The 71560-nt window shown below is 38.1% G+C and overlaps 5 protein-coding genes and 2 long non-coding RNA genes across 7 annotated transcripts in view; all 7 read right to left on the bottom strand.

Annotated features, from left to right (window-relative positions):
* Window positions 1-1355, bottom strand: part of LOC149052092 (uncharacterized) — an 8430-nt gene extending 7075 nt beyond the window's left edge. Inside the window, exon 1 of the mRNA XM_089180196.1 lies at window positions 1280-1355. Coding sequence (XP_089036322.1) covers window positions 1280-1355 — 76 coding nt within the window. The remainder of the gene's footprint in view (window positions 1-1279) is intronic.
* Window positions 1356-5493: 4138 nt separating this feature from the next.
* Window positions 5494-7807, bottom strand: LOC149052091 (uncharacterized). Its single transcript, XR_016181451.1, has 2 exons — window positions 6913-7807; window positions 5494-6797 (listed from the first exon to the last, which is right to left on the bottom strand). It is a non-coding gene; the product is annotated as an uncharacterized LOC149052091 (long non-coding RNA).
* A 7387-nt stretch (window positions 7808-15194) lies between these two features.
* On the bottom strand, window positions 15195-18333 carry LOC149052090 (polycystin-2-like protein 2). Its single transcript, XM_089212638.1, has 3 exons — window positions 17647-18333; window positions 17372-17540; window positions 15195-17079 (listed from the first exon to the last, which is right to left on the bottom strand). The coding sequence occupies exons 1-3, from the start codon at window positions 18331-18333 to the stop codon at window positions 15389-15391; spliced, it is 2547 nt and encodes an 848-aa protein (XP_089068764.1). The 3' UTR covers window positions 15195-15388.
* Window positions 18334-18338: 5 nt separating this feature from the next.
* Window positions 18339-25145, bottom strand: LOC149052089 (polycystin-1-related protein-like). Its single transcript, XM_089180190.1, has 11 exons — window positions 25079-25145; window positions 24235-24628; window positions 23307-23715; window positions 22986-23150; window positions 21718-21843; window positions 21208-21393; window positions 20665-20904; window positions 19696-20424; window positions 19153-19386; window positions 18490-18903; window positions 18339-18347 (listed from the first exon to the last, which is right to left on the bottom strand). Exons 1-11 carry the CDS (start codon window positions 25143-25145, stop codon window positions 18339-18341), a joined length of 2973 nt encoding a protein of 990 aa, XP_089036316.1.
* Window positions 25146-34147: 9002 nt separating this feature from the next.
* LOC149052088 (adhesion G protein-coupled receptor D1-like) lies at window positions 34148-37288 on the bottom strand. Its single transcript, XM_089180185.1, has 7 exons — window positions 37166-37288; window positions 36921-37071; window positions 36718-36805; window positions 36514-36568; window positions 35806-35925; window positions 35496-35537; window positions 34148-35378 (listed from the first exon to the last, which is right to left on the bottom strand). Exons 1-7 carry the CDS (start codon window positions 37286-37288, stop codon window positions 35220-35222), a joined length of 738 nt encoding a protein of 245 aa, XP_089036311.1. The 3' UTR covers window positions 34148-35219.
* A 288-nt stretch (window positions 37289-37576) lies between these two features.
* LOC149052087 (uncharacterized) lies at window positions 37577-40419 on the bottom strand. Its single transcript, XR_016181728.1, has 2 exons — window positions 40304-40419; window positions 37577-37805 (listed from the first exon to the last, which is right to left on the bottom strand). It is a non-coding gene; the product is annotated as an uncharacterized LOC149052087 (long non-coding RNA).
* A 1217-nt stretch (window positions 40420-41636) lies between these two features.
* On the bottom strand, window positions 41637-55220 carry LOC149052086 (polycystin family receptor for egg jelly-like). Its single transcript, XM_089180181.1, has 13 exons — window positions 55211-55220; window positions 53193-53336; window positions 51550-51943; window positions 50640-51243; window positions 50319-50483; window positions 49058-49183; window positions 48548-48733; window positions 48005-48244; window positions 47036-47764; window positions 46493-46726; window positions 44367-45033; window positions 43890-44117; window positions 41637-43213 (listed from the first exon to the last, which is right to left on the bottom strand). Exons 1-13 carry the CDS (start codon window positions 55218-55220, stop codon window positions 41637-41639), a joined length of 5304 nt encoding a protein of 1767 aa, XP_089036307.1.
* Between the last annotated feature and the right edge of the window lie 16340 nt (window positions 55221-71560).

Below are 71560 nucleotides of genomic sequence, written 5' to 3'. Positions count from 1 at the left end.
TTTGGAAAACGTTTCGTAAATTATACGAAAAAACTGTTATTCACCAGCTAAGGTCGGTCCATATTGGGAAAAACTGTGCACTCTGCCTAAAGTACCGGTGATCAAGACCTCGGGCACAATCTTACCCAATACGGATCTCCCTGTCAGTAAAAAACATTAATTACTAACTACAAGAAACACATACACGCACACACACAGAAATATAAAATACTTCGATTCGTTATGTTCAAATAGCATATATACACTCACTGATCTCAGTGAATACGCCTTGTAAGTTGTGGCAAAGGAAAATTCTGTCGGCTAGATTATCCTAACCGCGGCGCGCTGGAAAAAAGTTGTGAAACATAATTTCGATCGCTGTTTTCCGGCTGAAGTCGATGCAAAAAAGGACAATACTAGGGTAATTCAATTTTTCTTTTGAAACATGTGTCCCTAAAATTAGTATGTTCAACTACTAATACACGCTTTAAAATTCATTCACTGCTCACACGTACAAGTTAGGTGAGCTGAGCATATTCTGTGAACAATATTTTTAATTTTAAGAAGCAAGAGCAATTTTCATGACACAACTGCAAGACTGTAATTTTTCAGCACATAATATATCATAACATAGCGCGCGTGCTTGCCCTATACAAGTCCTACTGAGCCGCTATGAACAAAATCTTTATTTACGCACGCCCGTGCGTAAATAAGATGACGTGAACTTTTTTTTTTCTACCTGGCTTCAGAATTTCTGACCTGTTTAGCTGCAGTGCAGTTTCTTCCTCTTAGAAATACGGAAGAAACCAGCGAAGAACTGCCCAATTTTTCAATCGGCATTGACCTTTTAGGTCCTGATCCATAGCTTTTCACCATTTTCCCCGTAAACTTTGAGCTTTTCATTCACGGTTATCGGTTAACTGGATCAAAAGGTTCTCCCTCAAACCAAAGTATAAAATGTGTCGTATTTTTGACCAGCCAATAGGGAGGTTTGTTTACTTTTTTGTGCGTTGTGAGAATTTTGCACTCTATCATAATGAAAGGCGTCTTCGCGCAGATCCTTGTTATCGCTCTGTTATAAAAGAATTTGCTCATGCTTTTAGCAGTGCGTATATCGAATTATGGATGCACTTGGGAAGTTTGGAGAGCACTCAAAAAGCTAGAGTTGTTCTCGACTGCGCCTCGAGCTACTCTTACGCATTTTTCGTACTCTCCAAACTTCCCGCGTGCATCCATAACAAGATATACGCACGCGAAGCATAAACAAATTCTTAACTTTATGGTTGGAATGTGATCTTACCTCCGGGCGTCTCGCAAATATAGGCATTTCTACTATACGTAGAGATACTACTAAAGAGGCCTCCATTCTTAGACATCTTCGCCCTTTTGTCGTCACCACCTGGCTCAGAATTTCGCCATTTTGAAATATTCAGTTGTTCTCCACTCAGCCAAGTCCAAACCCCGCCTTTCTTCTCTAAACCAATGTGCCACGCTCTAGCATTCCAAGTTCCACGCTTTTGAATCTCACGATTGATAAACCGCCATACTACTTCAGTTTCTATGGAGACTAAATAACCTTTCTGGTCGGAGCAAGCACGATTGTTGCTATCCCAATCTCTTCCGCTTTTCGAAAAAAAGTAAGAGGAGTTTTTGAAACAGGTTGCTTGGCACTCTATGAGAAAAAATAAATGAATAAATAGATAAATGAAAAAAACGCATACTGATGACAACAATAATGCTGATACGAATATAGAAGCGATCCTCAATCCTCTATGAACGGTTCTATACGGGAATTGAATCCATGACCTCTGCGATACCGGTGCAGCGGTCTACCAACTGAGCTATCAAGCCGACTGGGGACTCAATTTATTTTTTCAGGCCACATTTTCACTACTATTCAAATAGTGTTCATAACTGTTCATCAACCGCAGTGCACATATATGATTTTCATATATTTACGGAATAATGCTGATGATGGACACAAAAAGTTTTTTTTTATACAATTAATTTTAATAACAAATGATCGGCATCAAAATCCTCTACCTCACTGAAGCAAAAATTACAATTAGGCTACGTAACGTTTTAAAAGTGGAAATTGGGTAGATCAGGGTAATAGCACCGTTATTCATTGAATTTTTATTTTGCTCTCCAACTTACGTTTTAAATCACAATCCGATGTAATTCTAACAGCAAGTTTATGGCTTATTATTGGCATAATCAGTCAGATATTATCTTTTTTACCGTTCATGTTAAGGTGCATAAATGTTAAAATTGAAATTACACTGCTTAACCTGTTCCTGGCAAATCCATCAACAAATGAAGGATGACTGTGGAAGAGAATAAGCAAATAAATTGATTGTTATCTCAAGAATAACATTTGAAACAATGAAAAAGGTTATTAGATTTCGAGTTAGACGATGCTAATGCATTTTATTTGCTTGATGCCCTTTGATATCTACCCACGAATTTCATAACCTTCCTAGGAAGCAGACAGAGAAATTTAAAAAAGTGTCGCATCTCCGCAATTTACCAACCAGCTGAACAAAACTTGTTACATGTGGAAAATATTTATAAGGATACGATAGACCTTCGCGAACGTTCTTCGCGAAATTCTCAAACGGGTTATTTCAAGTGCAACCAAATTATAAAATAATGAAAAGGATTTGAAATGCGCTATTCAGAAGAAAAATAGTGTTTCGTTTTAGCTTGCAACAATTCGAAACGGACGACGGCTGTTTCTTTAAGCGAAGGAATCGGGTTTCAAATCTGACCGCTCAAAAAAAACTTCTGTACAATTTGAATCTTGGTTGGTCTTCAAAAATTTTGAGGAAATTTCCATATTCTAGAGTGTTACAAAGCTATGGATCAGCAGGCCGCGGAACCTGTGGAACCCATATAATATATATATATATATATATATATATATATATATATATAACTAACTGCAGACAGTACTGTTTCGGCCTTCTGGGCCTCATCAGTGCTGTGCTGATGCTAGGATGGGGGTAAGACCATATAGCCACCCCAAGTGATCTCACATATGTGGGATCATCTAAGCCATGCCAGAGTGCTCAAACTAGAAAAACTAGTGAGCATGCATAATGCTAGCAGCAATGACTCATCCTAGTAGAGTGCTCAATTTGGACATGGAAGCAAAGCTTTGTATGCCAAAGAGCTATATCTAACTGCAGACAGTACTGTTTCGGCCTTCTGATATATATATATATATATATATATATATATATATATATATATATATATTTGTGTGTGTGTAAAAGAAGAGCAAGTAGATAAGTATAAAGTTGGCTTTCAGCTACAAAGATGAATAATTTAAAACAGAAATATGTTGTAATTGTCCATAACATCCAACTTGGTGAGCATTTGGCAGTCACCTACCCTGAGTGTTAATAATTGAATAATAATTTGAAAGGTAAAACGGTTTGGGTTCCGCGATATTTGAATAACGCGAAGGCTCTCAGTAAACCTTTAGGTTGGAATTCATTGTACATGATCTTGAAATGAGGAACACGAGGCGTAAAGTAACATCATCGCCCGTGATGCTTGTATAATTTTGAGGTGATCCCTTAAACATGACTAACAAGAGGACTTTATTAAAAGCCAGAATTAAGAAGCTTAAATCAAAAAAGAGTCTCTACGTGGTTGTTAGGAGTTTCATTGCAGAATTTAAATACATAAAAATTGCTTAATTTTCAGGGTTGTTTTAATTATTTTACTGTGAGTGCACGTCACTTTAACCACCGACGGTTCGTTCAGAGCCATCGAAATTCATGATTACCAACGATGTTTTAACATAGGACGAGAAACGAAAAAGTACACCAATTCAACCATGTTTTTTTCCAAACTCCGGATCGAATTTTAAACTTTGCATCTGTGTAACTTAATATCATTTTAAGTACACCCTGATGATTAAGTTCGATCTCTTGTCTAAGCACGTCGAACGTTCAGCAGCTATCTGAAGAGGAAACGTGGTTCCCTTATGACATCTTGTCATAATGGCATAAAACGATGGCAATTAAGCTATCTTAAATGTGGCTGCCAAAGCTTTTGTGTAGACAACCATGACGCAAACAACATGACCACCGCGCCAATCTCCAGCTTGTGCTATTTGCTTTCTGATTACTTTGCTTTGTATTAAGGGCTTCAAGGAACCCAATTTATAAGAGATCCTTCTCTAATTAAAAAAAGAAAATTCTGGTGGCGGTTATTTGGCACTCTCAATTAAAACAAAAAACACCAGATTCTAAAGATACCCGCATTTAATGTGGGCATCTTTAGAGTCCGGTGTGTTTAGAGTCCGGTGTGTTTAATGCATGCAAGTCATGATCTCTGATCACATGTTTATGTCGTAAGTCTCTATTTTCTTATTCTGTCATAGTCGGACCAATAGACAAAAAGCAGCTTCTACCAGGTGTAGAGCATTGTTTTACTAATACAATCGAAAAACTTCAAGGCATTTAAATATTTTTTGTAGGTCAAGTTTTTTAAAGAAGCAGCTCAAAAATAATTGATGTTAAGAATTGTAAATTTCTTTATGAGCTCTGCTAAATGGAAGTTGTCTTAAACAACTTCTGTTTTATCAACCGGCAGCTAAAGCTAGTACGCCATCTGTTCGTATGCAAAAATGGAAATGATTGCCATTTATTCATCTTCGTTATGACATACTTTTCAGTTGGTGGGTCTAATTATTTCGTATGCCTTCAACTTTGATGGAGTAACTCGCTCGTGTGTCAATTAACGTACGTTCTTATTTTCATACCACGGCAAACCCTGAATCAAAGGATTTCTTCTTGGTTTTCGGATTTCTTCTTAGTATCTCCACGCTCATGGAATAATTGATTATTTAGTCCAGAATATTCCCCAGCCCTAGCTGCGATGTATTTAGTTATTCGAAGCTTGGAGCGTTTTGACCTATCACATTTGAGTGGTGTAGAGAGAAATGTACTTATATATTTAGAATAGTTTCTTGTTTAATTATGTGTGCCGAGTAGTTTATAATCTCTTAGTTTACGTCATTTCCGCCCAACATTGTCCCAATTTAATTCCAAGTTAGTCGATGTATTTTCGATTCAAAACGTTACTCCTGTCTTAGAAATGCGAAAAAAAATGAGTAAATGCAACTGATCCACAAAAGATCCAGTCATAAGGGTTTTTTTTTTGTTCTTTCTAAATGAGCTGTTTATCTATTCAAACATTTACGTATTCATCTATTTGTTCATTAAACAACAACTTTGAATGTCAGCGCTACCTGCTAAGACTATTAGTATTACTTGTTATTGAAGAAATGTAAAATGGTTTCCGTGTTTACATAGCCTGATGTAAACACGCGGGAGGTTGGGAGAACACTCGATAAGCGTAGAAAACCACGAGGCGAAGCGGAGTGGTTTCCAGCTTATCGAGTTTACATACGCTCATGTAAAATGGTTTTATGGCCAATCAGAGTACTATTTGAATTATTTTATAAAATACGATTTTAACGACAGAAAGAGCAATATCTACAAACAAACCCAACTAATTTATTAAACAACTTGTCATATCCTTACCAAGGAGAGACTCTTAAAGGAAGTAGAACAATTATCCTTAAATAAACTGATTGAGGCCCACCACAAAATACTTCTTAGCTCACCACTGACACAATATCACAGTTGTCTCTAATCTAACTCGAGATTAACAATCTTCCATAGTAGCTCTCTCTCGGTATACTTTTTTGAAAAGCCTCACAGGAGAATATGGCAACCTCTTCCACTTTTTTGTTTTAGTTTTTTATTTTTTGAGAGTGGTCGTCTTCCCCTGTTGGCTGCAACAAATTGGTCATCTCCTTTATGACTCGAACGAGTATCAAGATGTTGAGCTGAAGAATGTAATAGAAATAAATTGATTATTTAGATTTGGTTATCGAATAGCCAAAACAGGAGAGGATCCTTGCCGAAGACGTTACTAGTTTGGTAACAAGTGTTGGATGAAGAGTCATTTGCAGAGAATAGAACTCCAAACTGGGGAACCTAGATTATGAGCCTCGATTCTCTGACAATGAGCTAAAGGATCTCGAACTTAAGTGTCTAAACCGAGTGAACTATGCAAAGTGAATCCTCATGTTAAATTATATAAACCTAATATCTCCATATCTTTCTGCTCCTTTCATCTTGCTCAATGTTTTTTAATTATTTTTGCGCGACAAAATATCAATGTAAAAATAGTGAGAAAAAATCAACAAGGAAGGATAATACTTTTTTAATACTATGTAGCAAAAGTTTGAGAATTTATGAAGCTATCCTATGCCTGTGAAGACATCAATAGGTAAAAATTGACCAGCATCCCCGCAAACAGCGGCTACGTCCAAAGTTTTTTGTGAGTAAATAGGAAAAGAAAAATGGTAAATGTTGTGCGGGGTCATTTCATAAATACTAAACTCGCTTTTAAAGAGCAGAGACAAAATATTTGGCAGCAATTAGAGTAGGTATATCAATCACAATCACCAACACTAATCATAAACTCAATGAAAGCTACATAGGCGACGAATATCCAGATGAGGTTGTTACTCGAGGAAAGTCAGCAGCTAAACTCGAAGAAGTGAAAGAAAAAGGAAGAAAGACAAATTTTCAGCAAATGAAATGATACCGATTTAAAAATATATACAAAAAACAAAATAACGAATTAAATGCGACAAATTAAAAGGAGAAGAGCAAGAACAAACCCTTGAGTTTTTTTCCCACTATTTATCACTCGTATAGCTTTGTAACCCTTCCTTTTTTTTCCAGTAGCGATGCCAGGTAAAATGGCCACCAAGATCACTGGAGGACCTACCCACAAAGAAAGGAGGGAAATCGAGACACTTCCCTGCATGACAACACCATATTTGGCGATCCGAAAGCATGATTACAGTTTCCAGTGCATGTTGTAAAATAATGAACTTACCCCATGAGATGACGTGATACATGTACATTTTGGTGTTGATGTTGTAAACTTTCACAACGAAGAAGTGGAGATTCCCTCAATCAGCATCCAATGGAAAGCGGCCATCAAGAAATATTGTATCAGAGCTGCTATTGTAACACAGGCAGCCTGTGGAAAGAAAGAGTTTTTGTATAATTCTTCATATGGGTGAGCATGTGAAAGGCATGTAAAAAATTTCATTCTTTCTAATGAATGTGTTTACAAACCTTTCATCTAGTTCTTGAAGCCTACGCGCGAAAAGTTTGGACTCTTGCATGCTCTCTGGAGCTTCAACGCTGATCCGTCAATGAACGCGAATTTTAACTTCGGCCCCCCTGCAGAGCATTTTTAAGTGTCTTCTCTGTTAGCCTTTTGTCCAGACTTCCAACGGTGAAGCCGTACGACTACTTCTCAGTGCAAACTGCTTATCATTTTTTTCTTAAATACCAGGCCTGGATACAGTGGCCCATGTATTTGAGCACCACGGTCTCCTTGGCTTTTCCAATTTCGAGCAACAAGTTTTAAGTATTAAAATTTCTAGGCACAATTTTGCCGAGGAAAGAAATTTGTTTAGTTTCTTAGCTACTCTCTACAGGTTTATGAAAAGCAATCCTCAACATTAGTATTGTGATATTATCGTATCATTTTAAATTAATGTGTAATGATACTTTACCTAATGCAAGTGCACTCGCTATTTTTTTGTCTGCATTGATGTCCGCTAGAGACTTCGGAAACTTTCAGATCACACCCTTTTCAGGCTTTAAGATGTCAATCAGACTCGCCGAGCGGTGTACGAACACGACCGAATGCACGAGAAGAAACACTGATTGACGAGTTGCGTAACAGCAATCAATAGAGTTTCCCATAATGAGATAATGGACTAATAGAAAATAGAAAAAGTCAAAAAGTGAATAACGAACAACTTTTATGATTTAAAAAGAGCAATTGATAATATTTAGATGTAACCAAGTATAAAAGCAGAGCTGCAGGGGTTTATTACTGTACAGCCCTTTACCTCATTGAAACCAATCACTGGCTGTCAAAGAATTTATTCATGGAAAACTAGGAAGAAGCATTCATCATGTTGAGGGGGGCATGGAGTCAAGGGCTTTTCAGAGGTTGGAGGGCAGCTTTCCTTTATTCATATAGGAAATGAGACGGTCATCTTCTTATGCAAGTTCCGTGGATAATGAGAGTTAATGATAATGACTGGCTAGATAATTTATGTAAATAGCAAGTAAAGGATTAAAAGCAGGACATTTTAAAATTATTGACGGAAAGCTTCCTCAGTGAACAAATCGATTGGATCAAAGTAGTTATGAAAGACCAAGTAAAAACTGGGAACATTGACAAAGCGATGTTGGAATTTTTCGGTCTGAAGCGGAGATAAAAAAAAAAAGAAAACTTCGTTGCCTCGATTCAAGCCTTCTGCGCGCTATGTATTTCTTATTTAGTGCATAGAGAGATAAATCTGTACTCGAGCTACGATGCCTATCTAGCAACAGCGTATTCTTGTTTCTGTAGGGTGAAGTGACGAGAAGTATTGCAATTCTCCCCTTGGCCGGAATGCTCGTCCGTGACATGTTCCTCCCCCCCTCCCCCCACCCAACCCCTTGTTCAGCATTTCGTCAGGTTGTTCTGTCAGTTCGCCGGTACCCAGTAAACTCCAAGATGAAGCGAGGCACCGTGAGGATAAAGAGTCTTGCACAAGAACAGAGTGCAATGTGTGAGAAATTTTAGTGCGAACTCTGCAGTGGTAAATGGATGCCTCGTCTCTGTCTCAATATAATTGTTTGGATGGTTGGATCGAGAAGGTCCCATTTGTCTTACAAAAAAGAGGATCAACTGGTAGCTGAATTAGTTTCATTCCGATTGTGCAGCTGGATGGAACTCCAAATGGGAACTTATATAAATTTCTTTCTGGATTCCGTTCTCATGATAAGGCGAATTTTGGCGATTTCATATTTTTTATGTATTTTTTTTTTACAGAAGACGGCTAAAAAATATACAAAGCTTTAAAACGCACGTGCTGAGCTCCTAGGCCATTAAATCTCTTGTTTTACCAAGTCGTCGCCGCAGTGGATTAGAGACCTTAAGCAAACCACGACGACGGCGGCAACGGGGACGTAGCAAAACAAAAAATATAATGAGCAGAACAATAGCGATGGAATGCAGAGTTAGGGAAACTGAGGCTAATGGAAGAGAGAAAATCATGAGCGTAGCCGTGAACCACACAGTAAGCTCGAATTAAATTTCAGACGAGATGTAACCTTCAAGCTAACTCTTCCTGTTGCAGTTGTTTTTTCGTTCAGTCAGCGGAAAACAAAACGGCGTCGCTCGAATAAAGAAATCGCAAGGGTCTGCCTCCTCTTCTCGTGTTAACGGAGGTTTGTTTTTCTTTTGAGGGAAAAAATAGAGCAAATAGTCAATTACCCTCATTCATCGTTTTCGAATAAATCAGCTGCGTATTCATTGCCGCAATTTAAAAAAAACAATCTCTTGGATAAGTTCAACTTGAGCTATTAGGCCAGCTTACACTGCAAGCACATTTTCAACTCGTTTCTTTTTTTATAATTTTGCCGTAGTTCATTGTTACAATGGTTTCCCTTGAGCTACACGGCTAGATCACGCTACCATAACATTTGGACGTGATGTTGAAAGAAAAGACAACATCAAGAACCATATCGCTTAAAGATTTCATTATGCTGCGATCGGGAATTTAGTTAGTTAGTTAATTGTCTTCATTCAAAACATTAGAAGCTTCTAGTGATTACCGAATTCCCTAGCAGTCGAAAAACTACGGGAAATAGCCTCATATTGAATAAACAATCTCAGTCGCTGTGACCGCATAAGTCGAAATACCTGCTGAAGTGATCATATTTTAAATCAGTCAGGAGAGATTTATTTGGAAAGAAATGTAGCTGTGATTTCCACTTCTGAGAGAAATTATTAAACTATCCCAGGCATGTCAGAAGTATCTAAGATGTCTAGTTAAATAAATTAGGACGGATAGTTTTGTGTTTGACTTTTTTCATATTTAGAGACTGCGTGAGACCTTTCTACGGCATGGGATTAGATTGTTATAATCTTAAACACAATTTTGAATTGTGCTGCGCTGAAGGCGAGAATCTCAAATTCCTATCTAGCGAAAAGATGATTTTTCCAAATGAAACTTACCTCATTCAGCTAATAATGAAAGTGTTGTAACCGAGAGCATCTTAACAACCGTCAGCCAACTGATCAGGAAAGTTTACACGTACGCGGGTGCCCTCGATTGTTTTCACTTTGTAAACAGTTTGCAGCTTTTGGGTGTCAATGTTTTAGCTTCGTATTTACGTAAGTGATTACGCTAACCTCTGGTCGTGCGCGATGACTGCCGAATTGGTTACTCGACAACGTGTCAACAAAAGACAAAACATCCAGCTTTGAGGAATTAACAAACAAACTGACTCGCGTTCCAGTTTTCAAAAACCTTTTAATTTATAATCAACGAGAAGATATTATAGGTACTATTTGCTGAAATTACACCGCGTTTTCTTTGCCAATGGACCATATCAGATTACACACCTGACACAATAGAATATATTTGCCATAGGATTGTATTTTGAATGTACAATTAGTCAACACGATGAATTTAGAAGCGTTAACTATCAAATAATATTGAGAAGGTTTTAAACATTACTCACAGAGGAATCCATATTTTAAAACCACCTTTACAAAGAAAGAATCAAATAATGAATTAGAGGTAAAGGTATTTAAGCTAATAGTAAGTATGATTGTCTGGATAAGTGAACTATTAAAGTGATCATCAATTTTTCATCTGACTTCCCCTCCGCGAGACATGAAATTAGTGCCAATCACTTTCATGGACATTAGCTCTTTTCAGGACAATACGCGCTTCTTGATCGACCGTTCCTTCTAACTTTAAGCAGTTTCTATCGCGAACATTTCTTCTTGTCATGCAGCTGGAAGTTCAAGATCAACGAGTGTTATCGACGACACTGAACAATATCGAAACCACGGATAAATGGTCTTTGGTATTACTGCTCTTTTTCTCAGAAACTTTACAGATTTTTAGTTTAAGCAATCCTCTTTGAAAGTGATGGTATATTGTAAAGTGGCACCTGAGTTTATAGAGCAGTATCCAAAAATTTCATTTTATTCTCGCATGGTAACCAAGTGTTGATATCTCGGACCATATTCAAGCCATTTGCACTAATCTCAGACATACCTCAATCGTCTCTTGAGGTCATTTAATGACTGAGTAACATTAGCTGGCTAATTAGTGCTTGACTTAAAAATTAAAACAAGACATGTCAGAAATATCATATGATCATTACATTATGGTGAGCCTGGGAGAGAAATCAACTGCCCTTAGCAAAACAACCCAGATGCGTAACTATAGCGCGTGAGTGCATCAAAAAATAAGAGGGAGGGGAGGGGGGGGGGAATGAAGCACTAGAAAGAATATCACCCCCTTTCTTTGCCAGAGTGATTAAAGTAACAATTTTTGAAATGAAAAAAATCTACTCCAGACACTCTGAAGTAGGACCCTCCCCTCCCCTGTTAAGGAACTCTGCTAGCAGTCCTTTGTCGAAACAAAAAGCAAGCAAGTCGTCAACACTTAATTTATTTTGAGCTTTAAGGAAAGGAAATTAGTTCCTTTTCGGACGCCATCAAGAAAAGAAAAATATCCTTTTCAATTAGTATTTAAAGCATGAAATGTCACAGACATCTAACGTGAACTATATTGAGTAACATTAAGGATGAAAATGCAATAAAGTGATATTCTCCTAATTATTTTTTTCCGTTGATTCATGCAGTTCTAACTTTTTTTGTTGACTTGGTATGTTTTTGATACTTTGAGACAACATTCGATGCTCACCAAATTATTGAAACCCGCACCGTAAATCGTTTCTTTCCGTTCTAAAGAGCCAAAAAACATATATGGAAATGAGTTAATTAAAACAAGTCAGGCCAATTATGGATGGGCAAGCTTGGATGACCACCACTAGTCGTGTATGAGAAACATTATATTATTTGCCGCTGAGGGGTGGGGTGGGGAATAGATGGTTTTCATTATTTAATTTTATTATTATTATTTAATTATTTCCATAGGGAATGGGCAAGCTTGGATGACCACCACTAATCGTATGTGAGAAACAATTCATTATTTGTCGCTGATGGGGGAGGTGGGGAATAGATGGTTTTCAGGGGGAACGGAAGAAGGATCAGTCGTCGCTAATAAAGTATATAAGTGGACTTAATAAAATTGGCTGCAAATTTACTTCAAATGAGCGGGTTTTCTTAAAAATATTACATAGCCTTATAACGGGCTGGGGGGGAAGTGTAAAATCCTTAAACTTCGCCCCTTCCTCAAAGGAAACAAATCAACAAACGCTGTCCCTGATAGATTTGATTCTTCTTTATTTAGACCTTGATTTTACTCGATAGTAAAGTACAGCTTGATTATTCAATCAGCGAAAACTAGAAATGCGTTTAATTCTTAAAGCCGTGTCTATCAACCCTTTTGCTCTCCATTAGCAGTTTTCAATCTCGTACCCAGGGCTTTTCGCTCCCTAGAAAATCTGGAGATGCTCCGGGAATGACTTTACGGATTCTTTTTACGCAAACGTCATGTTGACAAAGTTTTTCAAGGAACTCAAAGTGACAAGCTTTGTCGGGTGGGTAGAACTTGATAGTTATAGGTTTTCCTTCCTCACTAATCGGAGAAGACAAATTTTGTGCTGGTATATATTCCAAATCCTGCCAAAAATAAGCACTCATACTCAATTAATCAAACTCTGTAATCCCGTACAAACTTTTCCCATTTTTTATAGTTTTCAAAACTTTCTTAGCTCAATGAATTTGTTCCCAAACCGCTGCCTCGGTTCTACTCCTCTCCTGTTTCATGGTGGAGCAGGCGCAGATAATGTTCGGAGTGAGATTGTGACTTAGATCGTTAAGTTTTTGACGTCATTGTTAATATTAGCTAAAGTTCTGTTTTCTGGGTTGAAGAATTTCTCCAAATACCAAGAACATTTTTTTTGTAGAAACTTAGCTTTTCGTCATCAAAGGAAATATTAGAGAATAAGTTTCAAATTTGATTTAATCAGTTTTGAATGTCTGGACAAATATTTGATTTCTGTGATAAGATATAGTGCACGTTTTGTATTTTAGACAGTTTTTACTCACTCGATTGTTCAATATTTTTCTAAATAACTCTCGACTATGCGATGACAGGGAAAAATCTCAATGGTTGAATATAACGAAAACTATGATTAACATTACCACACTCAGTATTTTTAAGTAGAGTTTTAAAGCTGATTGTAATGTGTTTTGAAACTAGATTTAAACTCGGCGAGTTAAGCCATCACACGTTGTAGATCTTAATGGTTGTGATAATATTATAGCTGACTAAATTTTTTATTCAAGAGCGACACCCGTGACTTTCCGGTCATTAAATGTTTTAGAGGAAATTTTCTCAGATTTGATGGTTTTTTAGTTTTGTGACCGTCTTTCGAGCGACAATTTTCTCTTCCGCGTGCGCACTTTCATTGAAAAGCTTAGCGAACACATCTTTATTTGGGCCAACGTTATGACGTGAAAAGGGGTAGAAAAACCTTACGGCCATGGGTGAGGTTTCTGCCTCTTTTGTGGGACCTGTTTTCCCTATTAAGAAGGTCACGATTCAGAGGAAATGATTTTTTACCGACGCAAAATTACACCTTTTATAGAAAGGTGCTTCTCGTCGGCGAAGCCAAAAAGCAGATTTTCAGTATCGATTATAAAGAAGTTTGGCTTGTGATTTACTCTTGAACTTCCATCAGTTTCTACTCGTCTAAAACGGCCTTTATTTCAAGTTTACCACCTCTTCTCAACCGAAATTTTCCCTTGAGTCCCGCCAAACAGCGGAAAAGTTAACTCTTCACAGATCCAACAAAAACTGAGATGATCAAAGAGTGACCAGGAAAGTTGCGGTACAATGTGTACGTAGTAAGCTCGCCTGACAGAAAGTCTTCAGACAGCTTATATTATTACAGAAAAAACAAAGTGTTACGTTTGTTCACAAACTGGTTGACTCATCTCACCTTGCTGATTTCGTTTTTCCTCGAGGTTTCCCTTCTGAATACTTGAACTAGGTTTTCCTCTACTTTGGTCACATTACCTCTTTATAGGCCACAATCAATATTTTATTTTTTCTTTTACTATGAGAATCGATTTACCCTCGAAAAAAAAGATGTCATTTTACGCTAGTGGTCCTTTACCTCTCTACGATGACCTTTTTCTCTGTCTTCAAACTGGCCGCTGGGATGAGTTTCTGCTTCCCACTCTTTATTATCACTTGACAAAGCGTTCAACCGTTTGTGCGTGGGCGGATATTTCGTTTTCAAGCTGTCAAAGTCAATGGTCAATTACTGGGGTAACAAAGTATTCGTAGTTGAATAAACTTCGTGTTCAAAAAATCTGTATTTTTCCTTTGTCAAACTTTTGTTGTTTCCTGTCATTGACTCAATTCTTTCCTTAGATTTTGCGTCAGACAGGTTGCTTTGTATCCTGTACTTTACCATTTTGCGCGGGGAATTTCCAGCCAAAATTGTTCCACTTGCGTGTTTCAAAAGAGATTAACTCTTTCCGTGCACAGTATCCCCGTTTAGGTAAGTTTTTTTCCTTCTCTTTTCTTTTTTTTTTTTTTTTTTTTTTTTGGGGGGGGGGGGAGGGGGAGGAAGACTTTAAAAAAGAGCTAACATGTGCTGTCAGTGTTTTGGAAAGCTCAGTTTTTAGTTTTTTACCCATGGGTCAATTCTCTGTTGAGCGTCGCTTTTAGACCGTTGTTTGTACAGATCGAAAAGTACGCTTTACGTTGAGCGATAGCATAGAGGGTTAAATGTACATGTCAAAAGTAATTTGTGAGAGAAGATGGCGTCGAATTCACTCAAATGTAGAGGAAAGGCGACAAAACGTTTCGTTTGGTTCTTCTTTACTTTGGGGTAGCACCGACGAGGGGTAGTTTTCGTTTGCTGGTACTCCACAAGCACTAAATGGAGCAATTTTGCGTAATTATCTTGCCACTGATGAGATGATTGCTGACATTCTAACGAGGTCTTTCCCTAAGCACCGCTTCGAGAAACTAATCTTCAGGTCGTGAAGCTACGTTTTAATTATCTAATTTAGATGGACCTACATACAAACATAATACACTCCGAAGGAAAGTGGCAAAAAAATTCTTTCTACTTGATCGCCTCTACATTTTTGTTGCCACCTCTATGTTACCATCCTTTATCAAGTTTTTCTGTATTTTAATCGTGAAATTCAATTATAAAGAAAAGAACACATTTAATACGTATACGTGCGAAGCATTTCAGCCATTTGACAGTGATCACGGGATAATGTAGACTACAGTCCCGATCTTTCAGTCTAATTCTCGAGTATATGATCTATTCCTTTCACCATTTATCTATTTCCTCTCTCTTAAGAAGTCACAGGCTCGCATTGTTTCCATTAAATAAAGATATTCTTCGTCCTCTTTTGAGAATCCCGCCATAACCCTATCAAGCCGCTGAAACAATTCATGCCCTCTTTTCTCTAATTTCCGAAGATGAGAGTTAGCGACATCCTCTTGAAATCGAACTTTCTTCCTTTTTTTACCTTTGTAGTGTTCGTCATGGTTCATTCTTCCCAGTGTTTTCAAGAATTTGCTAATTCCATCGGAAAATGATTTTCCTCTTGAGTATTTCGGCTGTTTTTCTCCTGGTTCTTGGCCTGTTTTTCCCCTCAAAGCTTTGATAGCCTCACTGATTTGGTCAAAGTTGACTTTTGAACTCTTCGTGGAATCAAGGGTAATGCTTCTATCTACTGCTTTTTTCTCTTCCGTGCTTGATGCTTGGGAGACTTTCAGTTGTCTCAGTCTACTGCTGACAGTATCGAAAAATGTGTTCCGTTCTTTTGAGCCTTTGCAACGAACCTCATCAACGAGCTCGTGCAACTCACTTTCGTTCGCGGTATCCTTTGCATCAAGAAGTGCATCGTTTATTACGCCGATAAAAAAGTTCATGCAGATAATTGTTAGGGTGAAAAGAATAGCAAAGACGAATATCTTAGCGTATGTGCCGTTTACCTCTGCTAATTCACTGATTGGTCTAGCTTTCACTCTTCCAAGAGTCAGTTCGAGTTGGAAATAAGCTGCTTTTAGCACTGAGGAGTAGCGCTCAGATCCAGTGCCAAACATCAATACACCGGCGTGAAGAAATGCCACGAAGAGAATCAATAGGACAATGCTAAAGGATGAAAGAGATTGTGCAGATATCGTCAATGCTTTGGAGAATACAGCAACATGTTTATTGAAGCGAATGACATGCAAGAGTTTTGCAGTGACGATAAACATCAGGATTCCAAGTACAACATTTTCTGCTTCATGCCAAATGATAGCTTTTTTGAAACTTAAATTTGCATAACTGTTTTCTTTTAACCTTGCCCATGTTGAAGAGACTATGATTTGTCGTTTTATGTACAAAACCACGGCCAACACGGAGAAAACAACCTGGGACATCTCCACCCAATTCCACACGGACTGGAAATACCGGGAACGGTTATTGTAAAGCTTGAAGCATTCTCTTCCCAAAAACAGCAGAACGGATACAGCGTATAGTAAAATGCAAATCAAATAGAACTGATATGAAGCTGTGTTTGTAGGATCAAGAGAAAGAATGTCAGTTTGTACCAAAGCTTCTTTGAGTCCTGATGCCTCAACTTCGTAAAAGTATGTGGCAACACCTAAAATATTCACCGACGGGTTAAACGCGGAAAACTGTGCGAGAACCGCCCGGGTTTGCCTGTCAAGCCAACCGTTGTTTTGCAAAGTGGTTACGGCTTTGAACCCCGTATGGTTCTTGTACCCGAGGTCTGCTACAAATCCTCCTCCTCGATAAAATGAGAACTGTCCCCACTCTGACCCGCTATCACTTTCTTCCGCATTTTGATATCGCCATGGCTTCGGGCAAAGTCGAAATAAATCTGCGTCTCTTGTAGAGTTGTCGACAAACCTCCAGCCCGGTTCATAGAAAGCGGTATTGTCTTCGTTTGTTTCCGAATATCCTTCGTAACATTCCTGGAAAGTTGTCTTCATGTACTTTAACACGTTGCATGGTGCTGTAAGTTTAATAAAAAAAAGGGACATTTATTAGAAAGTTTGTTTTGGAACTAATTCAATCTACAGGTATAGCACATCTCCCATATTCTTTATCGTGTAGGAAAATTTAGTTAAAAACCGGATATTAACTTGTGCCCGTTTTTTCTCTTTAAAAGGTGTATACAAATTAAAGCAGAATATCAAAATCTTGACAACGTATGCCTAACACTTTGACAAAAAAAAACATTATATTTTCTGGGCGTCTCCTTTAGGGTGAGTTAAACTTAAAAGTAAATAAAAGAAAGGACTTACTCGATTTCACTCTCAGTTGCCTTAATCGAGCCATCCCGACGAGAAGAGAGCGTTTATTACCAATGTACATTGTTTTTTTCTCTTCCTGACCGTTGTACCATCTACCGGAAAACACTCCAGGAATGAAAACTTTCCGCAGCCAGCTCCAGTACTTCCTGTCATCTGCCATCTGAGTTCAATGAAAATTAATACGTTACTTACAATTGTGACTACATCAATCGTTGGGTAATATCAGTCTTTTAACGATTTATCCAAACACAATAAATGTTACTCACATTGTTAAAATTAGGCAGTCCATCTCGGATTGATCTGGTCATTAAGTAGCGATGGTCATTTCTGTTTCCATAGCACACTACCATTAACAAGAAAACGAAAACCAAGTAGATACCCAACTCTGTGAAATAACGTGACAGGTTCTGTTTCTTGGCCTGGCGTTTCCTCATCTTTTCTACTTCCGCTAATTTCAACGTCCACAGCCTTTGTTTTGAGCAACCGCTTTCAACTTGATTAGAGTCTTCACATGCAGGTACCGTTGATCTCTTCGCCTTCATCTTGATAATGGCCGCCAAAACTACAGCTGTAAAGAACACTTTAACTGGTTCTATGATTGTGACATCTTGAGCAAAGGAGATAAGCATTGAGGACAGCCACTGCTCACTGACACTCTTTTCCCAAATCAGGCTATAGAAGATTGTAAACGTAGCAGAAATAGCACAAGAACCGAAAAACAAGAACCAGGCGATACCTTTGATTAAATTAGCTTTATAGCAAGGACTGTTGTTACTCGAGGACTTTTTGGATGCTTTTTTGAATAAAACCACTATTAGTATGTTTATTGGTGCCACAATGAGCGCACTTTCAATACCAGTAACTACTTGTCTCCACGAGAATTTCAGAGGTCCAACTTGAATAAGTTGTTCATATTTGCCTTGGAGCTCATAAAACATCGCGTTTGCAAACATGGATGTCAAAAGCACTGAAAGGCAGCAAGAAACTCGCTGTACTCTTGAAAAGTGACTTCTCTTTGGTTTGGCAGCAACTGACACCCAGATATGTAGCTCCGTAAGCCCTCTCCGCCAGCGTTTTGCAACCTCACTGGCAAAGTCCATTTGAGATACCGTTGCTTGAAACATTCGCTCGATACGCCCGTCTCTGCGCTCAAGAGCAAACCACTGACTGACCATAAATTTCCAAGACTGATTGGATTGTACGTCCCGAATGAAAATTTCCTCTAAAAACCACGAAGGACTGTCACCAAAGTTGTTATGACCAATCTTCACTTGTCGAATCACACCAAGAGATTTGTTAACATACAGTACAAACATGGCCGAGTTACCACGAGAGAAGGACACGTCAATTAAACCAGTCTCTTCTTGGCTGAGCTGAAGAATGCCACTCCTTCCGTCAGAACCGTAAATCTCCATAGCAACTTGAGCTGTTGTGCCTGAGTATATCCAGACTCCTGTAGTTATCACTATCTCGTATCCATATGTACTCTCTGGAGAGGATGGCAAATGGACTGGTAAAACGTTCTTAAGAAAAATGATAATGCCATTAATGAATCGGTGATTTACTTTTTTTTTACTTTTTCCCTTACTTAAAGAAAAAAATATATATTTCTATATTGTTGATATTAAAAAACTTGGAAACTTTAAATGATTATTGTGATTTCTTCCAAGTTTGCTGATCACTTTTTTTGAGGATACTTAGAAAAATATGAATTCTGCAAGTTTTCAAAGCGCATTAGGTTCTACATAATACAGAATATGTTCAGAACTTACATTTTTAGAGTCTTCTATGTCTGTCTTCCTGACGATAACAAGCACAATCACGTAACTTAAGAAAACCAACGCCACCGCCAAAATAACTGTGATATTTCCAGATTCTGGCGACTTTTGAATCTGCACTTGAAGCTTGTCGAAGTCGACAGGATTCGGTTTAACCAAAAGACTTCCCCCAAAGGATGTCAGGTGATCGCAGCTGCAATTAATAAATCTGTCCAATGCTCCTAAAATCTGGAATTGTCCAGAGAGAAAATCACTGTTTCGGTTTTCAGTGCTAATGATGCGTCTTGTCCATTCAAAGGTATTCAAAGGTCGTGATTAGCTATGAGAATAATTTTATTTTTTACGATGGAAGACTACACACGGGCTCGACAAAGTTTTGTCGTCTAGATTTTCAGTTGCCAAATAAGCGAAGATGATCACAATGGAGCACTCATTTTTCCACAATTACGTGAAACCCACGAATTCTTTGAAAAGTGTCTGAACTAATTCCACATTATAAAAATTATTCGATAATGTTAAGACTTTACACCGACTCACCCGACAGCCTTTTGTTACCCACATCTCAACTTTCGCTGACCAGTATACACAGCTACCGAAGGTCACCTTCAGAGTATAGTTCTGATCGGTTTTGGAATCATAAGCTGGTGTCACAGATGCAGTTTTACTCATGGGTAGGGTAGGTGGGGGATCTTTGACTTCGACGCAAGAGCGTTTTTGTCGTCCAGCTGTAAAACACGATCTTTTCTTTCTCCTGTGTGGGGTGGTCGTGGTGGCATTATAGTTTTTTACGCCCAGAAAGTATTTTCCAGGATGCCTGGCCAATGTTGCGATTGGGTTAGGTGGGTTCGACGAGCATTCTGGTTGTCTCTCCTTTTTGTCATGCGCGCTTGCAGTCCAAACGCACTGTCCATTTTGAGAGATTGTGGCATTGAGATCGTAGTTTCGAGTCGTTGGCCGTTGACCAAATCGCAAGTAAACAAACAGATGTACAGTTGGCTCTTGGGGTTTGACTTCTACCTGTATCAGAGTGTTTTCGTACTTGACAGTTATCTCGTGGAAACGTAAATCGTCATCTGTCGTGAAGTACCATAGCTCCTTGGGCATTGTCCGAGATTTTGATGGAATAACGATAACAATGTCTTCTGGTAGACTTGACACTTCCAAGAGCTCGCTTTTATTGTCCTTTAAGTCCAGAAATAGAACCTCAGAGTCGACTCGCTCCTTGGTGCTGTCCCAGGTGTAGGGGTTGAATGACATTGATAGCATCTGCAATAAGAATAAATCAAGACTTTTTGTTGACTTTAAGGAATTGAGGATTAAGAGACATGATAATTATCGCTAACTGACCATAATTATGGAAGCCAAACGAGAAAAAGAGTTCAGGATGCCTAACAAAGACTGTACCTTCCAATGCGTTTGGTCTTGGGTTATCAGACTTTCCGAAGTCACCCACGACTAAATCGATTTTGACATGCGCTCGTTTCTTATTTTGATGTAATCCCTTACCTGGGTGTCGACAAAACTTGTTCTGTTCCTTCCTGTGACAGGCCATGGTGGTAAAATGAAGCTGCCACTTCCACCCTTTATCTGCAGCCCTGCAAGTTTATTCGGGCTATGTCGCCCTAATGTCATGTTCAATTGACTCGTGGAGATCGATATCGTGTTTTCACCTGGGACTCTCAGGGCTAACAATGCGTCTGCAACTTTTCCCAGCACTTTTAGGGCAGTATTAGCAGACCTCTCACCCTGTAAAATGAAACAAAACATCACGAGCAAACAGTTAAAAATAAAAAAAAGAAGCAAAGCTAGACTAACAAAAAGAGCTTAGCAGGGACAATTACAAAAAAAATTAATTTTTTGAGGCACTTGTAAGGCTTGCGACGACCTATTGTAAGTAGCGATAATGGCAACTTTATCACGTAATTTGACAGCGGCACCAGCTTGACACGCAATGTGTCAGTTAAAAATGAGGGAAGCCGACTCAAGTGCAGCTTGAAGTTTCATATGTAACTATATTTCGCTGTTAGACTACAACAGCTAACAAAATACCTGCTCTTGGAAGCTTAAGATGGAATCTATTGAAGCCATCTCTGCGGATATCTTTAGCACACTTCGAAGACACCAAACTAAGTTTTCTGCTGATTGAGTGACTAAAGACATATTAGCAACGTCCTTCAACTGGACGATAGACCTTAAGAAGGTCGTTTGCGAATCGACAGCCGATAACGACAGTTCCTGAAAGTGCGTTATGAACAAACATGGAATTATTTGCTGCTCAGCACAGTACATTTCTATTTCTAGGAGCCCGGGTTTAGAGAGGTATCGTCGCCTTTAAACCATTTTTGTTTAGGTAAAGGAATTCTAAAACGCCTTTTGGCATTTATTCTCAAACATCTTTAGCCTGTGCATGATAAAACTAAATCAAGACAACCGACAGCGCTGTAGAACTCTAGCTCATGAAAAAAGCAATCAATAATTTTTATGTCAATTGTGGCAATTTTATATCCCTCTACATGTGTGTCATTCTTTATGATAAACGATCGGTCTTATTTTACCTACCAATGACTCGGGAGAGACTTTTTCTAAGACTTGAAGGGCAGAACCAATCACGGAGGAGCTTTGAAGCAGGTCTGCAGTGTTGTTTACCTTTACTGACGTAATAGTTTTGATTACAAAGTCTACAACCTTGAAATGCAATGAAGTTCAATCGCATATATGTTAATGCAAGAACCTTCTAGCATGCTAATATACGACAGCACAGGTACACAAACATAACCGTCTACACGAATACTGGAATGCACGAGTACACTACTATACGAGTACATGAGTGCACGAATACACGAATAAATTAGTTCACATAAATACTATTTATCACATAAACTGCGGTGTTATACAGGGATTCCCGGCCCTGAGAAAAGCCGTAATAACACACGTGAAAAAATATCGTATTTTTAACGTGCGTTGATAAAGCCAATCAGCTGCTGACACGTCACTCGCCTTTGGCGCCACTTGGTCTGGTTGATGAATTAAAGGCGAAGCCTTCACGATTCTGAATTAAAGTTGTTTGTCGGAGCTTTCTCGAATTATGGCGGCTAAAACACTAAACATCCGTATTGCTGACAGACAGTGAGGTTGAAACTTTCTTAGAAGGGGAAGAAAACCAATATACTAAAAGAAAAACCGAAAGCGACATATTCAGTGGCTTTGGTGTTAGCATTTTCCCGGCTGAGGATGAAAATCGACAACTGGAAGATTTGCCACTAGCCGATTTTGGCCGTTTACCTGAAAGACCTCTTCTGTCGGTAAGGACAAAGTCAATAACTGAGAATTTTGTAAATTGAAAATTACGACCATTGTTGTTTTTTTAATCATGATTCAACGCATTTTTCCATCTTAGGAGCTAGGGCCAACATAGTCTACGATTATTATTCGGGGAATTTCGATTCATTTATTTTAATTCATAAATGAAGTCGGCTTTTCTTCTCAGTAAAGAGCTATTGTGTTTGTATGACAAACAAAGTAATTCATGGTTGCTTGTAGATATGGAATTTCTCTTCTCGTGTTCAACTCGACATCTCACTCTTTCGCTGCGCTCACTCGTGAGCTATCGATTTAAAAGCTCCTAGAAAAATTTTATATCTACGGGAGCATGTATTATTCTCTGTGTATTATTTGTAGTCTACTCAGTGCAGTTGGATTATAAAAGTCATTAGTACCACAATACATTAACACACGTATGTGCAAATACTTGGATACGCAGAGATATCATTATGCTACTACACGAATAGTGCGTCCATGAAATATAAAACATTTGTAATCGCATTTACCTTGATTTTCTTCTCCAAATTCATCTTGGTTTCTTGTGTAACAATTTGAAGGACAGAGTTTGCTAATTGTGCCGCTTTTCCCAAATCTCCTTTTCTGATGACTTCCTGGATCATGGCCTCCAGGCTTGTGATTTCATCTGGTCTTAGACTCTGGGAAGGTTTAACCTACAGAAAGAGCATTGGTCAATACTGGGTAGGTTACATGTTTAGAAAAAGTTTGCTTTTTTACCCTCCGATGGCTAGCTTTCAAAAAATGACGAAATTATGTCAACAAAATTTCCCAACTACATCAATATTACAGAACCTACCAACTTAACTTACCTGTACTGTTAGATTGACAGGAGAGGCAGAAATTCCGAAGCTATCAGTCACAACAACGTTGAATCTCATGGTATAGTTTTCTGCATTGTTCCCAGGCGGTATCCCAAAGGTAACTATGGAGTTGTTGACGCCATGATATAACACAGTGTACATACCGTTCTCTAGTCTATATTGAAACCGGTAGGACAGAGGGGTGCTGTCACTTGTCCAGTTGATACAGCTCAGATTAAAGTGTGATTCCAAGGAGATGCCACTTGACGGAGTGATCGAACATGTCCCCCTTGTGGGCGGTAACGCGGTGGAAATGTCGTAGGCTGACATCGCCCATAAACCGTCGTTAGTTGTGATAAATAATGCCAAGCGGTACATATTTCCAGCAGCAAGGGAACCTCCATTTATAACAATGTTGCTTGCATTTAGAGGTGTACTTGTAATGAGTTCTAAATTATATTTTCTTTGCCAAACAGTGGACGTGTTTCCCTCATATCGCTGGTAGAGTATCCACTAATACGGAGAAATTTTGAAGCACTGTAATCCCTTGCATTCTGATCGGACACTAAGTCGTACTGAGGGGCTGATTTTAGGCAGACAATTTATGAAACACCTGAAATAAGGAACGAATATCGATTACTAAATGAGAATGTAGATCAATGTAGCGTAACTACGGCCTTGCTTGTTGAGAACAATGGTTGTCATAATAACTGCAACAGAGAAAGAAAGGCAAAATACAGCAGCACTTCGGGCATACAAGACAAGACATCACAAACAAACAACAACAACAACAGCAATGGCAAAATCAACAGCAAGAACTTCAACTGAAGCAGAAGCAGCAATAAGAAAATAGGAAACTAAATAGGGATATCAGTAGCAACAAAAAGAACAAGCAACAGCCACAATGATAGCATCGACAACACGCCAACTTTCTTACCTTTGATATGTTTTAGGGGGATCTCCATTCGAGAAATGGATGACTTGATAAGCGCTAGCATTGCGATAGTCTTTGGTCACAACCAGTCTAGCTATGTAGATATCACTGAGAGACATAGCCTCTGTATTCAAGTAAACTCGCACGCCAGATGCTCTTCTATTATATTGAAAAGCTGACTCGTTTACCGCAATAAAGAAGTCTCTTTTCTTTCCCTGCACATAGGAGTAATTCCCAGTGATCTCACCATAATGCCAAGTAAAGTTCATTCCCGATTGGTCACCATGTGCAGCCTCAGGGTCATATGAGAGTGAGCCATCCAATGTGATGTTTTCTTTGAGTCCTCGAATCACCTCAGATCCGCCAGAAATGACTGCAACAAGGTCCTGCGTCTTACCTAAAAGCCGTTGTAACAAAAAGCAAAAGTTTGTTACTTTTTAACCTTAGCTTACTGTTAATCAGAATGGTTCTGCTTTGTCATCAGTGCGCCTTGACAAAGCTGAAGTAGCCATTAGAAGACACATTCAGATTGCTTTTCCAAATTTCCAACGAAACTTTTTTCTTTAGATTGGCATATAATAGTAAACAGAACAGAGTTCCTAAGATTTCTATCATGGAATCATTGTAACATTACCTCAAGAAATACCCCTTACTCAAAATACTAAAGAGTTTCTCTTGTATACCCGTTTATGTTCGGTTATGAAGCTAGCCACAATAGCGTTTTTCACAAACACGAATTAGACTACTGGATACTGTCTTTCCCACACTTTTAAGACAAAGCCCTCGCTACAGAAAGGGGTGGCGTGAAAGCTGAAAAGATGTCAAGTGAAATCGGAAAAAGCCTAACTTTCGGAAAATAAGCAACCTTCAGTTGTTGATGATGATAGTGAAGTCGGTGTTGGTAAAACTGTCATTGTTGTCGACACTGTCCATGTTGGTGATCCTGTGTAGGTTGGTGATGCTGTGTATGTTGGTGATGCTGTGTATGTTGGTGATGCTGTCCATGTCGGTGATGCTGTCCATGTTGGTGAAGCTGTGTAGGTTGGTGATGCTGTCCATGTTGGTGACGATACTGTTAATGATTCTTCTGATGACGAAAGGATGAAAAAAAAGAAATATTAATATTTATCTAATTAGTATGAAAAGCCTCCTCTCTTCTTTGAAGACAATACCATACACGTTTTTAATATGAATATGAGGCAATTTAAGTAAAGGTTAATAGCGACTAATTAGTATTATAAAGGAATGGCGCACATATTGTTCGAAGTAAAAGAAATAAAAAACAAGGTCAACAGGGCTTAGTTAATGCCATGAATAACTTTGACCATAGAAGGCTGAGAGCCAAAGAAAGAGGGCTAACTACGAACTCTTAGCTCGTAAGAACATACATGTAGATAGGCAACCGCTAAAAGGAAAGCACTCGGCGAATAGTGTAAAAAAACAGTGAATAGCCTAATGAAGGAATGAATTTTCGACCTTAAAGAGCTTATTTATACACTTGCAAATAAAAGCGATGGAAAATATATCAGTATGTTCTCTGACTCTTAAAAAGCTAGCTGTAACAATACCGGAAGCGGAAAAAGCCTAAGACGTAAAGAGCGTCGACACAATTTAAAATGTAGCCTTTTAGCTAAAGATGGGGAGATAAAGAAAAATTCCGAAAAAAATTCTCAAACTGTCAACTCTCTGAAAGTCAATCAGCGTGCTGTCAAAATGTCTTAAACTCATCCCAACACCCGTGACAAACGAACGTAAAATTAGGCAACAACTCTTGCGAGATTATGAACAATTTGCGAGACGCGTGCGCCTCCACATCTTTCACGGACAAAACAAAGAAACGCACCCATTTTATGTTAAATCAAACTAGATGCCATCGGTTCAGCCCTCTATTGTCCTTGAGAGCTACTTAGAAAGTGTCAACGCACAACTTGAAGAGGTTACTGTAACGAAGCCAAAACATAATTTGTAACGCAATGAGGTCACAGCTCTGCAAGAGTTGAAAAACAACTCTGCTTTGAACCTCAAAAAAGCAGACAAAGGTGCAACAACAGTCATCACAAATAAGACAAAAAGATAGAGGAGGTCAAAATTGCAACGCGACAGCAGAGTAGTAGAATTCACTACAAACCTCTCAGAGCACCATTCGTAAAAAGCACGCGGAAAAGGTTTAATGAGATCATTAACCAAATCGGGGCAAAAACATTGATGACATGACTAAGAAATGGCTTCTCAAACTCCCAATCCGCTCAGAATATCAATATTCTATACGCTCACGAAAATACAGAAACCTATACCGGTCGATAGACCTATGATCTCAGGTTTTGACGGCCTTACTGAGAGAACATTAGTCTTTTAGGAGACACTACTCCAGCTTATCGCACAACTGTTTCCACCCTACTATTAAATTCACGGCTGAAATATCAGAGAACTACATCACTTTCCTCGATACAACAGTGTTTAAAGGGGAACGTTTCGCAAAACATTCCATTTTCGACATTAAAACCGATTGATGTGTGCTATGCCAGAGGACACTATTGGAATACATCACAAATACCTTGACCATCCCCACTGTTAACACCACTGTGAGAGGAAAAGATTAACAAGTAATGGCTTTTGTCAATTCATTCATTTTGTAGCTTTACTTTTCTAAGAACGTGTTATTTGTTGTACTTTGTTTGGGCGTAGAGTGGTATTTTGCTCGCAGCAATCAGACTGCCGCATAAGGGTATGTATTTCGCAGCGATCAGATTGCCGTTTTCTTTGCATGCATTTCACACCAATCCGACTGCCACATTAGGGTATATATCCCGTACCAATCACATCATAACATTTGGATATCTTGCCCCAATCACAGCGTTTTGGTATTGTTTTCTTGTAAATGATGTTATGGAATCAGAGGGCCGTGCGCAAAGAATTACATTAACCTGAAATTTTGAACTCATTTGTTAAATGAAAGGGTTCGTGGCCTTCGCAAGAGCCTTGTCGATGTAGGTTGAGATTTATCGGGATATGAAAGGTTCGCATTTAACTTGTTGTATCATTTTTTAAGTTTAAAAGCGTTTTATCCGCTCCTTTTCATACAACGGCCACTGAAAAAGCTTACTTCCGTCGCGTACTATGAAAACAACGTTCGAAGTCCAATCAAAATATACCCAGTCATTGCACTGGATGAACATTTGGTAATTGCTTGGATTGTGTTCCACCAATAAAATTCCATTTGGCCTCATTAGATTCACTCAATGTTTACACTTCACGTGTCATTTCATTCTAAACACCCAGCGTTTTATCAGATATTCGAAACGCATTATCCAACACTACCGAAAAAAATTCACATGAGACCAATGGCTGCTAAAAGTGAATTTTCCACTCAAGAACAATTTGTTTCAGAAGACGATCATTGGCATGGTTCTCAACCGATATGAGTCACAAGCTCTTTACAAAAAGATAACCCACTTCACATGATCATGCGTTATCATCTAAAAAAGCAATTGGACTGAGAATTCTTTGCAACTGGTATTCACCATCAGTTTCATTACCGTTGTTATTCGTAAAAGTGATAGTAAAAGAACCATCTGTAACTTTCCCCTGTTCACAAGGTTGAAGGTAGACATGTATATCGTGAAAACGTTCATTGAGATTGTTTCAAACATATTTTAATTTACGCAAAGGTAAGTGTAACCTTGATTCTGACTGTCTGAGGGTTTTTATAACTTCTCTCGTGAGTACCACAAACGTTGGCAAATAATGTTTTTATTGCCCTTAAGCGCTTCTAGTGCCTTTGAGTTTACTCAAAATAACAATACAAAAAAGGAAAAAAACAACAACACATCAACTCACCCTTAGGGATCTCACAAATATAAGCGTGCTGTTTTTTCCAACTTTCATTATTAGGAGTACCAAACACGCCCAGTTCGTCATTACGGAACCTCTTGTACATGAAAGCCGCGTCGTGTTCACCACTTGGCTCCCCTTGTCCCCACTTGGAAATAGTCAGCGGTCTTCCACTCACCCAGGTCCAATTCCTGGCCCTTTTTTTTAAACCAATTATCCATTTATTTTCATAGTTCGTAGTGTTTCGCCTTTGAATTTCGTCATTAATTAACCTCCATTCTTCTTGGGTTTCAAAGGAAACTAGGTCCCCTCCTAGACTTGAGCAAGTGTGTCTACTCCAGTACCAGGACTCTCCATCCACCGAAATTATGTACCAAGAGTTTTTAAAAGTTATATCTAGGCATTCTACATGATGATGAAGATGAAAACAAAAACACCAATTATCCTGATGATGAAAAACAAAGTGATAATTATAATAGCATTGATAACATGAAAAGATTATAATCACAATCACAATAAAGGAAAAAATGAATGAGACAGAAAATGGGACTCATTCCTCAATTAATTCTTTTTTCTTTTTTTACATCATATGTATTTGTTTGATCAGTGTCAATCAACACTATACATCTCTCTTCACTACGGCGTCCACCACCCTGGCCTGCTTTTGTGGATTAGTTAACTTCACATCAGCTAAGATTATGATTGTAAGGTTATTTGTGAATTCATGTAATTTTGGTAATCGAGTTTTTGAATAGTACTTAGTTCCTCGTTGAGCTTACACCTCCCCGACTCCGTCCCATATTCTTCCTCCTCTATCTAATCAGACTTAAAAAACGTAAAATTAAATGTGAATGTAGGCTCCCATAAATGTGCAACTGGAGATACGCATTTAACCGTATACAGTTGTTACGGGCAAAGAGCAAAACTTTAAAGTGCACGCGACAATCTCAAAAGATTATCTGGGTAACGATAATCAATAGGGACATAAAATTTAAAGATAAATTAATTAGGATTAGCTCATGCAGTTTAGAATTTAAAGTCAGTCTTGCAATTAAATTAGGTTGTTTAAACCTGTGATGCCTCCTCCTTAAAGTAACATTTCCTAGATGTCCCTGAATTCCTGAGGACCTACCAGCAATACCTCTCAGGTTATCGCTTACACTTCCGACACGCTTTTTTCCGATAACCTTTCTCAAAAGAACTGCATTTATCATTTTTTTTTTCAGAGGGCACGGTAACGAATCCTGGAATCTTATTGGTACTTAATGCGGTCCGGGTTTTCCTATCTCTGCCTACGGGCACAGTATCGCTTGAGCGAGCCGCCGATTACATCTCCTGCTTTGTTACCATTTTTTATAAATTTATTTCGTTTTACCGGCTGCACAGTATATTTAAGCGAATCGTTTTGGAGCAAATCAAGCCGATTGATAATTTATTAATTATTTCTTTCTCTCTCTTAGATCACTTTGTTTGCCTGCAAGAAATAATTGGTTTTGAGAGGAATATTGGTAGCAAATATGTCAAATATGGGTTAACGCGCGGCCTAAAAGCCGCTTGTAATTAATCTAAACCTTACTGGAAGTAACTCAGAAAGTTAAAACGGGAGGTATTTCTTTGCAATTGAATTCATTAATGGTAATTTCATTCATTATGTATCTGCATTCTCTCAAATAATTTTTTCCTTGGAGAACAGTGAGCGAGGTCTTCTATACTTCAAATACGCTTTCGGTAAGTCTTTGCAGGTCTGTTCAAATTGGACATTAGTACTATAAATTTCGCAACAGTAAACAAAGGAATTCAACGAGAAAAAGCTGCTTTAAAATTCCCCTTTTGATGAAAGACCAGTTCCACGAGCAAACTCCCACAACTTCAAAACATAGATTTCAATCTACTTAAAATTACTTTCCAGTTCAGTTTATTTGCCTAACCAACGCCGTTGTTGTTGTTCATTTGTTTTAAAGGGGACAAGCGCTTTTTTCTTACACGCTCTCTAATTGATAGGGGTCAAATTGTGACAGATAATTGTTAAAAATTGTTTCAAAGTTTGTTTGAAGGCCTCTTAAATTACCGTTTTCATTACCCAAATAAAAATATTCGGTGAGGCCTCTTTTTAATTTACATTACCTCAATCTGTTTCAACCACCATTTACTCGCTCAAAATTTGTTCAAGGAAGGTCTTACCGCACTTACAGCCCTAACTCATTAGGGCTCTTAAGGAAAAAATTTCGTTAATTTCAAGGAAAAAAGAAATTGTTATTCACCAACCTAGGTCGGTCCGTATTAGGAAAAACTGTGCAATTTATCTAAACTACCGGTGCTCAAGACCTTCCAGTCGGTGAATAACATATTTATCACTGACTTGTATAAGAAACACAAACTCGGACACACAAAAATAAAAGTACTTCGATGTGTTATGTTCAAAACAACAAGGATACACGAAAAATTTCATGGGCAGTGTGTTCAACTACTTATGCGCGTCTAAAAGTTCATTCATCGCTCACACGTACAAGTTAGGTGAGCTGAGTATATTCTGTGAACAATGTTTTTTACTTTTAAGAAGCAAGAGCAATTTTCATGACACACGTGCAAGACTGTTAATGTTTCAGCACATTATATACTTTATGGTTGGAATATGACCTTACCTCCGGGCATCTCGCAAATGTAGGCATCTCCTTTATCGTTCCGAGGGATACCATTAAAGAGGCCTCTGTTCATGGATATTTCCGCCCTTTCGTCGTTCACATTTGGCTCAGAATCTCGCCATTTCGAAATATTCAGCTGTTCTCCACTCTTCCATATCCAAACCCCGTCTTTCTTCTCCAAACCAATGAGCCACGCATTAGTAGTCGAAGTATTCCAAGTACCACGCTTCTGAATCTCATGATTGATAAACTGCCATTCGTCCTCAGTCTCGATGGAGACTAAATAACCTCCCAAGATGGAGCAGACTTCATTGTAAGGAAACCTGAAAATTTTGCTTTTCGAAAATATGTAAGAGGAGTTTTTGAAACAGGTTGGTTGGCACTCTATAAGAAGAAAATAAATGAATAAATAAATAAACGAAAAAATGTATACTGATGATAACAACAGTGAAAGCGATAATGATAAAGACGAGAAAGTATTTTTTATATTGTTGATTTTAATAACAGACGATGGGCATCAAAACCCTCTACATCCCTGAAGCAGAGATCAGGGTAATAGCACCGTTATTCTTTGACTTTTTGTTTTGCTTTCCAACTCAAGTTTTGAATCGCAATCCAATGTAATTTTAAAAGGAAAGTCTATAACTCATTAATATGATAATTGGTCAGGTATTATCTTTTTTTCCCGTCTATTTAAAGGAACTTGAATATTAAATCGGAATGAAGCTGCCTCACCTGTCCCTGGCAATTTCATCAACAAACGAAGGATGACTGTAGAAGAGAAAATGGGCAAACAAATTGATTGTTATCTCAAGAGTAACATTTGAAACAATGAAAAAGTTTATTAGATTTCGAGTAAGACGAGTACTAATGCATTTTATTTGCTACATGCCCTTTAACATCCATTCATGAATTCTATTACCTTCCTAGGGAGCTGACGGAGAAATTATTAAGAAAATGCAGCATCTCCGCAATTCACCAACTAGCTGAACAAAACTTGTCACATGTGGAAAAATTTTTAAGGATACGATAGACCCTCAGGAAAATTTTTTTTTAACGGACTATTCGGAGCGCAACCGAAGTATAAATGAATGAAAAGGATGTAAACTTATCATGTGTTATCCAGAGAAATCAATTTTTCGTTTGAGCTCGCATTTTAAGTGAATGAATCGGGTATCAAATCTGACCGCTCAAATAAAACTTCTGCAAAATTTGAATCTTGAGTGGTTGGTCTCCAAAATTTTGTGGGGATTTTTCCATATATCCTTGGGAGTTACAAAACTATGGCTCAGCAGGAAACGGAACCTGCGGAACCTGCGGAACCTCCAGAGCCCGTATATTTTTTTTTAAAAGAAGAGGAATGTGTTGAGTGTGAAGTTTGCTTTCTGGCATAAAGAAGAATAATTTAGAAGAAAAATATGTTTTAATTAACCATGACGTCCACTTTGGCATGCAGTTAGCAGTCATCTACTCTGAGTGTTAATAACAGAACAACAATTTGAGAGCTCTAAAAATTTGGGTACTGCGATATCTGAATAACGCCTCATCCGAACGCTCTAAGGAAACCTACGTTGCACCAGATGGAATCTAAAAGGCTTCAGTAATCCAGTTTATAGGAGATTCACTTCTGATTAAGAACTGAAAGTTTAATGCGGACTTCTTTAAATCTGTTTTGTTTTGGTTAAATTAACATTGCCAAATATCCGCCACCTGACATTTCCTCTCTGTTTGGTTTGGTAAATTGGTGAACACAGGACGTTCCAAAATGGATGTAAATGTGTCACAAATGGAAAGTCAAGATATAATTAAAGTGGTACTAACTTAGCGTACAACTTATACGAATGTGTCATTACGGGTGATTATTTTTCATTTATTTTGCATTGTATGGAAAGAGAAAATATTGAGAAACTAATAATAACGATAATGATGATAATTAGCTTTAATAATTAGACAGCAACTAGAGAGGACATGTTAAGAGTCTGGCATGTTTCATTATTAGAGTTCCGTAAGTTTAAACATCGAAATAAATATTTTACAAATGGAGAATCAATTTCGACGGTTTCATAGCTACTGCAGAACAAACAGGAATAACTAGGGCCGTACTCACCCAGCATACAACATATTACCGGGTTTTTGAACATTTTGCCAGATTCGCTTGTATTTGATTCACACCGCTTCAGAGTTACGGATTTGCGGCATCCTCGTAAAAAGCCTTTCGTGCGAGTTAGATTTTAATGCAAATCATGATCTCTGAGCACATGTTCATGGCGTTAGTCTCCATTTTTTTTTCTGTCATAGACGGACCAATGGATAAAAAGCAGCTTGCACCTGATGTAGAGCATTGTTTTTCTAATAAAATTGGAAAACTTCACGGTATTAAAATACTTTTTGTAGTTTAAATGTTGTAGAAGAAGCAGCTAAAAAATATTTGATGGTAAGAACGGTAATTTCTTTATGAGCTCTGTTAAATGAAAGTTGTCCTAAACAAAATTCTGTTTTATCAACGGGCAGCTTAAGCTAGAATGCCATCTGTTCGTTATGCATAAATGGAAATTATTGTTATTTATTCATCTCGCTTATGACACGCTAATTACCTCGTATACCTTTAAAACAACGGTGGCTAACGGCCAAAGCCTACAAAGCAACTCTCTCCTAGAAAAGCGTCATGCAGACTATCACTTTTGTTTCCAAATGTTTGAATCCCAACAATTTAGAACGAGCGGTGAGTCAAAAGCTCTTAGTGCGAGAGGTTCTTGGGTCATAGCGATGTGCTCTGTGGGCGAGACATTCTACTCTCCCAGTATCTCTCCACGCTCATGGAATAATTGATTATTTATTCTGGAATATTCGCTCGTCTTAGCTGCGATATATTCAGTCAATCGAAGCTTGAAACGTTTTTACCTATCGCATTTGAGCAGTGTAGAGAGAAAAGTGCATGTATATTTCAGACTAATTTTTTTAAACTTTTTCCGTTTTAATCGCACGCTTCGTCACCATGTTTATTTATAAATGGGTATGACGTAAACTAGACTATTATAAACTGTTAGCCTCATGTACATAATTGACTCCTTCTCTCGCTTGTTGAAATTCCTCTGCAATGCTAAGTTCCGCTGTAGTGATATTTGAAAATCAGGCCCATCGAAATATTCTGCATTTCTATCGCTAAGCTTTTTCCTTTAAATTGTATACTCTGTGTAAAAGTTATTTAATCGTTGTTCAATAATGTGTGTCGAACAGTTTATAATCTCTTGGTTTATGCCTTTTCCGGCTAACATTGCCCCAGTTTAATTCCAAAGTAATCGATGTATATTCGATTTAAAACGATACCCCTAATTTTAGGAATGCGAAAAAAATGGTTAAATGTAACTGATCCAAAAAAAGATCCAGATATAAGGATTTTTTTCTGTTCTTTCTAAATAAGTTGCTTACTTATTCAAACATTTACGTATTGATCTATTTATTCATTAAGCAACAACTTTGAATGTCAGCGTTAGCAGCTAAGACTATTAGTATTATTTGTTACGGTACAATTTAACAGACAAAAAGAGCATCATTTATCAACAGACCCATTTAATTTATTAAACAACTTGTAATATTCTTGCCAAGGAGCGATTCTTAAACAATTAGAATAATTATCCTTAAAAAACTGATTGAAACCCACCACAAACTACTCCTTTCCTCACTACTGACGCAATCTGGAAGTTGTCTCCAAAGTAACTCGAGATTAACAATCTTCCACGGTTGCTCTCTCTCGGTATAGCTTTCTGAAAAGTCAGTCTCTCCCGACAACAAGTATTACTGCTGCACGACTGTGTCCTTATGTACAAAGTATTCTCGAAAATTCCGGACGCTTACAACACAACTATATTGGTAGTGTTACATCATAACTACGTAACTTAGTTAACTGTTCCAGAAAGTCCCTTGGTATGCATTTCCGCATGACTAGGCGTTCTCGAAATTTCTAGAAACCTATAGTTTCAGTTATTATCCATGGCTTAATGTTTAAAGTAATTACAGTGTTTGGTGAGAAGTTTGTAAATTCAATAAGTGAAACGTCGAATATGAAATAATAATGCAGTAAGTGTAGAAAGTCAGCGCGCAAGAATCGAAAGATAAATACATTCAATTAAAGCTGCGTGCTAGAGTGCTTCTTAAAGAAAGACAATTCATAATATCTTGACTTAAATTCCCGCCTCCTCTGTAGTGGACTGTGGTCTTATTCGAAGGAAAGTCATCAAGATACTGAGCTATTAGAAATTTAAATTTATACATTTGTTTATTTCGATTAATCTTGCCTACAAATATACGATCGCCCCAAAAACAACCTTGTTATCGTAAAGAGCATACATAACAATTACAGCTAGTTAAATGCTTAAACAATAATGAAAAAAAAAGAACTCTTTTTAGTTGCAGAGAACAAGTCAGATCGATCGTAACCGACTTATTGCTGTTAACTAAGTGATTGTACTAGGTAATTGACTGTCATTTCCGGTTGGCTGGATCCAGTTATTTAAGTTAGGTGTGATTTCGATTCAAACTCAGCACAAGACTGCAATTCAATTGCCCATACATCCCCAACCTCATTTGGATTGACCTGTGGCTCTTCCTTGTCGGGTTGTTCTTTAAAGAAGATGGAAAAAAGATGTTCATCTTTCTTTTGAATCGCTCTCTGATCTGCAGATAGACGAGCAACACGAAATTCGGTTCTTAGCACATGTACTCGGATATCTATCGAAACTCTAAAACTTGATGATATGGAGTTAATTATCAGTTTGAGGTTTTTTTTCTTACCTGGATGTTTCGCATGCAGTGTAGAGCGAAAATTAGGAAACCCTGCAGCATGAAAATGATTTCAAGATCATTAATTTTTGCAATATGCAAACAAATTAGTGAAATACCTATAACGATTTCAAGAAGGAAAGAAAATTGCGTATCTTATAATTGAAAAAGAAGTCTTCCTTCTCTTGCATAGCTAACTGCATTTATGTTTTCAAATCTCCAAAAAATTATCATGTGATCATTGTAATGGTGTCTCACTTGGTTAGAAAGTAAAATAATGATAGAGATTGAATAATTTTGAGAGTTACCAGCGAATACTGACTTGAGCAGAGTTGAGTATGGTGAAGACGTAAACGAAAGCTTCATGTACAGGCGAGAGGAGACCGAATGCCATGTGACACCCAGTAGGGGAATCATTACCACGCATGCTTTGATGCCAATTCTATGAGTTAAAGAGAAAACATTCCTTTATTTTCCTTAAACAATGTATTTTCATTTTTAGATATCGTAAGGCCTTACTGATTAAGGAATGAGGAAGGTTGGCGAATAGAGCCTCACTGGAGAACATGAAAACCTCTTCCACTATTTTGTTTTGTGTTGTCAATCTTATCGTATTTGCTGAGAATGGTAGTTTTCCCTTGTTGGCTGCGACAAATTGGTTATCTCCTAATATCTCCAAATCTTCCTGCTCCTTTCATCTTACTCGATGTTTTTTTTTTTTTTTAGTTATTTTTGCGAGAAAAAAAGTCAATGTGAAACAATGAGAAAACATCAACAAGGAAGGGGTAGAATTTTTGAAGCTGTCCTATGCCTGTGAAGATATCAATGGGGAAAAATTAACCAGCATCCCCGCAAACAGCGGCTACGTCCAAAGTTTGTTGTGAGTAAATGGGAAAAGAAAAATGATAAATGTTGTGCGGGGTCATATCATATATTCTTAATTCGCTTTTCAAGAGCAGAGAAAAAATATTTGGCAGCAATTAGTATAGGTATACCAATCACAATCACCAACACTAATCATAAAACTCACAACTTCAATGAGAGCCACAAAGGCGACGAATAGTCGAGGAAAGTCAGCAACTGAACTGGAAGAAGTGAAAGAAAAAAAAGAAACACAAATTTTCAGCAAATGAAATGATACCGATTTCAAAATATGTACAAAAACAAAACAAAGAATTAAATGCGACGAAATAAAAGTAGAAGAGCACGAAGAAACCGTTGAATTTTTTCTCACTATTTATCACTCGTATAACTTTGTAAACATTTTTTCTTTTTTCCAGTAGCGATGCCAAGTGAAATGGCCACCATCATCACTGGAAGACCTACCCACAAAGAAAGGAAGAAAATCGAAACATTTCACTGCCTGACAATACCATTTTTGGCGATCCGTAGGCATGATTACAGTTTCCAGTGCAGATTGTGAAATAATAAACTTACCCCATGAGATGACGTGATACATGTACACTTTGGTGTTGATGTTGTAAACTTTCACAACGAAGAAGTAGAGGTCAATTCCCTTGATCAGCATCCAACAGAAAACGGCCATCAAGAAATACTGCATCAGAGCTGCTATTGTAACACAGGCAGCCTGTGGAAAGAGAGAGTTTTTGCATAATTCTTCATATGGGTGAGCATGTAAAAGACATGTAAAAAATTTCATTCTTTCTAATAATTGTGTTTACAAAGTTTTCATCTAGTCCTTGAAGCCTACGCGCGAAAAGTTTGGACTCTTGCATGCTCTCTGGAGCTTGGACACTGATCCGTTCATGAACGCGAATTTTAACTTCGGCTCTCCTGCAGAGCATTTTTAAAATGTCGTCTCTGTTAGCCTTGTGTCCAGACTTCCAACGGTGAAGCCGTACGACTACTTCTTCTCAGTGCAAACTGAGACTGCTTATCATTTTTCCTTAAATAATAGGCCTGCATAAAGTGGCCCATGTATTTCAGCACCACGGTCTCCTTGGCTTTTCCAGTTTCGAGCAACAAGTTTTAAGTATTGAAATTTTTGGGTACAATTTTCCCGAGGAAAGAAATTTGTTTAGTTTCTTAGCTACTCTCCACAGGTTTATGAAAAGCAATCCTCAACATTAATATTGTGATATTAACATATCATTTTAATGTGTAATGATACTCTACCTAATGCAAGTGCACTCCCTATTTCTTTGTCTGCATTGATGTCCGCAGGAGACTTCGGAAACTTCAGATCACACCCTTTTCAGGCTTTACGCTGTTAATCAAAGGTTGCACAGTCTCCAGACCATCGTAATTGTACCAGACTCGCCGAGTGCTGTACGAACACGACCGAATACACGGGAAGAAACACTGGTTGTATTGACGAGTGGCGTAACAGCAATCAATAGAGTTTCCCATAATGAAGATAATGGACATTTAGAAAATAAAAAAAGTCCAAAAGAGAATAATGATCAACTTTTACGAATCAAAAGAACAATTGATAATATTTAGATGTAGCCAAGTCTAAAAGCGGAGCTGTAGGGATGTTATTACTGTACAGCCCTTTACCTCATTAAAACTTATCATTGGCTATCAAAGAATTTATTCATGGCAACTAGGAAGGAGACATTAATCATGAAGAGGGGGGCTTGGAGTCAAGGGCTTTTCAGTGGGGGCAGCTTTCCTTTGTTCATTTAAGAAATGAGACGGTTATCTTCTTAAGTAAGTTCCGTGGATAATAAGAGTGAATGACTAGCGAGATAATTTGTGCAAATAGCCAGTAAAGGATTAAAAGCAAGATATTTTAAAATTATTGGCGGAAAGCGTCCTCAGTGATCAAATGAATTGGATCAAAGTAGTTATAAAAGACCAAATAAAAACTGTGAACATTGACAAAGCGATGTTGGAATTTTTCGGTATGAAGCGGAGATGAAGAAAAAAAACTTCATTGCCTCGATGCGCGTTATTTATATCTTATTGAGTGCATAGAGAGATCAATCTGTACTCGAGCCAAGATGCCTATCCAGCAACAGCCTATTCTTGTTTCTGTAGTGTGAAGTGACGAGAAGTATAGCAATTCTCCCCCTGGCTTGAATGCTCGTCCGTGACATGTTCCTTTCCCCATTCCCCCCACCCAACTCCTTGCTCAGCATTTCGTCAGGTTTTTCTGTCAGTTCGCCGGTACCCATTTCAACTCCTAGATGAAGCGAGGCACTGTGAGGATAAAGAGACTTGCCTAAGAACAGAGCACAATATGTGAGAAATTTTAGTGCGAACTCTGCAATGGTAAATCGATGCCTCCTCTCTGTCTCGATATGATTGTTTGGATGGTTGGATCGAGAAGGTCCCATTTGTCTCACAAAAAAGAGAAAAAAGAAAAGATATTCACTATCATTTGCGCGATTTACTGAAGGGACACACTACTCAGATAATCAGGTGGTAGCTGAATCAGTTTTATTCCGATTGTGTAGCTCGTCGGCGATCGTGTGGGTAGATGGAGTGTCTACGTGTTCGTATCGATTCGTCACCTCAACTCCGGGCATGACGAATGTGAACATCGTTGTGTTCCAAATACGCACTTATACAAATTTCTTTCTGGGATTCCGTTCTCACAATAAGACGAATTTTGATGATCACATATTTTTTATGTATTTTTTTTTACAGAAGATGGCTAAGAAATACAGAAAGCTTTAAAACGCATGTGCTGAGCTGCTAGGCTATTAAATCGTTTGTTTTACCAAGTCGCCACCGCCGTGGAGTAGAGACCTTTAACTACGACGACGGCGGCAACGGGGACGAAGCAAAACAAAAGATCTAATGAGCAGAACAAAAGCAGAACAATAGCAATTGAATGCAGAGTTAGGGAAACTGAGGCCTCTAGAAGAGAGAGAATCATGAACATAGCCGTGAACCACGCACTAAGCTCGAATTAAATGTTAGACGAGATGTAGCCTTGAAGCTAGCACTTCCTGTTGCAGTTGTTTTTCGTGCAGTCAGCGGAAAATAAAAGGGGGTCGCGCGAATAAAGAAATCGCAAGGGTCTGCCTCCTCTTTTCGTGATAACGGAGGTTTGTTTTTCTTTTGATGGAAAAATAGATCAAATGGTCAATTACCCTCAATCATCGGTTTCGAATAAATCTGCTGCGTATTCATTGCCGCAATTAAAAAATAATAATCTCTTGAAAAAGTTTAACTTGAGCTACTAAGCTAGTTTACACTGCAACCCCTTTTCAACTCATTTTCTTTTTTATAATTTTGTCGTAGTTTATTGTTACAATGGTTTCCCTTGAGCTACACGGCTAGATCACGCTACCATAACATTTGGACGTGTTGTTGAAAGAAAGGAAAACATCAAGAACCACATCGCTTAAAGATTTCATTATTCTGCGATCGGGAATTTTACGAGTTAATTGTCTTCATTCAAAACACTAGAAGCTTCTAGTGATTACTGAATTCCTTAGCAGTCGAAAAACTATGGGAATTAGCCTCATATTGAATAAACAAACTTAGTCACTGTGATTGCATAAGTAAAAATACCTGCGTTGTTTAAGAAGTGATCATATCATAAAATCAGTCAGTAGAGATTTATTTGGAAAGAAATCTAGCTGTGATTTTGTGATTTCCACTTCTGAGGGAAATTGTTAAACTATCCCAGGCATATCAGAAGTTTCTAAAATGTCTAACAAAATAAATTAGGACGGACAGTTTTGTGTTTGACTTTCTATAAGTTTAGAGACTGCGTGAGACCTCTGTATGGAAAGGGATTAGATTGTTATAATCTTAAACACAATTTTGAATTGTGCTGCGCTGAAGCCGAGAATCTCAAATTCCTTTCTACCGAAAAGATGATTTTTCGAAATGAAACTTACTTCATTCAGCTAATAATGAAAGTATTGTAACCGAGAGCATCTTAACAACCGTCAGCCAACTGATCAGGAAAGTTTGCACGTACGCAGGTGCCCTCGATTGTTTTCACTTTGTAAACAGTTTGCAGCTTTTGAGTGTCAATGTTTTAGCTTCGTGTTTACGTAAGTGATTACGTTAACCTCTGGTCGTGTGCGATGACTGCCGAATTGGTTACTCGACAACGTGTCAACAAAAGACAAAACATCCAGCTTTGAGGAATAAACAAACTGAGTCGCGTTCCAGTTTTTAAAAACTGTTTATTTATAATCAACAAGAAGATATTGTAAGTAATATTTGCTGAAATTACATCGCGTTTTCTTTGCTAATGGACCATAACAGATTACACTCCTGACACAAAAGAATATATTTGCCAGAGGATTGTATTTTGAATGTACAATTAGTCAACACGATGAATTTAGAAGCGTTAACGATCAAATAATATTGAGAAGGTTTTAAACATTACTCACAGAGGAATCCATATTTTAAAACCACCCTTATAAAGAAAGAATCAAATAATGAATTAGTCGAGAGGTAAAGGTATTAAAGCTAATAGTAAGTATGATTGTCTGGATAAGTGAACTATTTAAGTGATCACCAATTTTTCCTCTGACTTCCCCTCCGCGAGACATGAAATTAGTGCCAATCACTTTCATGGACATTAGCTCTTTTCAGGACAATACGCGCTTCTTGATCGACCGTTCTTTCTAACTTTAAGCAGTTTCTACCGCGAACATTTCTTCTTGTCATGCAGCTGGAAGTTCAAGATCAACGAGTGTTATCGACGACACTGAACAATATCGAAACCACGGATAAATGCTCTTAGGTACTACTGCTTTTTTTCTCAGAAGCTTTACAGATTTCTAGTTTAAGCAATCCTCTTTGAAAGTGATGTTATATTGTAAAGTGGCACCCGAGTTTATGAAGCCGTACCCAAAAATTTCATTTTATTCTCGTATCGTAACCAAGTGTTGATATCTCTGACCATGTTCAAGCCATTTGCATTAATCTCAAGTTTTTCTTTATTTTAAGCGTGAAATTCAATTATAAAGAAAAGAACACATTTAATACGTATACGTGCGAAGCATTTCAGCCATTTGCCAGTGATCACGGGGTAATGTATACTACAGTCCCTATCTTTCAGTCTAATTCTCGAGTATATGATCTATTCCTTTCACCATTTAACTATTTCCTCTCTGTTTAGAAGTCACAGGCTCGCATTGTTTCCATTAGATAATGATATTCTTCGTCCTCTTTTGAGAATCCCGCCATAACCCTATCAAGCCGCTGAAACAATTCCTACCCTCTTTTCTCTAATTTCCGAAGATGAGAGTTAGCGACATCCTCTTGAAATCGAACTTTCTTCCTTTTTTTACCTTTGCAGAGTTCGTCATGGCTCATTCTTCCCAGTGTTTTCAAGAATTTGCTAATTCCACCGAAAAATGATTTTCCTCTTGAGTATTTCGGCTGTTTTTCTCCTGGTTCTTGGCCTGTTTTTCCCCTCAAAGCTTTGATGGCCTCACTGATTTGGTCAAAGTTGATTTTTGAACTCTTCTTGGAATCAAGGGTAATGCTTCTGTCTACTGCTTTTTTCTCTCCCGTGTTTGATGCTTGGGAGACTTTCAGTTGTCTCAGTCTACTGCTAACAGAATCGAAAAATGTGTTCCGTTCTTTTGAGCCTTTGCAACGAACCTCATCAACGAGCTCGTGCAACTCACTTTCGTTCGCGGTAACCTTTGCATCCAGAAGTGCATCGTTTATTACGCCGATAAAAAAGTTCATGTAGATAATTGTTAGGGTGAAAAGAATAGCAAAGACGAATATCTTAGCGTATGTGCTGTTTACCTCTGCTAATTCACTGATTGGTCTGGCTTTCACTCTTCCAAGAGTCAGTTCGAGTTGGAAATAAGCTGCTTTTAGCACAGAGGAGTAGCGCTCAGATCCAGTACCAAACATCAATACACCGGCGTGAAGAAATGCCACGAAGAGAATCAATAGGACAATGCTAAGGGATGAAAGAGATTGTGCAGATGTCGTCAATGCTTTGGAGAATACAGCAACATGTTTATTGAAGCGAATGACTCGCAAGAGTTTTGCAGTGACGATAAACATCAGGATTCCAAGTACAACATTTTCTGCTTCATGCCAAATGATAGCCTTTTTGAAACATATATTTGCATAACTGTTTTCTTTTAACCTTGCCCATGTTGAAGAGACTATGATTTGTCGTTTTATGTACAAAACCACGGCCAACACGGAGAAAACAACCTGGGACATCTCCACCCAATTCCACACGGACTGGAAATACCGGGAACGGTGATTGTAAAGCTTGAAGCATTCTCTTCCCAAAAACAGCAGAACAGATACAGCGTATAGTAAAATGCAAATCAAATAGAACTGATATGAAGCTGTGTTTGTAGGATCAAGAGAAAGAATGTCAGTTTGTACCAAAGCTTCTTTGAGTCCTGATGCCTCAACTTCGTAAAAGTATGTGGCAACACCTAAAATATTCACCGACGGGTTAAACACGGAAAACTGTGCCAGAACCGCCCGGGTTTGCCTGTCAAGCCAACCGTTTTTTTGCAAAGTGGTTACGGCTTTGAACCCCGTATGGTTCTTGTACCCGAGGTCTGCTACAAATCCTCCTCCACGATAAAATGAGAACTGTCCCCACTCTGACCCGCTATCACTTTCTTCCGCATTTTGATATCGCCATGGCTTCGGGCAAAGTCGAAATAAATCTGCGTCTCTTGTAGAGTTGTCGACAAACCTCCAGCCCGGTTCATAGAAAGCGGTCTTGTCTTCGTTTGTTTCCGAATATCCTTCGTAACATTCCTGGAAAGTTGTCTTCATGTATTTGAACACGTTGCATGGTGCTGTAAGTTTAATTAAAAAAAGGGACATTTATTAGAAAGTTTGTTTTGGAACTAATTCAATCTACAGGTATAGCACATTTCCCATATTCTTCATCGTATAGGAAAATTTAGTTAAAAACCGGATATTAACTTGTGCCCGTTTTTTCTCTTTAAAAGGTGCATACAAAATAAAGTAGAATATCAAAATCTTGACAACGTATGCCTAACACTTTGACAGAAAAAAAAAATTATATTTTCTAGGCGTCTCCTTGAGGGTGAGTTAGACTTAAAAGTAAATAAAGGACTTACTCGATTTCACTCTCAGTTGCCTTAATCGAGCCATCCCGACGAGAAGAGAGCGTTTATTACCAATGTACATTGTTTTTTTCTCTTCCTGACCGTTGTACCATCTACCGGAAAACACTCCAGGAATGAAAACTTTCCGCAGCCAGCTCCAGTACTTCCTGTCATCTGCCATCTGAGTTCAATGAAAATTAATACGTTACTTACAATTGTGACTACATCAATCGTTGGGTAATATCAGTCTTTTAACGATTTCTCCAAACACAATAAATGTTACTCACATTGTTAAAATTGGGCAGTCCATCTCGGATTGATCTGGTCATTAAGTAGCGATGGTCATTTCTGTTTCCATAGCACACTACCATTAACAAGAAAACGAAAACCAAGTAGATACCCAACTCTGTGAAGTAACGTGACAGGTTCTGTTTCTTGGCCTGGCGTTTCCTCATCTTTTCTACTTCCGCTAATTTCAACGTCCACAGCCTTTGTTTTGAGCAACCGCTTTCAACTTGATTAGAGTCTTCACATGCAGGTACCGTTGATCTCTTCGCCTTCATCTTGATAATGGCCGCCAAAACTACAGCTGTAAAGAACACTTTAACTGGTTCCATGATTGTGACATCTTGAGCAAAGGAGATAAGCATTGAGGACAGCCACTGCTCACTGACACTCTTTTCCCAAATCAGGCTATAGAAGATTGTAAACGTAGCAGAAATAGCACAAGAACCGAAAAACAAGAACCAGGCGATACCTTTGATTAAATTAGCTTTATAGCAGGGACTGTTGTTACTCGAGGACTTATTGGATGCTTTTTAAAATAAAAGCACTATTAGTATGTTTATTGGTGCCACAATGAGCGCACTTTCAATACCAGTAACTACTTGTCTCCACGAGAATTTCAGCGGTCCAACTTGAATAGGTTGTTCATATTTGCCTTGGAGCTCATAAAACATCGCGTTTGCAAACATGGATGTCAAAAGCACTGAAAGGCAGCAAGAAACCCGCTGTACTCTTGAAAAGTGACTTCTCTTTGGTTTGGCAGCAACTGACACCCAGATATGTAGCTCCGTAAGCCCTCTCCACCAGCGTTTTGCAACCTCACTGGCAAAGTCCATTTGAGATACCGTTGCTTGAAACATTCGCTCGATACGCCCGTCTCTGCGCTCAAGAGCAAACCACTGACTGACCATAAATTTCCAAGACTGATTGGATTGTACGTCCCGAATGAAAATTTCCTCTAAAAACCACGAAGGACTGTCACCAAAGTTGTTATGACCAATCTTCACTTCTCGAATCACACCAAGAGATTTGTTAACATACAGTACAAACATGGCCGAGTTACCACGAGAGAAGAACACGTCAATTGAACCAGTCTCTTCTTGGCTGAGCTGAAGAATACCACTCCTTCCGTCAGAACCGTAAATCTCCATAGCAACTTGAGCTGTTGTGCCTGAGTATATCCAGACTCCTGTAGTTATTACTATCTCGTATCCATATGTACTCTCTGGAGAGGATGGCAAATGGACTGGTAAAACGTTCTTAAGAAAAATGATAATACCATTAATGAATCGGTGATTTACTTTTTTTTACTTTTCCCTTACTTAAAGAAAAAAAAAATATATATATATATATAGGAAGTCTGCAAGTCGATTTTCGTGTGGAACAGTGCTCAATGCGTTGAAGCAGAGCAGAATAAATATTATGAGAGGAAAAAGGACGCAACTACATTTCCCGACAAGCCTGTTTCGTGAATCGCTTCACTCTTCAGGGGTTTAATGAAAGAATATTCATGTGACTATCGTTTATATACTAGGAAAATTTGCATAATACGCGGTAAACTTAAAAACTCTCAAGTTCAGCTGTTGCGTAGCAACGCTTTGTTTCTGTGTCGGCATGAAGATGCGAGTTCGTTACGCTTATTTAGTGATGAGAGGTCGGGTCGGTAAATTATCAGGAATTTTTCTTTTAGGCAGAGGTTGCATCTTTTACTGGAGCTGTTGTAGGGAGAGTTAGATGATAAGACGCGCCATGAGATAGAATAGTCAATGTTGTCGTTCTTGAGTGTCCAGATGTGTTTGCTAAGTTCCGCAACACCATCAAAATCAGTTACAGCTGTATGAACAACACCAAACAGGTCATCGACAACCACAACAAGCGCATCTTACACTCGTCCCACTCACCTTACACGAAAGACAACAAAGACGGCACGGAAACCAACAAAACATGCAACTGCCGACAAAAGAACAATTGCCCGCTCAATGGTAACTGCCTTCAATCCTCAGTCGTTTATCAAGCCACCGTCACACGGAACGACAACAACACCTCTGAAACATACATCGGACTCACAGAAACCGACTTCAAAACAAGACACAGAAATCACACCGCATCATTCCGCCACGCCAAGCACAAAAACTCTACCGAACTTAGCAAACACATCTGGACACTCAAGAACGACAACATTGACTATTCTATCTCATGGCGCGTCTTATCATCTAACTCTCCCTACAACAGCTCCAGTAAAAGATGCAACCTCTGCCTAAAAGAAGAATTCCTGATAATTTACCGACCCGACCTCTCATCACTAAATAAGCGTAACGAACTCGTATCTTCATGCCGACACAGAAACAAAGCGTTGCTACGCAACAGCTGAACTTGAGAGTTTTTAAGTTTACCGCGTATTATGCAAATTTTCCTAGTATATAAACGATAGTCACATGAATATTCTTTCATTAAACCCCTGAAGAGTGAAGCGATTCACGAAACAGGCTTGTCGGGAAATGTAGTTGCGTCCTTTTTCCTCTCATAATATATATATATATATAGCTGTTGATATATAGATTGTTGATATTAAAAAACTTGGAAACTTCAAATGATTATTGTGATTTCTTCCAAGTTTGCTGATCAGTTTTTTTTTAAGAATACTTAGAAAAATATGAATTCTGCAAGTTTTCAAAGCGTATTAAGTTCTACATAATACAAAATATGTTCAGAACTTACAATTTTAGAGTCTTCTATGTCTGTCTTCCTGACGATAACAAGCACAATCACGTAACTTAAGAAAACCAACGCCACCGCCAAAATAACTGTGATATTTCCAGATTCTGGGAACTTTTGAATCTGCACTTGAACCTTGTCGAAGTCGATAGGATTCGGTTTAACCAAAAGACTTCCCCCGAAGGATGTCAGGTGATCGCAGCTGCAGTTAATAAATCTGTCCACTGCTCCTAAAATCTGGAATTGTCCAGAGAAAAAATCACTGTTTCGGTTCTCAGTGCTAATGATGCGTCTTGTCCATTCAAAGGTATTCAAAGGTCGTGATTAGCTATGAGAATAATTTTATTTTTTACGATGGAAGACTACACACGGGCTCGACAAAGTTTTGTCTTCCAGATTTTCAGTTGCCAAATAAGCGAAGATGATCACAATGGAGCACTCATTTTTCCACAATTACGTGAATCCCACGAATTCTCTGAAAAGTGTCTGAACTAATTCCACGTTATAAAAATTATTCGATAATGTTAACACTTTACACCGACTCACCCGACAGCCTTTTGTTACCCACATCTCAACTTTCGCTGACCAGTATACACAGCTACCAAAGGTCACCCTCAGAGTATAGTTCTGATCGGTTTTGGAATCATAAGCTGGTGTCACAGATGCAGTTTTACTCATGGGTAGGGAAGGTGGGGGATCTTTGACTTCGACGCAAGAGCGCTTTTGCCGTCCAGCTGTAAAACACGATCTTTTCTTCCTCCTGTGTGGGGTGGTCATGGTGGCATTATAGTTTTTTACGCCCAGAAAGTATTTTCCAGGATGCCTGGCCAATATTGCTATTGGGGTAGGTGGGTTCGACGAGCATTCTGGTTGTCTCTCCTTTTTGTCATGCGCACTTGCAGTCCAAACGCACTGTCCATTTTGAGAGATTGTGGCATTGAGATCGTAGTTTCGAGTCGTTGGCCGTTGACCAAATCGCAAGTAAACAAACAGAAGTACAGTTGGCTCTTTGGGTTTGACTTCTACCTGTATCAGAGTGTTTTCGTACTTGACAGTTATCTCGTGGAAACGTAAATCGTCATCCGTCGTGAAGTACCATAGCTCCTTGGGCATTGTCCGAGGTTTTGATGGAATAACGATAACAATGTCTTCTGGTAGACTTGACACTTCCAAGAGCTCGCTTTTATTGTCCTTTAAGTCCAGAAATAGAACCTCAGAGTCGACTCGCTCCTTGGTGCTGTCCCAGGTGTAGGGGTTGAATGACATTGATAGCATCTGCAATAAGAATAAATCAAAACTTTTTGTTGACTTTAAGGAATTGAGGATTAAGAGACATGATAATTATCGCTAACTGACCATAATTATGGAAGCCAAACGAGAAAAAGAGTTCAGGATGCCTAACAAAGACTGTACCTTCCAATGCGTTTGGTCTTGGGTTATCAGACTTTCCGAAGTCACCCACGACTAAATCGATTTTGACATGCGCTCGTTTCTTATTTTGATGTAATCCCTTACCTGGGTGTCGACAAAACTTGTTCTGTTCCTTCCTGTGACAGGCCATGGTGGTAAAATGAAGCTGCCAGTTCCACCCTTTATCTGCAGTCCTGCAAGTTTATTCGGGCTATGTCGCCCTAATGTCATGTTCAATTGACTCGTGGAGATCGATATCATGTTTTCACCTGGGACTCTTAGGGCTAACAATGCGTCTGCAACTTTTCCCAGCACTTTTAGGGCAGTATTAGCAGACCTCTCACCCTGTAAAATGAAACAAAACATCACGAGCAAACAAGTAAAAATAACAAAAAGAAGCAAAGCTAGACTAACAAAAAGAGCTTAGCAGGGAAAATTACAAAAAAAATTAATTTTTTGAGGCACTTGTAAGGTTTGCGACGACCTATTGTAAGTAGCGATAATGGCAACTTTATCACGTAATTTAATAGCGGCACCAGCTTGACACGCAATGTGTCAGTTAAAAATGAGGGAAGCCGACTCAAGTGCAGCTTGAAGTTTCATATGTAACTAGATTTCGCTGTGAGACTACAACAGCTAAAAAAATACCTGCTCTTGGAAGCTTAAGATGGAATCTATTGAAGCCATCTCTGCGGATATCTTTAGCACACTTCGAAGACACCAAACTAAGTTTTCTGCTGATTGAGTGACTAAAGACATATCAGCAACGTCCTTCAACTGGACGATAGACCTTAAGAAGGTCGTTTGCGAATCGACAGCCGATAACGACAGTTCCTGAAAGTGCGTTATGAACAAACATGGAATTATTTGCTGCTCAGCACAGTACATTTCTATTACTAGGAGCCCGGGTTTAGAGAGGTATCGTCGCCTTTAAACCATTTTTGTTTAGGTAAAGGAATTCTAAAACGCTTTTTGGCATTTTTTCTCAAACATTTTTAGCCTGTGCATGATAAAACTAAATCAAGACAACCGACAGCGCTGTAGAACTCCAGCTCATGAAAAAAGCAATCAATAATTTTTATGTCAATTGTGGCAATTTTATATCCCTCTACATGTGTGTCATTCTTTCTGCTAAACGATCGATCTTAATTTACCTACCAATGACTCGGGAGAGACTTTTTCTAAGACTTGAAGGGCAGAACCAATCACGGAGGAGCTTTGAAGCAGGTCTGCAGTGTTGTTTACCTTCACTGACGTAATAGTTTTGATTACAAAATCTACAACCTTGAAATGCAATGAAGTTCAATCGCATATATGTTATTGCAAGAACCTTCTAACATACGAATATACGACAGCACAGGTACACAAACATAAACGTCTACACGAATACTGGAATGCACGAGTACACTACTATACGAGTACATGAGTGCACGAATACACGAATAAATTAGTTTACATAAATACTATTTATCACATAAACTGCAGTGTTATACAGGGATTCCCGGCCCTGAGAAAAGCCGTAATAACACACGTGAAAAAATATCGTTTTTTTAACGTGTGTTGATAAAGCCAATCAGCTGCTGACACGTCACTCGCCTTTGGCGCCACTCGGTCTGGTTGATGAATTAAAGGCGAAGCCTTCACGATTCTCAATTAAAGTTGTTTGTCGGAGCTTTCTCGAATTATGGCGGCTAAAACACTAAAAATCCGTATTGCTGACAGACAGTGAGGATGAAACTTTCTTAGAAGGGGAAGAAAACCAATATACTAAAAGAAAAACCGAAAGCTACATATTCAGTGGCTTTGGTGTTAGCATTTCTCCCGGCTGAGGATGAAAATCGACAACTGCAAGATTTGCCACTAGCCGATTTTGGCCGTTTACCTGAAAGACCTCTTCTGTCGGTAAGGACAAAGTCAATAACTGAGAATTTTGTAAATTGAAAATTACGACCATGGTTGTTTTTTTAATCATGATTCAACGCATTTTTCCATCTTAGGAGCTAGGGCCAACGTAGTCTACGATTATTATTCTGGGAATGTCGATTCATTTATTTTAATTCATAAATGAAGTCGGCTTTTCTTCTCAGTAAAGAGCTATTGTGTTTGTATGATAAACAAAGTAATTCATATAGATATGGAATTTCTCTTCTCGTGTTCAACTCGACATCTCACTCTTTCGCTGCGCTCACTCGTGAGCTATCGAGTTAAAAGCTCCTAGAAAAATTCCATATCTACGGGAGCATGTATTATTCTCTGTGTATTATTTGTAGTCTACTCAGTGCAGTTGGATTATAAAAGTCGTTAGTACTACAATACATTAACACACGTATGTGCAAATACTTGGATACGCAGAGATATCATTATGCTACTACACGAATAGTGCGTCCATGAGATATAAAACATTTGTAATTGCATTTACCTTGATTTTCTTCTCCAAATTCATCTTGGTTTCTTGTGCAACAATTTGAAGGACAGAGTTTGCTAATTGTGCCGCTTTTCCCAAGTCTCCTTTTCTGATGACTTCCTGGATCATGGCCTCCAGGCTTCTGATTTCATCTGGTCTTAGACTCTGGGAAGGTTTAACCTACAGAAAGAGCATCGGTCACCATTGGATAAGTTACATGTTTAGAAAAAGTTTGCTTTTTTACCCTCCGATGGCTAGCTGTCAAAAAATGACGAAATTATGTCAACAAAATTTCCCAACTACATCAATATTACAGAACCTACCAACTTAACTTACCTGTACTGTTAGATTAACAGGAGAGGCAGAAATTCCGAAGTTATCAGTCACAACAACGTTGAATCTCATGGTAAAGTTTTCTGCATTGTTCCCAGGCGGTATCCCAAAGGTAACTGTGGAGTTGTTGACGCCATGATATAACACAGTGTACATACCGTTCTCTAGTCTATATTGAAACCGGTAGGTCAGAGGGTTGCTGTCACTTGTCCAGTTGATACAGCTCAGATTAAAGTGTGATTCCAAGGAGATGCCACTTGACGGAGTGATCGAACATGTCCCCCTTGTGGGCGGTAACGCGGTGGAAATGTCGTAAGCTGACATTGCCCATAAACCGTCGTTAGTTGTGATAAATAATGCCAAGCGGTACATATTTCCAGCAGCAAGGGAACCTCCATTTATAACAATGTTGCTTGCATTTAGAGGTGTACTTGTAATGAGTTCTAAATTATATTTTCTTTGCCAAACAGTGGACGTATTTCCCTCATATCGCTGGTAGAGTATCCACTCATATGAAGAAATTTTGAAGCACTGTAATCCCTTGCATTCTGATCGGACACTAAGTCGTACTGAGGGGCTGATTTTAGGCAGACAATTTATGAAACACCTGAAATAAGGAACGAATGTCGATTACTAAATGAGAATGTAGATCAATGTAGCGTAACTACGGCCTTGCTTGTTGAGAACAACGGTGGTCATAATAACTGCAACAGAGAAAGAAAGGCAAAATACAGCAGCACTTCGGGCAAACAAGACAAGACATCACAAACAAACAACAACAACAACAGCAACAACTTCAACTGAAGCAGAAGCAACAATAAGAAAATAGGAAAATAAATAGGGATATCAGTAGCAACAAAAAGAACAAGCAACAGCCACAATGATAGCATCGACAACACGCCAGCTTTCTTACCTTTGATATATTTTAGGGGGATCTCCATTCGAGAAATGGATGACTTGATAAGCGCTAGCATTGCGATAGTCTTTGGTCACAACCAGTCTAGCTATGTAGATATCACTGTGAGAAATAGCCTCTGTATTCAAGTAAACTCGCACGCCAGATGCTCTTCTATTATATTGAAAAGCTGACTCGTTTACTGCAATAAAGAAGTCTCTCTTCCTTCCCTGCACAGAGGAGTAATTCCTAGTAATCTCACCATAATGCCATGTAAAGTTCATTCCCGATTGGTCACCATGTGCAGCCTCAGGGTCATATGAGAGTGAGCCATCCAATGTGATGTTTTCTTTGAGTCCTCGAATCACCTCAGCTCCGCCAGAAATGACTGCAACAAGGTCCTGCGTCTTACCTAAAAGGCGTTGTAACAAAAAGCAAAAGTTTGTTACTTTTTAAACTTAGCTTACTGTTAACCAGAATGGTTCTGCTTTGTCATCAGTGTGCCTCGACAAAGATGAAGTAGCTATTGGAAGACACATTCAGATTGCTTTTCCAAATTTCCAACGCAACTTTTTTCTTTAGATTGGCATATAATAGTAAACAGAACAGAGTTCCTAAGATTTCTGTCATGGAATCATTGTAAAATTACCTCAAGAAATACCCCTTACTCAAAATACTAAAGAGTTTCTCTTGTATACCCGTTTATGTTCGGTTATGAAACTAGCCACAATAGCGTTTTTTAGAAACACGAATTAGACTACTGGATACTGTCTTTCCCACACTTTTAAGACAAAGCCCTCGCGACAGAAAGGGGTGGCGTAAAAGCTGAAAAGATGCCAAGTGAAATCGGAAAAAGCCTAACTTTCGGAAAATAAGCAACCTTCAGTTGTTGATGATGATAATGAAGTCGGTGTTGGTGAAACTGTCATTGTTGTCGATACTGTCCATGTTGGTGATCCTGTGTAGGTTGGTGATGCTGTGTATGTTGGTGATGCTGTGTATATTGGTGATGCTGTCCATGTCGGTGATGCTGTCCATGTTGGTGATGCTGTGTAGGTTGGTGATGCTGTCCATGTTGGTGGTGATACTGTTAATGATTCTTCTGATGACGAAAGGATGAAAGAAAAAAGAAATATTAACATTTATCTAATTAGTTTGAAAAGCCTCCTCTCTTCTTCGAAGACAATACCATACACGTCTTTAATATGAATATGAGACAATTTAAATAAAGGTTAATAGCGACTAATTAGTGTTATAAAGGAATGGCGCACATATTGTTCGAAGTAAAAGAAATAAAAAGGTCAACAAGGCTTAGCTAATTCCATGACTAACTTTCACCAAAGAAGGCTGAGAGCCAAAGAAAGAGGGCTAACTACGAACTCTCAGCTCGTAAGAACATACAGGTAGATAGGCAACCGCTAAAAGGAAAGCGCTCGGCGAACAGTGTAAAAAAAAAACTGTGATTGATAATCGCTAGCATTGCAATAGTCTTTGGCCACAACCAATTTAACTATGTTAATATCACTGAGAGACAGCCTCTGTATCCAAGTAAATTTGCACGCCAGATGCTCTTCCATTATATTGAAAGGCTGACTCGTTTACTGCTATAAAGAAACCTCTCTTTCTTCCCTGCACAGAGGAGTAGTTCCCTGAGATCTCACCATAATGCCAAGTAAAGTTCATTCCCGATTGGTCACCATGTGTAGCCTGAGGGTCAAATGAGAGTGAGCCATCCAATGTGATGTTTTCTTTGAGTCCGCCAGAAATGACTGCAACAAGGTCCTTCGTCTTACCTAAAAGCCGTTCTAACAAAAAGCAAAAGTTTCTTACTTTTTAAACTTAGCTTACTGTTAATCAGAATGGTTCTGCTATGTCATCAGTGTGCCTGGGAAAGCTAAAGTAGCCATTGGAAGACACATTCAGATTGCTTTCCCAAATTTCTAACGAAACGTTCTTCTTTCGATTGGCATATAATAGTAAACGGAACAGAGTTCCTAAGATTTCTGTCGTGGAATCATTGTAACATTACCTCAAGAAATACCCCCACTCAAGGTACTAAAGAGTTTTTCTTGTATACCCGTTTATGTTCAGTTAGTTTGAAAAGCCTCCTCTCTTCTTTGAAGACAATACCATACACGTTTTTAATATGAATATGAGGCAATTAAAGTGAAGGTTAATAACAACTAATTAGTATTATAAAGGAATGGCGAACATATCGTTCAAAGTAAAAGAAAACAACAAGGTCAACAAGGCTTAGCTAATGCCTTGACTAACTTTCACAAAAGAAGGCTGAGAGCCAAAGAAAGAGGGCTAACTACGAACTCTCAGCTCGTAAGAACATACAGGTAGATAAGCAACCGCTCAAAGGAAAGCACTCGGCGAACAGTGTAAAAAAACTGTGATAAAATAGCCGAATGAAGGAATGAGACTTCTGACCTTAGAGAGTTTATTTATACATTTGCAAATAAAAGCGATGGAATACAATGTGTTCTCTGACCCTTAAAAAGCTAGCTTTTACAACAGTGGAAGTAAAAAAAATAAAGCATAAGACGCATAGAGCGTAGACACACTTTAAAATGTAGGCTTTTAGCCAAAGATAGGGAGATAAAGGAAAAATTCCTAAAAAAAAAATTCTCATACTATCAACTTTCTGACAGTCAAGTCAGCGTGCTATCAAAGTGTCTCAAACTCATACCAACATCCGGGACAATCGAATGTAAAATTAGGCGACAACTCATGCGAGATTTTGAACAATTTGGAAGACGAATGCGCCTCTACGTCTTTCACGGGAAAACAAAGAACCACACCCTAAGTCGATCGAAATGTCCGCCATATTAGAATTAGATGCAACACGGTCATTTTATTATGTTCACTGCACATTTTGCATTGCATTGAAATTAGCTCCTACAACTTTAAGGTTCAAACGATCGGATATTAAAATAGAATACAGTAAACACAAAATTGATTCCCCTATGCGAAGAACACCTGCAAGTCTTTTGTATCCATTTTATAAAGTGATAATTTGCATCTATCTTATATGACATGAGTCATTTGCTCTTCAAAAAAGATAACACACTTCACATCATCACGCGTTATTATCTAACAAAGCAATTGAACTGATGATTCTTTGTCATTGGTATTCACCATCATTTTATTCAAGTGAAAGGATAAATGAACTACCGGTACATGAAAATAACTGATGACCTAAAGTGTCAAAACTGATGTTACTCTTAATAGTGATAGTAACAGAACCATATGTAACTTCCCTCTACTCACATGGCCAAAAGTTAGAAATGTATTTAATGAAAACTTTCTCTGAGATTGTTTTAAACATCTTTTCATTTATGCAAATTTAAGTGTAAACTTGATCCTGATTGTCAGAAGTTTTATATAAATTCTGTCTTATATATCACAAACTTTAGCAAAGAATGTTTTTATTACGCTTCTGGCGCCTTTTAAATTAATCTAAATAACATTAAAAACAACAAAAACGACAAAAAATCAACTCACCCATGGAAATCTCACAAATATAAGCGTGTTGGTTTACCCGAGTACGAGTAACACCACCAAACACGCCCCGCTCGCCATTATTGTTCAGCTTGTACATGAAAGCCGCGTCGTGTTCACTACTTGGCTCCCATATTCCCCATTTACGAATAGTCAGCGGTCTTCCACTCACCCAGGTCCATTTTCCGGCCTTTTTTTCTAAACCAATACTCCATTTATTTCTATAGTTCGTAGTGTTTCGCCTTTGAATCTCGTCATTAATGAAATTCCATTCCTCTTCGGTTTCAAAGGAAACTAGGTCCCCTCCTTGCCTTTGGCAGTCGTCTCTGCTCCACTGCCAGAACCATCCATCCACAGAAATTAGGTACCAAGAGTTATAAAAAGTTATATTTGGGCATTCTACAGAATGGTAAAGATAAGAACAAAAATACTAATTATCATAATGATGATAAATAAAGTCATAATTATAGTAATAATGATAACATAAAATGATTATAATCACAATCTCAATAAAGGAGAAACATAAATGAGATGGAAACGTAACTTATTCTCTATTTGATTCCTACTTTTTTAATATGATGGTTGATCAGTGTCAATTGATACAATACATGTTTCTTCACTACGGCGTCCGCCATCTCTGACCTGCTTTTCTGACTTAGTTAACTTCACATTAGCAAAGATTATGTATGAATTCATGTAATTTTGGTAGTTGAGTTTTTAAATATTAATTATTAGTTCCTCGTTGAGCTGACGCCTCAAATCCCCCCCCCCCTCCAACCTGAACAGACTTAAAAACGTAAAATCAAATATGAATATAAGTTCTTCTAAATGTGCAACTGGAGATACGCAGTTAACGGTATACAGTTGTTACAGGAAAGGTGCAAAAGAGCAGCAATTTAAAGTGCACGCGGCAATCTGGAAATCATTATGTGGGTAACGGTTATCAATGTAATATGCATATAAAAAAAGGAAGGATAAATTAATTAGGGTTAGCTCGATCTGTTTTTCGTTTTTCGTGCAGTTTAGAATTTAAAATCAGTCTTGTAAATAAAATAAGTTCATCAAACATGCGAAACCTAAAGTGACACTTTCTTAGCTTTCCCTGAACTCTAAGGTCAAGTCTAACCATGACCTAAAAGCTACCCGCAGTACCTTTCGGGGTTATCGCTTGCACTTCCGGACACGCTTTTTCCGACAACCTTTCTCGAAAGAACTGTATTTATTTGTTTTTCTCAGAGGGCGCAGTTACGAATCCTGAAATCTTATTGATCAATAATGCGGTACGGAATTACCTATTTCTGCCCACAGGCACGGTATCGCTTGCTGGAGTCGCAAGCTACATCCGTAGCTTTGTTGCCATTTTTCATAACTATATTTCGTTTTGCCGGCTAAGCAGTATTTTTAAGCAAATCATTTCAAAGAGATAAAGGCGGTAAGTTTCTAAAGAAACTGTGGTGCTGCGTCGGTGGGAGAATATAACAGGTAATCTAGTGTTAACAACTGAGATGAAAACACAAATTGGCTACCGTTAGGAGTTTGAAGCCTTTAAACTCTTTACGGTGGCCAATTTGCGATTGTAACTCAGTTGTTAAAACGACATAACCATTTTAAAACCAAGCCGATTAATAACTTATTAATCCTCTCTTTTTCTCTCTCTCAAATCACTTTGGTTGCCAGGAAAATAAGTGGTTTTGAAATAAATTGTGGTAGGAAATATGTCATTAAATGTGTTGACGCGCGGTCTAAAACCGTTTGTGATTGACCTAAATCTTTATTAGCAGTAACTCAGAAAGTTAAACTGTGAGGTATTTGTTTACAATTGAGTTCATTGATGAAAATTTTGTTCGTTTTATATGTGAATTCTCAAAAAGTTTTGTCCCTTGCAAACCAGTGAGCGAAGTCTTCTATATTTCACATACGCTTTCGATAGGTCTTTGCAGTTCCGTTCAAATTGAAAATTGCTACGTTAATTTCACAACAGATAACGAAGAAGTTCAACGAGAAGAAGCTGCATGAAAACTCGCCCTCTCGATGAAACACAAGAGTTACACACGTGATTGCACCAAACAAACGAGCAAAATCCCACAACTTCAAAAGATAGACTTGAATTTACTTACAATTACTTTCACTTAAGTTTGTTTACCAAACCAGCACCGTTGAGGTGGCTGCTGCTGTTGTTGTTGTTGATTTTTTTAAAGCGTGCATGAGTTTTTTTCTTGCGCGCTTTCTAATTGACAGGTGTCAGATTGTGACAGATATTTGTACAAAAAATGTTTGAAACTCTCTTCGGAAGTGTTTTAAATCACCTTTTTCTTTACACAAATAAAAATATTTCGGTGAAGCCATTCTTTAATTTGCACTACCTCAGTCTGTTCCACTTACTCGCTCAAAAATTTTTCAGTTCATGTAGGACCTTGCCGTAATTACAGCCCTGACTCATTAGGGTATTTTGGAAAACATTTCGTAAAGTATACGAAAAAACTGTAATTCACCAACCAAGGTCGGTCCATATTGGGAAAAACTGTGCACTCTGCCTAAAGTACCGGTGGTCAAGACCTCGGGTACAATCTTACCCAACACGGACCTCCCTGACAGTAAATAACATTTCTCACTAGCTACAAAAAACAGACACACGCACACACACAGAAAAATAAAACACTTCGATTTGTTATGCTCAAAATAACATACATACACTCATTGATCTCAGTGAACACACCTTGTAACTCGTGGCAAGGGAAAATTGCGTCGGCTAGATTATCCTAATCGCAGCGCGCTGGACAAAAGTTGTGAAACGTACAATTTCGATCGCTGTTTTCTAGCTGTAGTCGATGCAAAAAAGGACAATACTAGGGTAATTCAATTTTTCTTTTGAAACACATGTCCCGGAAATTAGTATGTTCAACTACTAATACGCGCTTTAAAATTCGTTCACCGCTCACACGTACAAGTTAGGTGAGCTGAGCATATTCTGTGAACAATATTTTTACTTTTAAGAAGCAAGATCAAATTTCAAGACAACTGCAAGACTGTAATTTTTCAGCACATAATATATCATAAAATAGCGCGCGTGCTTCCCCTATAAAAGTCCTATTGAGCTGCTATGAATGTTCGTGCGTAAATAAGATTACGTGAGCTTTTTTTTTATCCTGGCTTCAGAATTTCTGTCCTGTTAAGCTGCAGTGCAGTTTCTTTCTCCTAGAAATACGGAAGAAACCAGCAAAGAACTGCCCAATGTTTCAATCGGCATTGACCTTTTAGGTCCTGATCCACCGGGAATTCATTTATGAGTTCATTTGGCTTTGATTTTCTCCATTTTCCCCGTAAACTTTGAGCTTTTCATTCACGGTTATCGGTTAACTGGATCAAAAGTTCTCACACAAACCAAAGTATAAAATGTGTCGTGTTTTTGACCAGCCAATGGGGACGTTTATTTACTTTTTTGTGCGTTGTGAAAATTTTGCACTCTATCATAATAAAAGGCTTCTTCACGCAGATCCTTGTTGTCGCTCTGTTACAAAAGAATTTGCTTATGCTTTTAGCTGTACGTCTATCGAATTATGGATGCACTTGGGAAGTTTGGAGAGCAATCAAAAAGCCACGCCTCGAGCTACTCTTACGCATTTTTCGTGCTCTCCAAACTTCTCGCGTGCGTCCATAACTAGATATACGCACGCTAAGCATGAACAAATTCTTAACTTTATGGTTGGAATGTGATCTTACCTCCGGGCGTCTCGCAAATATAGGCATTTCTACTAAGCTTAGAGATACTATTAAAGAGACCTCCATTCTTAGATATCTCCGCCCTTTTGTCGTGACCACCTGGCTCAGAATCTCGCCATTTCGAAATATTCAGTGTTTCTCCACTCAGCCAAGTCCAAACCCCGCCTTTCTTCTCTAAACCAATGTGCCACGCACTAGCCTTCCAAGTACCAAGCTTTTGAATCTCACGATTGATAAACTGCCATTCTTCCTCAGTTTCTATGGAGACTAAATAACCTTTCTGGTGGGAGCAAGCACGATTGTTGTTATCCCAATCTCTTCCGCTTTTCGAAAAAAAGTAAGAGGAATTTTTGAAACAGGTTTCTTGGCACTCTACGAGAAAAAATAAAGGAATAAATAAATAAATAAAAAAACGTATACTGATGATAACAATAATGCTGATACGAATATAGAAGCGATCCCCGATCCTCTATGAACGGTTATATACGGGAATTGAATGCATGACCTCTGCGATACCGGTGTAGCGCTCTACCAACTGAGCTAACAAGCCGACTGGGAACTCAATTTATTTTTTCAGGCCACATTTTCATTACTACTTAAGTAGTGTTCATAACTGTTCATCAGCCGCAGTGCACATATATGATTTTCATATATTTACAGTATGGAATAATGCTGATGATGGACACGAAAAAGTGTTTTCTATACAATTAATTTTAATAACAAATGATGGGCATCAAAATCCTCTACCTCACTGAAGCAAAAATTACAGTTAGGCTTCGTAACGTTTTAAAAGTGGAAATTGGGGAGATCAGGATAATAGCACCGTTATTCATAGAATTTTTGTTTTGCTCTCCAACTTACGTTTTAAATCACAATCCGATGTAATTCTAACAGCAAGTCTATGGCTCATTATTGGCATAATCAGTCAGATAGTCTTTTTTTACCGTTCATGTTAAGGTGCATAAATGTTAAAATTGAAATTACACTGCCTAACCTGTTCCTGGCAAATCCATTAACAAACGAAGGATGACTGTGGAAGAGATTAAGCAAATAAATTGATTGTTATCTCAAGAATAACATTTGAAACAATGAAAAAATTTATTAGATTTCGAGTTAAATGTTGCTAATGCATTTTATTTGCTACACGCCCTTTGATATCTAAACACGAATTTATTACCTTAGTAGGGAGCAGACAGAGAAATTTTGATAAATGCCGCATCTCCGCAATTTACCAACCAGCTGAACAAAAATTGTTAGATGTGGAAAATATTTCTAAGGATACGGTAGACCTTCGCGAATATACTTCGGAAAATTCTTTAAACGGGTTATTCGGATTGCAACCAAATTATAAAACAATGAAAAGGATGTAAAATGCGCTATCCAGAATAAAAATAGTGTTTCGTTTTAGTTTGCAGCAATTCAAAACGGACGACGGCTGTTTCTTTAAGCGAAGGAATCGAGTTTCAAATCTGACCGCTCAAATAACACTTCTACACAATTTGAATCTTGAGTGATTGGTCTCCAAAATTTTGTGGGAAAATTTCCGTATTCTTGGGTGTTACTAAACTATGGATCAGCAGACCGTCGAACCTCCGGAACCCATATATATATATATATATATATATTTTTTTTTTATATATATATGAAGAGCAATGAGATAAGTATAAAGTTTGCTCTCGGGTACAAAGAAGAGAAACATGTTTAAATTTTCCATGACGTCCAACTTGGCGAGCAGTCAGCAGTCATTTACCCCGAGTGTTAAAAATTAAAAAATAATTTGAAAGCTTAAACGGTTTGGGTTCCGCAATATATGAATAACGCCTCATCCGAAGGCTCTCAGCGAACCTTTAGGCTGGAATTTATCGTATATGACCCTGGAACGAGGAACACGAAGCGTAAAGTAACATCAACGCCCGTAATGCCCGTAGAATTTCAGGGTAATCCATTGAACATGGCTGAATAGAGGACTTTATTAAAAGCCCAATTTTTTCATTTGAGCATAAATCAAAAAAAAAAGGAGTTCATTGCTGAATTTTAATACATAAAAAATTGTTATATTTTTAAGGGTTATTTCAATTACGTTTCTGTGACTGCACTTCATATTAACCCCTCAGCTTATTCTGAAAATCAATTTTCAAAAATTAAAGAAGAGTTATGATGTTTTAACGTACGACGATGAAGGAAAAAAATTACACCAATTCAACCATTTTTTTCCAACCCCCCGGTCGAATATCAAACTTGAAATCAGTCTAATCTAGTTCCAATTTAAGTGGACCCTGTTGATTAAGTTCGATCGTTTGTCTAAGCACGTCGAATGTACAACAACCATCTGAAGCATAAAAAGAGGAGACGTCTATCCCTTTTGATATCTTGTCATAATGATATAAAACGACAGCAATTAAGCTATTCCTGCATCCTTAATATGGCTGCCAAAGCTGTTTTGTGGACCACCATGACGCAAACAACATGACCACCGCGTGAATGTCTCGCTTGTGCTATTTGCTTTATGATTACTTTGCTCATATAGTTTAAATTGCTTCAGGAATCCAATTTATAAGAGATCCTTCTTCAGTTATAAACTAAGAGTTTAATGCGGACATCTTTAGAGTCTGGTTTGTTTTGTTTTAATTAAGAGTGCCGAAACGTTTATATCGATTTCGGGACGTCCTGTGAAAGTCAGCCAAACTAATCCGTGAAAAAAATTGTCAGGTGGTGGTTATTTGGCACTCTTAATTAAAACAAAACAAACCAGACTCTAAAGATGTCCGCATTAAACTCTTAGTTTATTACTGAAGAAGGATCTCTTATAAATTGGATGGTTTATTGATTTCCGGAGTGTTTGTTATTTCCGGAGTGCAAATTTTACGATTATTTAGCTCAAAAGTCCTTAAAAGTAAGACTATAAATCGCAAATGGCATTTCTAGCGATTAATAGTCTGAAAGCGTCTTCGATCACGAATAATAATCGTGGTAAGTACGACTATTAATCGCGTACAAACTCATTAATAGTCGTGTTTGACTGGCTTTTAGACTTAATAGTCGTACATCGCACGGTTAATAATCGCATCTGACAGCAAATGTCCTTATTTATCGCGAGGAAACGTACTCTTCTCCAAAGAAAGTTCAAGCTCAACCTTTTTTTGAACGGCCGCCATTACGACCAAAAATTCAGAATTCAGTATTTCTTCGCACATGGCTTTTTAGGCAATAAATGTCACATATTTGAAGTTTTCTCGGGTTCAAGTTCTCAGTGAACTTCATTTCTGTTCAAAAAATGCGTTTACCAACAAAGTTTTCTTTGTTTTTCACTCTTCCACGAAGTAAAGTGCGGGCTTACGGTGTGGTGAGAGACGTAATTAGTGTTTCTTCTCGATGATAATGTACACAAATACGTTAATTTTCGACAGGTTCGATTAAATTGAAGTTTAACCGAGAAAAAATACAAACAAACAGCCAAGTAAGTCGAAGTATGTCAAATTCTTCCCAATTACAGCTTCTTGTGAAGCTGGACGTAAGTTTACGAGCAAGCGACAGATGAAAACGGCAGCGGTGAAGAGTGCCAAAGGTGGAATATGGTAAAATTTTTTCATGCTTGGATAACTTGCATCCCCTTGCACTAGTAGTCTTGGAAATGCAGAATTGGAAATTGCCAGGCTTAATCCTTTGAAAGGAAGAAAAAGGCAATGTTTAATTGATATCCTTTCCCCGTTTTGTTTTGAAGATACGTAATCCTAGAAAAAAATGCATTGCATTTATGTTGGCGAAGGAGAGAGAAATATTTGAGTCGCGGCCAAATTTCTCCACGCTGCCAGACTCTTTCCAAAACTAGTGCGTTTCCGAAATGGATTCTTCAGGGGCAGTAGGGATAATAATCTAACAGAATGGAAAAACCATTCGCGATTTTTTTTGTGAAAACGTATTTTAGAGTTTGCAATGTCACGCCGATTCGGTGAGATGTTTGTTTTGTGATGGCGATATTTATTTAACGGCAAAATATAGTCGTTTTTTACCCGCAACTGATTGCAGGCAACAACAAGAACGGCTTTCCTTCATTTCTTTAAAAAAAATAGCTATACTCTTTCATTCAATAAAGTTAAAAATTAATAAAAATATCTGACAATAGTGCGTGACCGTCGACTCAATTCATCGCTACGATTGTTTAGATACGAATTATTATTAGATCAGAGCACATAATGTCGCATGGGTTATCATGTTTTCGAAACTTCTTTAATTGATGAGTTTGAGACTACACATACTAGAAACAGTCACAGAGATTTTGAGAGTATTCTTTTAGTTCATCGCAATAACCAAATTGACTCTTCAAGTTGGCTCTTTCCTAACCGCGCGAAAATCATGTTTTCGCGGGAAAAAGTTAAAAAGCTTTTCAGCTGACAATTGTCTGTAAGGGTCAGATTTATCTTTAATATTATTGCATAACTTCGTACCTTTGTTTTTCACTAGTCTCTGGAGCAGTACTTATGAACAACCACGTGTAGATTTCACCAGCTATCTCGCGTATTAAATCTGCAACGCCCCTTCCGTTTTCCGTCGATCGCCTCGATAAAAATCAGCAATCCGTCAACTCATGTATCCCCATCACCATTTCAATTATCTTCGACCACAATTTTACGTCCCTACTGTCTCCATAATCATGAATGTGGTAAAGACACCTTAGAGATCGAACACATTGCCAAAAGAAAGAGCTTCTATGGTGATCAATTGAAAAACTTGCTGTCAAACCTTAACCAATCACAGAGTGCATTTTGCTTCCTACCTTAATAGTGTCTAAAGTATGAGGGGCGATGGACGATACTCTTCGTTCACGCTTATTACCCGTAAGTCACTCCACGTGACATGTAGTGGATTGGTGTCTGGGAGTAAGTGTCGATCAGTATTCTGACCATAGACGATGCCGAATATTTTAATTGGGTTACTGTAATATAATCAGCTTTGTCTTTAAAGGGTTGAACTGTTAAACAATTTAATTCCAACTTTCCCCTACATGTCTTTAGAACTATTTTTGTTGGTCTTTGAAAAGTTTTGCTTACTTTTCTGTGATTGGTCAAGCTTTGACAGCAAGCATTGCTATTAGTCACCATGGACGCTCTTTGTTCTGGCGATGTGTTCGATCTGCAAGGTTTCCCATCCACACTAACGATTGCAGAGGACGTAGGATTGTAGGGGCGTAAAAGTGTGCACGAAGGACAATTTAAACAGAGAAATGGGATATTGGCGATTCATCAGTTGGCAGATTACTGGTTATTACTGAGGCTATTAACTGAAAGTGGGTTTGTTTGACAAAAATCGGAAGAAGAAGCGTTGCGCGAGATTGCTGGTGAAATCTACCTGTAGTGCTCGTAACCGCCCCATGAAAGACCACTGTAAAACAAAGGTACGAAACTATATGATATAACTAGTAGGGATAATTCCACTTAGTCTGTTTTCCAGTAATTGCAGCCGGACTCAAACTCCTCTGAAACAGAGAGAGCTACAAAAAATTATTAAATGAAAAAGCCACGATGGATGATGGTTTCTAAAATGCACTGTAGAATAATAATCACATCACTTCAAGCGGTGTGCAAAGTTACAGATGATAATAAGAAATCGACCATTAAAATAAAGCTTGTCTTCGCAAAGAATTGCCAGCTGAAAAGCTTTTTTCCCGCGAAAATCGGATTTTCGCGGTAGGAAAGAGGAAGTCGAAGAGTTTTCTTTTTTAGGCCATGGCAAATAAATAAAATAATACTCTCAAAATCTCTGTGAAAAATGTTAAGGCTGAAAGAGAGAGAAAACTTCTTATTTATATTCCCAACAGATTTTTTTTATCGGAGTGGTGCTTGACGTAGGCTTCGAATCCTGCATAGTGAATTTTGACCGCCGATCAGAAACACTTTCAATGAGAACCCATATTTGTTCTTGTACATTTCTTTAGTTTACCTCTCAGGAATATACTAATCGAACGAAGGAAGTTTCGGAAATCATGAAAACCCATTATGTGCTTAGATCTAAAAAATTCGTATCAAAACAAAGCATCGATGAAATGAGTCGACAGTCACGCACTGTCGTCAGATGTTTTTATCAGGTTTGAAATTTTTTGAATGAAAGAGTGTAGCAGCTATTTTTTGAAAGAAATGAAGAGAAGCCGTTTTTGTTGTTGCCTGCTATCGGTTTCGGGTAAAAACGATTACATTTCGCTGTTAAATAAATAACGCCATCACCAAATAAACATCTTACCGAGTCGGCGTGACATTGCAAACTCCAAAATACGTTTTCACAAAAAAAATCGAAAAAGGTTTTTGCACTCCTATTGCCCTCGAAAAACCCACTTCGGATACACACTAGTTTTGGAAAGAGTCCGGCAGCGTGGAGAAATTTAGCCGCGACTCAAATATTTCTCTGTCTGTTTCGCTCAACTAACTGCAACGCGTTTTTTTGTTTGGATTAAGTATCTCCAAAGCAAAACGGGGAAAGGATATCTGTGACACATTGCTTCTTTTTTTCTTTAAAAGGGTTAAGCCTGACAATTTCCAATTCTGCATATCCAAGACTACTAGTGCAAGGGGATGCAAGTTATCCAACCATGAAAGAATTTTATCATATTCCACCTTTGGCACCCTTCACCGCCGCCGTTTTCATCTGTCGCTTGCTCGTGAACTTAGGTCCAGCTTCACAAGAAGCTGTTATTGGGAAGAATTTGACGTACTTTGACTTACTTGACTGTTTGTTTGTATTTTTTTCTCGATTAAACTTCAATTTATTCGAACCTGTCGAAAATTAACGTATTTGTGTACATTATCATTGAGAAGAAATGCTAATTGCGTTTCTTACAACACAGTCAGCACGCGCTGTACTTCGTGGAAGAGTGAAAAACAAAGAAAACGTAGTTGGTAAACACACTTTTTGAACAGAAATGAAGTTCACGGAGAACTTGAACCCGAGAAACTTCAAATGTGGGACACATATTGCCTAAAATGCCATGTGCGAAGAAATACTGAATTCTGAATTTTTGGAGGTAATGGCGGCCGTTCAGAGAAAAGTTGAGCTTGAACTATCTTTGGAGAAGAGTACGTTTCCTCGCGATAAATAAGGACATTTGCTGTCAGATGCAATTATTAACCGTGCGATGTACGACTGTTAAGTTTAAAAGGCAGTCAAACACGACTATTAATGAGTTTGTACGTGATTAATATTCGTACTTACCACGATTATTAATCGTGGTAGAAGACGCTTTCAGACTATTAATCGCAAGAAATGCCATTTGTGATTAATAGTCTTACTTAAAGGACTTTTAAGCCAAATAATCGTAAAATTCGCACTTCGGAAATTAAAAAACACTCCGAAATTAATAAACACCTGTTTCAGAGGTAGTTCTAACATAGCGCACAACTTTTAAAAAAAAATTCACACTTTGCTGGACTCAGTCGTACTCATCTCGCAATTCATCGAGCACACGGTACTAATATAGGTTGCTTTCAATAGCTGTCTTTGCACTTATACGAATGTGTCATTCCGGGTTATTAATTTTTTTCTCATTATTTGGAATTGTATGGAAAGTGAAAAATATTGAGAAACCTAGAATAATGATAATGTCGATGATACAAAGATCTCCAAGTTTTGCTTTAATGATGGACCAATAGGTTAGGAACGACATGTGTAGAGTTCGGTATGTTTCGTTATTAGAGTTCCGTAGGAGTAAAAATCGAAATTAATATTTAAAAAATGGAAAGTTAATTTCGACGGTGTCATAGCTACCTAAGAAAAAAACAGGAATAACTAGCGTCGTACTTACCCAGCACAAAGCATGTTAAAAGGGTTTTGGAAGTTTTGACGGATTCATTGCCATTTATCATCCACTTCATCGTAATCAAGATAATCAAAGGTTTGCCGTTGAGAGTTATCATTACGCTTATAGTTGATTCACCACGCAAATCATGATCTCTGATCACATGGTGATGGCGTTTGTCTCCATTTTTGTTCTTTCTGTCATAGACGGACCAATGGACAAAAAGCAGCTTTCACCAGATGTAGAGCATTGTTTTTATTAATACAATCGAAAAAATCCACCGCATTATAAAACACTTTTTGTAGTTGAAGTTTTGTAAAGAAGCAGCTCAAAAGTAATTGATGTTAAGAATGGTAGTTTCTTTATGAGCTCTGCTATATGAAAGTTGTCTTAAACAAACTTCTGTTTTATCAACGGGTAGCTAAAGCTAGTATACCATCTCTTCGTATGCATAAATGGAAATGATTCCTTTTTATTCATCTCGCCTATGGCATGCTGCGCGTTTCATTTGGTGGGTCTAATTACTTCGTATGCCTTCAATAGTGATGGACTAACTCACTCTTGTGTTAATTAAGGTGTACTATTATTTTTATACCACGGCAAACTCCGAGTCAAAGGATTTCTTCTCGGTTATCTCAGATCATGAGTTCTATGTGAGTTTACATAAAGTTAATCGTTACTTGATCAGAAAACCAACGGAGGCTAACGGCCATAGTTTAATGTTCAGCCTCCAAAACAACTCTCCCCTGCAAAAGCGTCATGCAGACCATCACTTTTGTGTTCAAATGTTTGAATTCAAACATTTTAGAAGGGTCAGGGTGATGTGCTCTGTGGGCGAGACATTATACTCTACTACTAATCTCTCTGCGCTCAAGGAATAATTGATTATTTATCCTGGAATATTCCCTAGTCCTAGTTGCCATGTATTTAGTCGATCGAAGCTTGAAGCGCTTTGACCTATTGCACTTGAGCGGTGTAGATAGAAATATACTTGTATACTTGCATATTCCAGGATAATTATTATTATTTTTTTACTTCTTCTACCTAAATCGCACGCTTCGTCATCCATGTATATTTATAAATGGGCATGACAACCTAGACTGTTGTAAAAAATCGACTCCTTCTCTGGCTTGTTGAAATTCCTATTCAACGCTTCGACTCCGCCTCTCACTTTAAATTGTATACTCTGTGTAAAAGTTCTTTAATCGCTGTTAAATGATGTGTACCGGATAGTTTATAATCTCTTGGTTTATGCCATTTCCGGCTAACTTTGGCCCAGTTGAATTCCCTATTAATCGATGTATTTTCGATTCAAATCGATACTCCTTATCTTAGGAATAGCGAATAACAAATGGATAAATGTAACTGATCCACAAAAGATCCAATCATAAGGGTTTTTCTGTTCTTTCTAAATAAGTTGTTTATTTATTAAAAAATTTACGTATTCATCTACTTATTCATTAAGCAACAACTTTGAATGTCAGCGTCATGTGCGGAGACTATTATTATTATTTAACCTAGAGAAAGAACATCATTTATCAACAAACCCAACTAATTTATTAAACAACTTGTAATATTCTTACCAAGAAGCGACTCTTAAAGGAAGTAGAATAATTATCCTTAAATAAACTGATAGAAGCCCACCCCAAACTAATCCTTAGCTCAACACTGACACAATCTCACAGTTGTCTCCAAAGTGCCTCCAAATTAACAATCTTCCACAGTAGCTCTCTCTCGTAATAGCTTTCTGAAAAGTCAGTCACTCCCGACAACAACAAGTACTACTGCTGCACGACTGTCAGGCCATATGAACAAAGCATTCGCAAAAATTCCGGAAGCTTACAACACATCTATATGAGTGCATTTACATCATAACTACGTTACCTAATAAAATGCTCCAGAGAGTTTCTTGGTTTTTCATTTCTGCATGACTAGGCTTCAGTTATTGTTATCCGTAGTAAAAAGTAATGACAATGTTGGGTGAGAAGTTTGTAAACTTAATAAGTGAAACGTCGAATATGAAATAATCATGCAGTAAGCGCAGAAAGTTAGCGCGCAAGAATCAAAAGATAAATACATTTAATTAAAGCCTCGTGCCAGAGTGGTTTTTTAAGAAAGAAGAGTCGTGATTTCCTGGCAAAAATTCCCGCCTCGTCTGTTGCAGACTGTGGTCTTAGTCGAAGGACAATCATCAAGGTACTGAGCCGTAAGAAATTTAAATTTATAGGTTTATTTCGATGAATCTTGCCTGCAAATATACCATCGCCTAGAAAATAAACTTATAATCCTAAAGAAGATAGTTTACAATCACAGCTAGTTGAGTGCTTAAACAATAATGATAAGAAAGACCTCTTTTCAGCTGAAGATCGCAAGTCAGATCGATCGTAACCGACTTATTGCTGTTAAATAAGTGATTGTACTAAGTAATTGACTGTCATTTCCGGTTGGCTGGATCCAGTTATTTGAGTTAAGTGCGAATTGGATTCAAATGCAGCACAAGACTGCAATTCAACTGCCCATACATCGCCGACCCCACTTGGATTGACCTGTGAGCTATTCCTTGTGGAGTTGTTCTTTATAGAAGATGGAAAAACAACATTCGTCTTTCTTTTGAATCGCTCTCTGATCTGCAGATAGACGAACAACATGAAATATGGTTCTTAACACTAGTACTCGGATATTTATTGAAACACTAAAGACTGATGATATGGAGTTAATAATCGGTTTGATGTTTTTTCTTACCTGAGTGTTTCGCATGCACTGCAGAGCAAAAATCAGGAAACCCTGCAGCAGAAACATGATATTAGGATCATTACTTTTTACAATATGCAAACAAACTAGTCAAATATCTATTAAGATTTCCAAGAAAGAAGGAAAATTGCATATCTCATAATTCAAAAGAAGTCTGTCTTATCTTGCCTAGTTAATACTTTTTTGTTTTCAAAATTCAAAAAAAATATCATGTGACAATTGTAACGATGTCTTTCTTGGTTAGAAAATAAAATAATGATAGAGATTGCATGATTTTTGAATGTTACCATCGAACACTGACCTGAGCAGAGTTAAGTATGGTGAAGATGTAAACGAAACCTTTATGTACAGGCGAGAGGAGACCGAATAGCCACGTGACACCCAGCAGGGGAATCATCACCACGCATGCTTTGATGCCAATTATAGGAGTTAAAAAGAGAACATTCCTTTATTTTCCTTTGACAAGGATTTTTCAGTTTTAGATATCGTAAGGCTTTACTGATTAGGGAATGGAGAAGTTGGGCGAATAGAGCCTCACAGGAAGACATAGCAACCTCTTCCACTATTTTGTTATATTTTTATGATGTGAACCGTACCGTATTTGCTGAGAATGGTCTTCTTCCCTTGTTGGCTGCAACAAATTGGTCATCTCATTTATGACTCGTACGAGTATCAAGATATTGAGCTGAAGAATACAATAAAAATAAATTGATTATTTAGAGATGGTTATCGAATAGACAAAGCAGGAGAGGATCCTTTATAGAGACGTTACTAGTTTGGTAACAAGCTTGAGATAAAGAGTCATTTACAGGGAATAGAACTCTCAACCGGGGGACCTACATTATGAGCTTCGATTATCAGACAATGAGCTAAAGAAATCGCGAACTAAAGTGTCTGAACTGAATGAACCATTCAAAGTGAATCCTTATGTTAAATGACATAAATTTGATATCTCCTACTCCTCCTGCTTCTTTCATCTTGTTCAATGTTTTTTAAGAGTTATTTTTGCACGAAAAAAATTTCTTGGTATATCAATGTGAAAAGTGAGAGAACAAAAACAAGGAAGGGCAAGAATCTTTTTTCTCATACGATGTAGTAAAAGATGGAGAGTTTATGAAGCTATCTTTTGCCTGTGAAGACATTGTCTCAACAGATTTTACTCGCTATTGAAAGCGGCCATCATTAAATTAAAATTGACCAGCATTCTCATAAACAGCAGCTACGTCCAAAGTTTGTTGTGAGTAAATAGGAAAAGGAAAATGGTAAATATTGCGTGGGTTCATATCATTAATATTTAATTCGTTTTTTGAAGAGCAGAGAAAAAAATGTTTCGCGGCAAGTAGTCCAGGTATACCAATCACAATCACCAACACTAATCATAAACTCACAACTTCAATGAAAGCCACAAAGGCGACGAATATCCAGATCAGGTTGTTAGTCGAGGAAAGCCACCAATAAACTCGAAGAAATGAAACACAAGAAAAACACACAAATCCTCAGCAAATGAAATGATACCGATTTCAAACCATATGCAAAAACAAACAATTAATAGAAACGAATTACAAGGAGAAGAGCAAGAAGAAACCGTTAAATTTTTTTCTTACTGTTTATTACTCGTATAGCTTTGTAACCCTTCTTTTCCAGCAGCGATGCCGAGTGAAATGGCCATCATGATCAGTGGAAGACCTACCCATATAGAAAGGAAGGAAATCGAAACACCTTGCTGCATGACAACACTAGATTTGGCGATCCGAAAGCATGGTGATAGTTACAAGTGCATGTTTTAAAGTAAAAAAAACTAACCCCATGAGATGACATGATACATGTACATCTTGGTGTTAATGTTGTAAACTTTCACGACGAAGAGGTAGAGATAAATTCCCTCGATCAGCATCCAACAGAAAGCGGCCATCAAGAAATACTGCATCAGAGCTGCTACTGTAACACAGGCAGCCTGTGAAAAGAAAGAGTTTTCGTATACTTCTTAACGGTGCAAAGAGTAAACTCATTCTATAGACAGAAGGAGAGGCCACTGGCGAGGCCTTCCGGCGAGGAAGATGATCTGTCCAGCTCCAAGGGACGCAGAAACACTCAGTCGAATTTAAGAGAGAGGTTGACAAAGATCTCTGATGAAATAATAGTAAAAAAAAAAAAGAAAATAACGAATTAGATAAAAGCAAAAACGACAATAACAGCAACATACTGAAGACATGATTTGGTCAAACGTTCGTGATGGGGCATGAAATGTAGCTTGAATCGGTGAATTAT

The sequence above is a fragment of the Pocillopora damicornis genome, chromosome 1 (genome assembly GCF_964200805.1).
Source record: "Pocillopora damicornis chromosome 1, jaPocDami1.2, whole genome shotgun sequence".
Taxonomy (NCBI): domain Eukaryota; kingdom Metazoa; phylum Cnidaria; class Anthozoa; order Scleractinia; family Pocilloporidae; genus Pocillopora; species Pocillopora damicornis.
Note: the sequence above shows the minus strand (reverse complement) of the source record. Positions and strands in the feature narration are given on the sequence as shown.

Coding starts and splice junctions, on each gene's coding strand:
- LOC149052090 (XM_089212638.1), bottom strand. CDS start 18,333: ATGTTTGCAAACGCGATGTTTTATGAGCTCCAAGGCAAATATGAACAA. Junction 17,541..17,646: donor GACTGCCTAATTTTAACAAT/GTGAGTAACATT, acceptor CATTGAACTCAG/ATGGCAGATGACAGGAAGTA. Junction 17,080..17,371: donor GCAACTGAGAGTGAAATCGA/GTAAGTCCTTTC, acceptor TTAAACTTACAG/CACCATGCAACGTGTTAAAG.
- LOC149052086 (XM_089180181.1), bottom strand. Junction 51,944..53,192: donor GAACTTTACTTGGCATTATG/GTGAGATCTCAG, acceptor AACGCCTTTTAG/GTAAGACGCAGGACCTTGTT. Junction 50,484..50,639: donor CTGTTAATCTAACAGTACAG/GTAAGTTAAGTT, acceptor CTCTTTCTGTAG/GTTAAACCTTCCCAGAGTCT.
- LOC149052088 (XM_089180185.1), bottom strand. CDS start 37,288: ATGCTCTGCAGGAGAGCCGAAGTTAAAATTCGCGTTCATGAACGGATC. Junction 36,569..36,717: donor AGTTATACGAGTGATAAATA/GTGAGAAAAAAT, acceptor CACTTCTTCCAG/TTCAGTTGCTGACTTTCCTC. Junction 35,926..36,513: donor TTGTGGCTCTCATTGAAGTT/GTGAGTTTTATG, acceptor TTTAACTCATAG/AATTGGCATCAAAGCATGCG.
- LOC149052089 (XM_089180190.1), bottom strand. CDS start 25,145: ATGACAGTTTTACCAACACCGACTTCACTATCATCATCAACAACTGAA. Junction 23,151..23,306: donor CTGTCAATCTAACAGTACAG/GTAAGTTAAGTT, acceptor CTCTTTCTGTAG/GTTAAACCTTCCCAGAGTCT. Junction 20,425..20,664: donor CAAGTTTTGTCGACACCCAG/GTAAGGGATTAC, acceptor TTCTTATTGCAG/ATGCTATCAATGTCATTCAA.